A 72,089-nucleotide genomic window follows, 5' to 3' on the forward strand; every position below is an offset into this window, starting at 1 on the left:
CTAATTTTATATGAGTATGATGAGAAAGAATCTTAATTTTTTTTAAATCAATGGTTAGGATGAAAGTGTAAAAAAAATATAGGTGTAAGGGTATTATGTAATAACATATTTGTTAATTTTGTCTCTCCACATGCAAGGCACTTTCATAACTTTTTCATACGGCATTATTATTTTTTTAAATTGCATTATAAAATTGAGTATTTTTTATCTTTAATTTTAGTATCATATTGCTATATAAAATATGAGATCTAAAAAACCTAAAAAATTTGTCTTAGATTGTATAATAATTTTGTGTTGTATTTTTTGTACTAAATTTTTATGCTAGATTTTTTAAGTTAAATTTTTTGTACTAGATTTTTTTTACTGTATATTTTTTTGTGCTACGTTTTTTGTGCTGAATTTTTTCTACGAAATTTTTTGTGCTAATTTTTTAGAAGATTTTTTTTTGTATTGTATTTTGAGAAAACAAAAGTGTGGAAGTTTGTGTTTTAGGTTCAAAATACCCTTCCATCCTACCTATAAAGATTGTTACGTGTCATATTCACAATCCTTTTTGGGCTACTTAGGCAAAATCCACTTTTTAGTGGATCCTTCCCATATAACATTTATTTTGTTTATTTAAGATGAGCACGATCAAATAAAAAGTTAATTTGCCTAAGTAGAATAAGAAGTAATCTTAATCTTTCATTTTTAAAATCAATGGTTAAAATGAAAAATATATAATAAAAGATGAGTGTAAGAGTATTTTTGTAATAGTTTATTTGTTGATATTCTCTCTTCACATGCAAAGCATATGCATATTTCGCCCCCTATTTTTTAAACGCTCGTAACTTTTTTCATACGGCATTATTTTTTTAAATTACACCATAAAATCAAGTATCTTTTTATTTTTAGTTTGAGCACTATATTGCTATATAAAATATGAGATCTAAAAAAAAACTAAAAAATTGTCTTAGATATCTATGTTATATAATATTTTTATGCTGCATTTTTACTACTAGATTTGTGCTAGTTTTTTTGTGTTGAATTTTTTGTATTAGATTTTTTTGTGCTTTATTTTGTTGTGCTGGATTTTTTGTGCTAATGTTTTAAAAATATCATCAAATTGCTTCTTCTAATATTAATATTATATATAAATATTTTCGTTATAGTATATATTATGAGCATATATATTTTTGGTTTGTATGAATATTTTTGGATACTTAAAATATTTTAGATTTTCACAATGAATGAATAACAAAATATGCTAAGTTAGTATTAGCGCAGTTAATATAAATTATATTTTTTCAAATTCTCCGAGATAATTCATATGTTACTTTTATTTCAAAATACAAATGTTATTTTAGTTATGTAAATATTGTTATTTACATATTTGCAACACTTTCAATACGTAAGCTTCACATAATCTCATCTCATGGATAAATATAACATATTTTTTTTTATTTAGAATTTTGTATCCAAAAGTTTTTTTTATTGACGTAACAACTTTTAGTTTCAATAAGATTATATATTTATGAGCTTCTCATGGATTAATCACAATCTCAATTCACTTTTTTTCTTAATTCATAATCTTAAGATTTTTAGTTTATTTATCTATATAAATATATAATCTTATTTATCATAATATCTTTTATATATATAACGGTTATGCATCATAACCATTAATAATATTTCAAAACTTAAGATATAGAAAAAAATCACTTAAATAAATATATAATCTTATTTATCATCATAATTAAATGTATATCTTATAAATTCTAATTTTCGTAAGATTATACATTCATTTAACAATATTAACCAAAAGTAATATTTATTTAGGGGTCTAAAGCACTTAGATAAGAATTTTATTTTAATTATTATGTTCATGATTAATCGTTTTGAAATTATTAACGGTCTAGAATTGTATGGAATAAGCATGAAAATATATTTATGGATTTGAATATGTAATGTAATATCACTATGTTTTGAAGTATGTCATTAAAATAATTTAGTTATGTAAATTTGTGTACACCTTATTATAAAATTACATAACTCTATCTTTAAATCCGTGTATTTTTATAATCCGTGTATTTTTATAATCTAGTATGGATGATAAAGTATAACACGGCTTTTATGTGAACAAGATGAAAGAAGAGATCAAGATGCTCGGATATACGTGGATAAAAAGCAGGGTTAAAAACGTCAATATCTCATGGAGTGATTGGTGTAATTTTGATTTGATTTGTTTTGGTGTATAAGGTGATGTAATTACTGTAAAACATTGGTGAACATCTGGCCAATAATTTGGTTGTCCAGGTGAATATGGAATAAAATTTTGTTGATCTTTCAAAAAAAAAAAATAACACAGCTTTTATGGAGTTAAAAAGAAGAAATTTGACTGAAAGAAAAGAAGCCATCTACAATTAAATCATACATAACAGTCGTGCGGCTGTTCGTATCCTCAAAGATCCATGCACACCAAATGTAATTTATACCTTTTAAAAGCTTACTATTTGTTCAATAGTCATATTTATATTAAATATATATTTGAATTTCTGTACATAGATTAACAATCAGATACAAACTGAATGGTGTTTAACAAAACTGACTAAATATGTGTTGAATATTAAAAACATATCAATATCTATAAGTCATTAATGTTGAGGTTTTAATGATGATAAATGATATTTAAAATGCATCAGGAAAACTAAGTGACAAATACATCTCCATATCCTATTTTTCCATCCATCCAACTTGCAAAGATTTCTAATCAATAGCTATAGCCTATAGGTTTCATCCATTAAGTGATCAACTAACTAAAATATACATGACGAGACCCTTTTGAGTAGACAAGATTGATTCTCGTCCTTTTGTACAAAATTTGGGTTGTGAAATAGGTCATGTTGATGGGTAGTCGGTCGAACCTGACACAAATCTAAAAAAATTACACGAGCTGGAAATCCGTGTCAAAGTCATGAACCCAAATATGACACATGTATTTACGGATTGACACAAACACCCATGGACTCTTCAAGCCGAAAAGGTTTATTTCATTTTTCGTACATATTAATACTTTAAAGTTCAAAATTTACGAATATATTTTTATCTATTTTAAGCAATTATGTTTAAACTATGCTAATAAAGATAGCCAAATAGTTTAACCTTTATATGATACAAATTTAAAAGAAAAAATTAAAAATAAATGCAAGGATATTAAATGGAGAAACCCATGAACCCTTCATGTTGACACGTACACACCCCGTTTATTTAAAATGTATTTGCGGGTTTGACCTAAACTGAGCTGAAACTATTTAGACTAAAAAAATATATCATGATAAGTTTCTAGTTGAAATGTGTACACAAAACGATGTTGTACACTTTACATGGTTGTTCAACCAAAAACATGGTTTGTTTATTTCATACAACACAAAAATAACCCTTTAAATTTACGTGTCAAATCTATGTAAAACACAACTATAAGTTCAGGGCGGGCTTACATGTAGCACAAAATGGGCGGGCGCACCTTCAGGAAAAAAAAAATTAGTGCTATTTTCCGTTGAAAATTCCGTCGGCACCCCTTGGATTTTTTCGTCCGTACCCCTTGAATTTTTTCATCCGCACCCTTTGGAATTTTTCGTCCACACACCTTAGGTAAAAAATGTTTTCGATTTATATTTTAAATTTTTTTAGTAAACTCTAATTAAAAAAACTACCTAAATTATATAAACTTATACTACCCAACTTAACCCAAATACCCAATACCTTAACCCAATATTTCATTAAACATGATTAGCCCACTAATTACTAGCCCATTAACCAAACTCAACCTAAGTTCAAACTATAATAATTAAAATAAGCCCAATAGTCCCTTAGAATTCCTCCCGCCCTCCCTCTCTTGGGTCGTCTCCTACCAGCAATCATCGAACACAATAGCAACCACAACAGCACGTCATCAGTAGCCGCGAACCACCGCCGTCCGACACCAAAGGGTAACAAAATACTTAAATAGGTTTGAAATTTCATGTGTTTTGACGTTGTTTATGGTTCTTTAGATGATTTTTAGGGTGATTATGTTGTTTAGATGATTTTTAGGGTGATTACACACGATTTCTAGGTTTGAAAATTAAAATTGAAACATTATGTTATGGAGCGATGAACTTATACATCAATTTGTTTGTGATAGGAACCATGAGTAGGGACGTTATGGCGCAATTTCTTTTGTTTTACATGACCCGAACCGACCCGATACGAACCAATTTTTTTACTTATATACATAGGGGCCTAAAATTTTTAAAAATGTTTCGCGCCCCCATGAAAAAATTCATGGGTCCGTCACTGATATTAATAAACAAGGTATTCATCAACCCAAAACCTAAGGGTGTAAGGGGCACTCCTCTAAGTGGGAAGTGACCTCTCTTACCCACAGCCAATCAGCACGCGCCACGTCAACTCCCCACTTAACTCCCCCCACACCCTCAATTTGATGGCGGCACTCCTCTCTTGAGGGACTTGTTTTTTTTTAATTTTTTTAATTAAGAAAATATTTTTATAAAAAGTAAAACATAATTTCATTTAAAATAAAAAATTACATTTCATTTAATAAAATAAAAATTACATCGCAATACTACTTAAAAATTTTAGAAATTGCACGGCCACCCGTACTTGTTAGCGATCTCGCGCTTTCGGGCGAGGATGAACGGCAACATTTCCGACGGAGCATCGTCATGTGGCTTGAGGAATGTTTTCATATCTCGATCGTACGCGTAGTTTCTCATCGTCTCGCGTTGTTCCGTTATGAGCTCACGAGCCTCCGACTCTCTTTTCTTCCTCAATTCAATCGCCTCCAATTCAATCGCGTGCTTCGCTTTTTTCATGGCGGTGTACTCTTTGAATTGTGCCGCCAACTCGGCCGAGCCCTCGGACGATGTCGCTTGACGCTTGTCTCGCCGTTGTGTTCTTTGTGGCGAGGGGTCTTCGTTCATATCGGGTATGGAAGGGTCCACGTCAACGGACTTTCTTTTTTTGTGCCGAACCTTCCCCTTCCTCACCCAACAATAGGACTTGGGCCCATTTGTCGTGTTTTCGAACGACCTCCCATGCCTCGACATGTTGAAAACCGCTCGGATATTTATTTTGAAAATCCTTTAAAGCGATTTTCATCACATTGAGATCGTTACACCCGCTTTCTCGTGTGTGATCCTACATATTATAAAATAACATGTGTTAAAAACATATGAACTTAGTAAACAAATTTAAAAAAATATACAACGTTAAAAAATATAATTTTTACCGCTTGTTGGTATATGCCGTTGAAATAGTTTATTTTCGTCATCATCGGTATCCATTTAGACCGTACTTGATGCACGGTCCGGTTACTCCCACCAACGGCGGCGTTATAATGATCTAAAATCTTACGCCAAAAACCATCGCGGGTTTGTTGATTGCCCTTCTTTTTGTCGGTAGAGCAATGTACCCACGCCTTCGCCAACGCCTCTTCTTGGTATTTTGACCAAGACTGGCTCTCCATTTTTGCCTTTTTACCCCGAGCGTCATCTTCTTCGTTGCCGACGTCTTCATTCACATTATATTCATCGTCGCCGGTGTCATCTTCATAGTCGCCCAAATTTTGAGTTTCGGGCACTACTTCCTCGTCCTCATAAATAGGTAGAGGACGTTCAACATTTTCTCGTGGAGATGGAACTTGTGGGGAACGAAAATCAAACGGGTCGAAGGCGGGGGCTTGAGGATCCATTGATAACAAATTTTGGAAATAGCCGAAAGAGGGTTGTGGTTGGGTGTTGTAAAAGGAGGGGTGTGAAGGTTGTTGGTAAAAAAAACGGGGGTTGTGTAGTATATCCGAAAGGTGGTTGTGGTTGTGCACTTGCACCGCTCGAACCACCACGAGACGGCTGGGAGCCGTGTCCCTTAGTGTTAGAGCCGACGGACTTTTTCTTGGCTTCGCGGGGTTGGTTCTCCATTGCTCGGTTTGGCTTTGTGTTGTATTTGAAAGAATTTTAGAGAAGATTGAGAATTTGTGTGGTAAAAAATTAGATTTAGTTGGTTATTTATAGGTTAAAATTTTTTTTTTTTATTTTTTCATTAAGTAACCGTTGGGCAACGTTCGAAATTTGAAAATGTGTGCGGTGAACACCCACCGCTCCCCACTACCCGCTTACACTCCCCGAGGGGTCGGAGGCGGTGTTCCCGCTCGGGGACTAGCCACACCGCACCCCTCCCCACAAAGCGTCCCGGACACCCTAACTATGTTATGCCATGTTTAGACGTGTAAATAATTACCTTCCTAGTTGTCATGGAGTTGTCCCTATTCATTCATTCTTGAATTTTCACCGCATTCACATGAAACTGTGCCTTGGAAAGGATTGTCGAAAACAAAATAAAATTTTATGTCATCTCACAGTTTATAGTTTACTAGTTTTTTTTTACGTCGCGCGTTGCGGCGAAACCCGAGCAAATGATAATGTAAAACAAACGTGATTAAAAAATAAAACATGTTGTCTAGAAAGTCAAACCATTAGAACGGTTTAGTTTATCATCGTACAGTTTTGTGATACCAAATAAATACTTTATTTTGAGTACAACTTCGTTTTTAACAAAACTTCTAACGGAACGTCGAGGGGAAAAATCAAGCACAACTACGTACTTAAGTTTTTAGGAAAAATGTTATATGCATAAATTATTAAAGAAGTATCAACTTAATTGATAAATTAATATATATTATAAAAAAGAAAAAAGAATTATTAAAAAATGGAAAATGAATTGTATGGTTTTAGAAAGAGAAAAAAAATTAAAAATATGTTATTAAAAGCAAATATAATAATAAACTATTATAATATACTAAATTAAAATAATAATAAAAAAAGTATATATTATTATAAAAATAAAGTTACTATTTATCGAGCTTTATCAACAATCTATACATATAATAAAGTAAACCATTTGAAGGACACATGGCGCTTTTTGGAGTGCTCTCAATTGTTTTTTCCCGCTTAAATAAATGGATAAACAAAAAATTAGAGATAAAGAATGACTCCTATATATCCTTTTAATCACATAAATTATATCTTTTTATCTTTTATTCTTTTGTTTTTTATATTCATATATCTTGATTTAAGTGTTAATCCATTAAAAAAATAGAGATAAGGAATGACTTCTATATATTCTTTTAATCACATAAATTATATCTTTTTATCTTTTATTCTTTTGTTTTTATATTCATATATCTTGATTTAAGTGTTAATCCATTAAAAAAATAGAGATAAGGAATGACTTCTATATATTCTTTTAATCACATAAATTATATCTTTTTATCTTTTATTCTTTTGTTTTTTATATTCATTTATCTTGATTTAAGTATTAATCCATTAAAATTAAATAATTGTTTATGGAAATTATATATTATGAGAGTGACGAAGAAAATCTTTTTAGTAATGGTGGATACATATAATTATGAAAATTCTGATAATAAAAAGACTCACGTTATATTAGATTATTATTTAAGATATATATACTACTACATAGTTTATTTAGAAATATACTAGGTTAGAACCCCGTGTATTATACGGGTTGAATAAATGTAATTTATATATTAAATAATAGAAAGTTACATATTTATGAACCCCGTATATTGTACGGATTAAATAAATGTAATTTTATATATCAAATAAAAAAAATTACAACTTTAAAAACCATGTGTATTACACAGATTAAATAAATGTAATTTTGTATACTAAATATTAAAAATGTCGTATCTTTAAAAAAACTCGTGTGTATTCAGGTTGAATAAACCTACCAAATAATAAAAAAAATTACTTCTGTAAAAACACGTATGTTACACATGTTAAATAGATCTAAAAAGAGTTTTATCTTTAAAAATCATGTATATTGCACATATTAAGTTAATGTAATTTTGTATATTAAATACTAAAAACGTTGTATCTTTAAGAAAACTCGTGTAACCTTAAAAATCTATCAAATAATAAAAAAAAATATATCCTTAAAAACCTCGTGTATTACACGTGTTGAATAAATGTAATTTTGTATAGTAAATAATAAAAGAAGTTATATTTTTAAAAACCCTAGGCTTTACACGAGTTGAATAAATATAATTTTGTACACCAAATAATAAAAAAGTTATAGTTTTTATAAATTAGGATAACATTTAATGTTAATTTATTATTTATATATTTAATATAAGATAAGTAGGAAAAAGAGGTATTTGTTTTAAAAATTTATTAAATTAACAATTTAAATTTGAGGATAATATTTTATTAAAGTATTATAAGATTTAATATTAATTTATTATATTTATTTATTTAGTTAATATAAGATAAATATAAATTTGAGGATCTTCAATATGGGGGTTAGTTTTTAGTTAAGTGGATGAGTACATTTTTTCGAACTAATAAATTAAAAGACCACTATCATTTAAATAAAACCTGGGTTGTTAAATGTATGTTTACATGACTGTTAAAACTCGTGAGAAAGTCGACGATACAGTCTGTCTTCTAATTGATGGTTCAAATGCTTTCATATTTATAAACTTGACAAACATCATAAGATTTGATCATACATGACACAAAATTTTGTTTGGATATCAGAAAAGCGTCTTAAAAATATCGTTTTATAATTGTTAAGCCTTCGTTATTAACTATTTGATTTTTTATTTACTTAACCCGTGTAATACACGGGGTTATAACCTAGTATATATATAATATAATATAATGATTGAATGGTCTCGCACCATATGAAGCTAACTAAAATAGCAAAGAACCAAATTAGGTCTTTAATCATACTTTTGGTTAACCAGTAATTCTACAAAATAAAGGGCCTTCAGTGATGAATAGATCCTTCGAAAGTATCTTGGTGAAAGTGGGACCCTTTGATAATCCATTGGAAAACATGGACACGTAAATAAGTTATTTATTGACCGATAGTGACCAAACTAAAAGAAAAATTTAGGGGTATCCTAAAAAAATAATATTTTGGATCTAGACAGAACCATCCCTTAATATAAAGTTATTTACAAAAAAATAGAGTTAATTGTCTGGATGGTCCCTGTGGTTTCATGTTTTTTCACGTTTAGTCCCCGTCTTTTGAAAATAGCAGGTATGCTCTCTATGGTTTGTTATTTTGTTACTCGGATAGTCCCCTGAGTAGATGTCAGTTAGTTTGGAAATAGCAGGTATGCTCCCTATGGTTTGTCATTTTGTTACTCTGATAGTCCTTGAGTAAATGTCAGGGGACTATCCGAGTAACAAAATGACAAACATAGGGAGCATACCTGCTATTTTCAAAAGGTGGGGACTAATCGTGAAAAAACGTGAAACCACAGGGACCATCTAGGCAATTAACTCTAAAAAATAATAATAAGATGATAATTTTAAGGGGTATTGGATTTTAATAATCTCAAGTTTCACTAATTGGCCGGTAATAATCCCAACTTCAAAAATTGCCTACAACAGTCCGAACTTGTAAGATTTTGGCCACCAATGATCCTTTGCTAACTGGGTTATAACCCAGTTAGTTGTTTGCTGACTGGGCTACTGACGTGGCACCATCACCACCTCCACCTCCTCCACTGCCACCACCATCTCCTCCAGCCACCACCATCATCTCCGACCACCACCATCACCTCCGACCACCTCCACCTCCACCCACAGTCTTCCAGCACCGGAAAAACACTATCACCTCCGATTCACCATATCCACCGAACACCCCACCCTTCCAACCTCCGGCCACCACCATTAAACTGCCATCCACAACTCCAACTGCCTCACCGGAAAAACGTGATACCTAGATATGGTGGAAATTTTGAAGTTTTGAGCGGCGGAGAAGGTCACTAGAGGTTGGAGATGACTAGTGGTGGTCTCCTTTGGTGGTTTCAGGGGTAAAGAAGGTCGTCGGAATAAGTTGCAGGTCACCAGAGTTGCGTAGATGGTGGAAATTTTAAACTTTTGAGAAGCGGAAGATTACAGGAGGTCGGATATAATTGGTGGTGGTCTCGTTTGGTGGTTTCAGGGGTAAAACGGGTCGCCGGAATAAGTTGCAGGTCACCAGAGTTGGGTATTTTAAACTTCTGAGCAGCAGAGAAGATTACAGGAGGTCGGAGATGATTGGTGGTGGTCTCGTGGTTTCAGGGGTAAAACGAGTCGTCGGAATAAGTTGCAGGTCAACGGAGTTGGGTAGATGATGGAGGTGGTCGGAGATGATGGTGGTGACTGGAGGAGATGGTGGTGGCAGTGGAGGAGGAGGAGGTGGAGGTGGTGATGGTGCCACGTCAGCAGCCCAACATTTAAGTTTTTAAACACGTCAGCTGCCACGTCACATTTAACTAACCCAGTTAGCAAAGGATCATTGGTGGCCAAAATCTTACAAGTTAGGACTGTTGTAGGCAATTTTTGAAGTTGGGATTATTACCAGCCAATTAGTGAAACTTGGGATTATTAAAATCCAATACCCCTAATTTTAATAACATCATAACAATAATATAAAATAAAATTATTGTTGCAAAATGATTATTTTAAATAGTTACACGAAGCGTGAGACGCTACTAGTATTTATTTATAGTATAAAAGATCAAATTGGAAAAAAAGTATCATATACATTGATAACCAACTATATATAATATATAAACATGTCAAAATATTTGTATTCCTTTAGTCATCAAGAGAAAATTTACCATAAAAAAATTTGTGTGAAATTCACTTAATAAAGTTTGGAGATTTAGAGTAAAAACAAAAACAAAGTAAAAGGCATTAAATGCACTTTAAATGCACTGTCCTATGAATTGTATCTAATAAAGTTTATTGACATACACAAAGACAAATTAAATAATACACATTCAGGGCTGGCCCAAGGGTAAGCCAAATGAGGCTTGGGCCTTGGGCCACCAAAACCATAGGGCCTCCACAATTTGATGAAACCACAGTCCATTTATAAAAGATTTAGTGTGTGGGATATCAACAGATTGATGGTTGGTAGTGTAGTGGTTTTGGTTATGTATGGATGTTGGTGCGACCTGGGTTCGAATCCTTGGTTCAGCAATTTTTTTCCTTGTTTTTAGATTTCAACACGATCTTTCAAATAATTACACTTGGACCCTTCAAGTTTAACTTTCAATTACATACATATTTTTGGGAAAAAGGCCACAAGATTTTACTTCGCCTTAGGCCACCAAAATGGTTGAGCCGGCCCTGCCCACATTACCAAACAAAAATTTGGCTCGAAAGGTTCGAACCCGGACAACCTTCCTCAGCAATTAGAGACAGAAGGTAGCCATTTACCAACCACTACACCAACTTCATTTTTGGTTTATGTAAATAATTTGTGTAATATATATAAGAAAGTTTATAAAAACAGAGGAAACTACACTAATTTTACACTATACCGACGAAGTTGAGCCGTAGCCCGTGCTACGGCTCGTAAAGTGCTAGGTCCGCCCCTGTTGACAAATATTGCGCAAGGATCACCAATAGGGAATATTATCGGACAAATTATTGATAATATGATGGGCACTTCATATGTCAATATTAGCAACAGATTTCACCGAGGGATCAACGGATATTTCATTGATGGATATTTCACAAACATATGACTGATTTAATATACTTGTCATGTGTTAGCGAGTTGTTTAAGGTTATAGAAAGACATATTAGGTTATAACAAGTCATTTTGGTGTTGACATATATATGGTTCTAACGGGCTTGGCATGCATTAGTGAATAGTTTAGGTTACACAAAGCCACATTAAGTCATAACACGTTATTTTGCTGTCCAGGACATGGGTATGATGATTCGTACATCGTAGGCCTTAACGAGCTTTGGCATATGTTAGTGAGTGGTTTTAGGATACATAAATTAAGATGAGGTCATAACAAATTATTTAGGTGTTGAAGACACGTGTTACACGTGTATGATTGTTAGTATAATAACTAGAAGATTGACCCGCGTGTGTTGCGCTGCGGCCAACGAAATTGACATGTTGTTGATCAGATTCACATTTACAGTGTGTTAAAGATGTTTTTGTCGGTTAAGTCTGCATTACTATCTTATATAAATAAGTAATTCACAAAATAATCTCAATACAATTAATGGTATCATAATTACTACGTTACATGACTTGTATCCATATAAATAACCTATCGTATTAAGCTCCCCGCGTTGCGGCGGGGGTGTAAACCCGTGACAAATAGCACCACTGTCACACTATAGCTAACGACCACTAACATTGAAGTTGCGGCGTCTTAACGTGGAAAAATTAGACCGACATATAAAAATAGAAAATATAACTAACTCGATTTAGGACTCGCACGTTGTGACGGACTTATTAAACGGGAAAAAATAGACGACATAAATACACTGAACCACACATGTACGTTGCCCCATGTTAACCTCGCAAAATTTAGAACGAAGCGTATAACAAAACGTAAAATCGTTGAACGTACACACACACATTGTGACGTGTTAAGTCGCAAAATTTTTATCTAAACGTAAAACGAAAAAAATTGCAAAATATGAAAAACATAGGGGATCAAAGTTGAAAGTAAAAAGGTTGTGAGGTTAAATTGGAAAAACTAAAAACTTTTGGGTTAAAACTACAAAATCAAGTAGTTTTGGGTTTAAAATGAAACATCAATTTTTTTTTTTTTTGAAAAAACCCCAAAACATGGGGTATAACACCACTAAGCATCATATACAACACAACTATGAAAAAAAAAACTCATTAAGCATTATGTACAAACCTACTATGCACAAACATCTTTCAAATTAATTATTAATTAATAGTATATAAATGAAACCATTATTTGTTTAAGGTGCAACCACTTAAGCACCATTTACAACTAAACATGCATATAAATGTTCCAAATTAATAATATATAAATATATAAATATAAATGGGCCTTATTGGACCTTTCCATGTGTTAATGAGTGGTTTTAGGTTATACAACATTACATTAGATCTTAACAAAACCATATCAGCTCATATCAAATCACTTTAGTGTTACATTACATTTTAACATCTTACAAATAAATACATGACGTGTCTTACCATGTGTACCAAATTATATTTATAGATGTACAAAATAACTTTCGTAATAAATTATGTTGAGATGCTACAAATTGGCCTTCTCGTATACACTGTCGATATTCATATCCTCAGGTTATGAGCATACATGCACCATTGGTTCTGATATCCACTACAATATCATCCTGAAGATGTGAAAAACAATGTAGCATATGAAGTATTTCCTAGATCACTTTAGCCCGATGAATTTGTAAACAAAGGATCATTTCTAGAGATAGAAAAAACTTATACCAATGATAAACACATATTTCCGAACACATGTTAGCCCATGTAAACCCATTTTGGGCACATTTAATTATATATCCACCTATTCCATTATTGATTGACAACTTGTTCCACACAATTTCGTAATCGGGATACACTATTGTATACCTTGGATTTTCAAATCATCATATCTTCTAAACACGTGACAAATACTACACACATGTGGAAATCCCTTTCAAATAGCAAGTGCACACCTATATAAGTTTGGAGGAACACAAATGAGGTTTCCACTTACACATGTGAAGGAATCATAACCACATGTTTCACATCTCCTTTGGGATACATATAATCCATCTTAGTTCCAAGACTACCAATTCAAATAAGTTAGTTATTAGCAAAGAAAGAGGTTTGTGTAATAAAAGGTGAAAAAACAGGGTTGGGGGGGGGGGGTTCTTCTGAAATGAAAACAAGTATGAGTTTTATAAGTATCAAAAGAAAATTTCATTTCCAAACAGCTGCGGTTTACTTGTGATATACATTAAATTTTACATGTTTTTATACCCCAAAACACTTCCGTTTTAAGCGTTTTTGACCGAAAACACAACGTTTAGGTACCAAATTCGGTACTTTTATATTTTCAGGTCTTAAACAGAGCATAAAGGAAAATTCTGATGAAAACGGACAAATTCTGATGCATTTCTGATGAAAATGGCAAAAATCTGATGACTGCCAGGTATGGCACGACCGTGCCATCCATCGGCACTACCGTGCCGATCAAGCGATCTCGGAAGCACTACCAGTGCAAGGGACAATACCAACCTTTTCTTGGGCCGCACTACCGTGCAACTCGACACATGACCGTGTCACGGCTTGACCAACATTTCTGATCAACAATCTGATGACGATGCACTACCGTGCGACCAGCGGCACTACCGTACTCATCTGATGACCCAGGCAACTTGTCCACTAGTCCACTTGGCTGACTTGGGATCAGAGATACTGACGTCACCCGACAACACCTGACGCACGACCGCGCGACCGGTGGCACGACCGTGCCAATGGGAAAATCTCCTATAAATAGCAGCATTCGCTACTGGTTCAGTTGTTGGGTCTTTCTCCATGTTTCTGGGCGATTTCTAGGTTCCGAAGCAGTCCTGATCAGACCCATTTGAAGCTTGAAGATCGAATGGAAGCTGATTAGGTGGTTAACGTGTGTTTATCGCGTTAACTTTCCGGAGAATCATCATGTTTGAAAACTCCCAGCGGATGACTAGTTGTCTCGAAATTGGAAAATTGATTAAGTGCTTTTGTAACATATCTGATAGGTAACATGTTTAGGTTTTTTGTGAAACAAGATAGTAGTATATTTATGTTTTAGTTATAATTTGGATAACTTAGTTAAACAACCATTCACTTACCCTTTTTATCTGGGAAAATAATGACAAAAATGTAGTACATATAACGCCCGTGTTCCATGGATCGATATCTGGCTCTTACCAATACTTTGCTGCATATATGACGGGATACACTTGTCCTTTGTTGTGTGTGTTTTAATGTTAAGGTATAAACCATTTTTATAAATATAAAACACATTTCGCTGGGCGCGTGAGGATACTGTAAATATATGTATATAACCGCCCACGTCAAGTTTTTGGCACCGTTGCCGGAGAACACGACAAAATTTATGGAAAAATCTGAGTCAATATTTTACCGGTGTACAAACTGTTAATAATTGTGAATACTTGTAAATTTTTGTATTTATTTGCTTTCTTTACTAACTTGTTGATATTTAACTGATTGACTAACTTTTCTTTTTTCTGTTTTACTAACCAACTAACTGACGGACCCAACTAACCACTAACATTACTAACTTTTCAACTAACATTTATTCCGTTTATTTAATTCAGTTAATGTGTTCGAACCATTTTCTTTTATCATTTCATTTCAATTATTTCATTTATGTTATTATTTATATTTATGTACAAGTTCGCACGTCGAACCGCTTATATGTATTATATTTATTTCATTTCTTCATTTGATTATTTACGTTCAGTTTGTCATTTATTTATTTCTGTCCATTTAATTATTAAAATTAACCGCTTATTCATTTAGTTTTTGTACTCATTTGTTTATTTATTTATTCCACAGAAATAAAATATAACTTTATGATAAAATCATCAGAATTTCTGATAAATTCCAATGAATTTATCAGATTATCTGATGGATTCTTGTAACAACTGCCACTAAAATCCATAATTAGGATGGTAATTAGCTATTAAGAAAACCCTAATTGAGAAACCCAAGTAATTCTGCACTAACCCTAAAATTTCCAGAACAATCAGAATCAGGATCAGGGCCCCTAAAACTCAGGGGGGGCAAAACCCTAGTTACGATTATCATCATAACTCTCTGTCGAAATAGAATTTTAAAATTCTATCAACTCAGCAAGCCTACACACGCAAAAACCTAGTCTATGAAAGTAGGGTGACCACTCGCGTAGCGCGACGCCTATAGGGGTACCCCCTCGCGCTACGCGACGGTGTCAAATTTTCAGTATAAATAGCAGGGGTTGGGACTTGAAATTTGGCACTTGAACGACGTTAAAATTCATAATATACGTCGAGTTATAAGCAAAACAGTCCAACACACACACACAATTATCGAAACGCTGCCGCAATCAGGGTAATAACTCGATCGCTATTACGATTCAACATCCGATCGATTATAACTATCCAACGATAGTCCGGGTGCTGCTCAATTGAGCTTGTACTTTGATTATTCGTCGTGATTTCGACTTGAATATTAGAGTGCTGTTCGAATTCGGACTATGCTCTGTTATTCGTTGTGAATCCGATTGAATTATCGAGTATTGCACTGATTAATCGTTGTGAAGGTTTAATCTCGTGAATTGACGTAACTGCTGTATTAGTTACTAACCTGTGTGTGTGCATTGTGTTAAATTAGGTTTAAGCAAGGCTAATCAGTAGGCTTATATCTATTGCTCGTTAATCTGCAAAGTGAGTCATTCTTCTTTTTAAATTGTTTTCTCACCGTTTGTGAGTAAGTATTACAAAACTCCAAATTATTTTCAAGGTTATAATTACAGGGATTAAGTCTTTGTAATCACCAAATTACAGCTGGTATGTGGGGTATTGTGCACATTACTATTATTATCACTCTATGTGAGTGAATATTACTCTATGTGAGTTATTGTTACTCTATGTGAGTACACCGTCACTATTTGGGCAACGGGACCCAATTGTGGTATGACCACAGTCACAGAAATGAATCGAGTGACAAATACCCATTCTTGATAATTGGTTGATAGAAACATTGTAATCACTCTTAATACTGTGAATTATAACTAACAGGTCGTTTTAGAAAACAGAATGATTCACTCAGTATTTCCCCGCTGACAAAACCTTTTTCAAACATGTTTCAGGTGATCTGTGTGATCCAGGAAAAGTGCAGTAAAGCACTATCAAGCTCAGAGAAGTGGCTCAGTGTAAATAAACCAATAAAACGTGTTTTGAAAAATAAAGATTTCTGTGTGAAATCCACTTATTATGGGATTTATCCCTTAAACTTGGTGTAATATATTAAACGAGCATATTTTACGGATAAAAGATCCTGTTGTAAAAAGACTTCCGCTGCCGCATAAATTAAATACCACGGGAACTGCCTCGCGGTCCCCCGACTCCGTCCAGGGTGGGTCGGGGAGCCGTGACAGCGAAGGTGGTATCAGAGCTAATAATTAAATTGAGCCACTGATCGAGCCACTGATTAAGCCTAAATTAAGTATTGTGTCCAAAATGCTTAATTTTACTAATTATTATTCGGTGATTATATGTTGTATTAACTGATTATTTGTTAGATACAGTATGGGTAAGCAAAAGCTGTCTGCTATCTACCACAAACTAGATGTGGCATCTTCTTCTAGAAATCCAGTAAATCTAGAAGAAGGAATCTTTGTCCGCAAGGCAAACTATGAGAATCCACTTTCCCCAGAGAAAAGGGATTCGATACTAAAAAAGAGTCAGGAGACAAAGAAACCCCGAACCAAGAGAGTTAGGTTTAACCCCGAAGTCCAAGAATTGGGTAATAGTACACCTTGGGAAGATAAAATAGACGGGAAATGGGCAAATCTCTATATGCTAGCTACTGTAGCAGAAAATGCTAATCTCTAAATATCCGATAAGTTGGGTCTAGTAAGAGAAATCACAATCCCGTAAATAAATAAAGTCCTAAGTGTGTTTATTTCTGTTGTTCTTTGTATAAATTAATATGCAATAAAACTTCAGTGTTTTGTTTGTTAAACTTTGTTCCAAAGTTTTAACATTGCATTTTGCATATATGCTATGCAGCATGAATGAGATGTCGGAAACATTCCAGAATCTCAACTTATATCCAGTGCCTATCGAAGTCTCTCACGACTTTACTGGTTACATTGCTGACATAGAAGAACCTGTGGAATTCCAAGCTCCACCGCTGGAAAAAGCCAAACCTAAAAAGAAGAGAAGATATGTAGGGTGGAGGAAAGTGCGCCGTAGGAAACCTGCCACTAGGAAACTCCCTAAAATAGAAAATCCTGTGAGTATGAGCAAGGGAAAGGAAATAGAAACTGGAGAAAGTTCAAAACCACCTGAAAAAGAAATAGGAATAGATCTAAAACAAAAGGGAATAGAGATTGGCGAAAGCTCTAAACAGTCTGAGGAAATCACGTTCCAAGACGAAATAGATCGCCTACTGAAGAATTGTGATGTTTTAGAGCCTATCAACGATAATCTCTTCTCTTACCCGGCTACAGTTCAATTCCCACTAAACCTAGGACCAGCTATTCCAGACCCACTAGTTCATACCAGACCATTATGCCAAATGGAGGAATGGTGGACCAATGACTGGCAATTCCAAAATATAGTTAACAGTCCTTATAGCTTCCTTCCACAATTTGACCCAGAACCACTCCCAAATCCTTCCATGAGTAATGAAAACCTAGCTGAACTTCGTCAGTTCGGTGAAGAACTGATAGGTACAGGTAATAGGATCAGGGAAATGGGAGAGCATCTAACTTGGAAGTACGATGAGAGGGAACATCGTTACTAGAACTGTCAGTTAAACCACAGAAAGCCGTATTGTATGATAATAACTTAAAATTCTGTAAAATGGGCAATAAAACTCTGTAAAATACGGTGTGTATGAATGCATATACAATATACTAACAAAGTAAAAGTCGAGAAATCGACAATTTTGGTTATATTTGTATGATGTGATAACATATGTGCCTATCTATGTGAATTTTGTCATCGATAGGTTAGACACTAATAATTTTACCAATTAGCAGATGGAAAACGCTAACAATGAACCAATTAATGAAGTAAATCAATCTGAGCAAGAACAGGAAGATCAATATATAACTCGACAAGATATCGAGCACTTTATCGCCCAAGGGATAGCTCATGCTATTCCAGAAATTGTAGCTGCTGTTCGAAAACCTGCCGAACCACAATTAATTCCTAGTAAACGTATTCCAGAAGATAACGGCAGTAACAGCATAAATGGAGGCGGTAATCATGACGATCATGATCCGCAACAGGCCCCACTCCCTAAAAGAATGAAAGCTGCAACGCCTGGTTGCACTTACAAAGAATTTCTTGCTTGCAAACCCGCTGAATTTGCAGGTAATGAAGGGGCAACTGCAACACTGCGTTGGTTAGAGAAAACCGAGGCAGTAATTGCAATAAGCAAATGTGCCAAAGAGGATCAGGTGATGTATGCATCAAATCTGTTCAAAGAAGGAGCACTTGAATGGTGGAACACGGTCCTCCAGGCAAAAGGAAGAAGGATAGCCTATGCAATGAGTTGGGAAGAATTTAAGAGTCTTGTAGAAAGAAAATTCTGTCCCGAATACGAGAAGGAACAAATGGCAAACAAGTTCCTGAGTCATCGTATGCTAGGAGTAGATTGTCGGGGCTATACTTCGACATTCTTCGAATACGCAAGGGTAGTGCCATCACTGGCTTCGCCAGAACCGGTACTTATCTCTCGTTACATCTGGGGGTTAATTAGTGAAATCCGAAACATCGTTAAAGCTGCGAGACCTCGTACTATTGACGATGCTGTAGAATTAGCTAATACCCTAACCGATGAATTGGTACGCACAAGAGAAGAAGATCGCAAGAAGGAATTAGCTCACAAGATTACCCAAGGATTTCGTGTGGATAATGCCAAGAAGAGAGGAACCGGACAATCCTCATCATCTCCTTTCTGCAAAATTTGCAAAAAGAAGCATTATGGACAATGCAACATGGTTTGCAATTTTTGCAAAATGAAAGGACATCGGGAAGAAGACTGCAGGAAGAAAACAAAAGTTTGTTATAATTGTAGAGAGAGGGGACACTTTCAATCTGAATGTCCTAAGTTAGCTAAACCTATAGTTAACCAAGCCAAACCAGCTGAAGGAACAACCAAGAGAAATGCACGCGCATTCCAGCTGACCACTCAAGAGGCCGAACTCATTCCAGATGTGATAGCTGGTACGTTCTTAGTTCACAACGTATTTGCAAAAGTATTATTTGACTCTGGTGCGAACCAAAGTTTTATAAATACTTTATTTTGCCAAGACCTTAAGTTACCTTTAACCACTCTTAGGAAAAACTTCACAGTAGAAACCGCAGAAGGAAATTCTGTGAATATAGATAAAATCTGGCAAGAAGGAAAAATAGAACTATTAGGCCATAAGTTTTCTGCAAATTTGTTACCAATGAATTTAGCAGGATTCGATGTAGTATTAGGAATGGATTGGTTAGTAGCCAACCATGCACGAATCCTATGTGACAAAAATGCTGTAGAAATTCAAACCCCTACAGGAGAAGTAATATTAATTACTGGAGATAGACCTCGAAAACCACTAAAATTCATCTCAGTAATGAAATTGGCTAGTTATTCGAGAAAACAGGAAATGGTGTATATGATTTCAGTAATCATTAACACTAAGGATAAGGAACTGCAGGACATCCCGGTAGTGTCAGAATACCCAGACGTTTTTCCAGAAGAATTACCTGGATTACCACCTGATAGAGAAGTAGAGTTTAGAATTCATTTAATTCCAGGTACTGCACCAATAGCTAAAGCACCATATAGATTAGCACCTACCGAAATGCTAGAATTGAAAAAGCAATTAGATGAATTATTAAGCAAAGGATTCATACAACCTAGTTCATCCCCTTGGGGTGCACCAGTATTGTTTGTGAAAAAGAAAGATGGATCGATGAGAATGTGTATCGATTATAGAGAATTGAATAAAGTTACGATTAAGAATCGATACCCACTACCTAGGATTGATGATCTTTTTGATCAATTGCAAGGAGCTAGGTATTTCTCTAAAATAGATTTAAGATCCGGATATCATCAGTTGAAGGTACAAGAGGAAGATATACCTAAAACTGCCTTCAGAACGAGGTATGGTCATTATGAGTTTACAGTCATGCCCTTTGGATTAACGAATGCCCCAGCAGCATTCATGGACATGATGAATCGAATCTGTAAACCATACTTGGATAAATTTGTAATCGTTTTCATCGACGATATACTTATTTACTCCAAAAGCCAAAAAGAACATTGTGAGCATTTACATGATCTCTTAACTTTGTTAAGAAACGAAAGGCTTTATGCCAAATTCTCGAAATGTGAATTTTGGCTGCAAGAAGTACAATTCTTAGGTCATGTGGTAAATCACGAAGGTATCCATGTAGATCCTGCTAAGATAGAAGCCATTACGAAATGGAAAGTTCCACAAACAGCTATGGAAATAAGAAGTTTTCTAGGCTTAGCTGGATACTATAGACGATTTATCAAAGATTTTTCTAAGATAGCCGTACCATTAACTAAGTTAACCTGTAAAACTGCTAAGTTTGAATGGGGACCTAGACAAGAAGAAGCCTTTAAGATTTTAAAGCATAGGTTGACGAATGCACCAATCTTAGCGTTACCCGAAGGAACAGAAGATTTTGAAGTATATTGTGATGCTTCAAAATTAGGCTATGGATGTGTGTTGATGCAACGCAAGAAGGTAATTGCGTATGCTTCTAGGCAATTGAAAAAGCACGAAGAAAATTATACGACTCATGATCTAGAATTAGGAGCCATAATCTTTGCCCTTAAGATATGGAGACATTATCTGTATGGAAGTAAGTTTACTGTTTATACAGATCATAAAAGTTTAAGATATATATTTGGGCAAAAAGAATTAAACATGAGGCAAAGAAGATGGATGGAGGTGCTAAGCGATTATGACTGTGATATCCAATATCACGAAGGAAAGGCAAATGTAGTTGCAGATGCCTTAAGTCGTAAGTACCATGAGAAACAGAAACGAGTCCGTGCTCTGAGGTTAAATCTACAAGTAGATTTAATGGCACAAATCAAAGAAGTTCAGAAAACAGCAATCCAAGATGATGCTGAAGGAATGAAAGGTAACTTAAAAGAATTAGAACAAGGAAATGATGGAATTTGGAAATTCCATAAGAAACGAATTTGGGTACCTAAGCAAGGAGAGTTAAGAAATAAGATTTTAGAAGAAGCTCATAAATCTAGGTATACTATGCACCCAGGAAACAATAAGATGTACCAAGATTTAAGGAATAATTTCTGGTGGATAGGAATGAAAAAGGATATAGCCGAATATGTATCCAAGTGTTTAACTTGTTCACAAGTTAAAGCTGAACATCAGAAACCTTCCGGACTACTACAACAGTTAGAAATGCCTGTATGGAAATGGGAACTTATAACAATGGACTTTGTTACAAAGTTACCCAAAACCAAAAGAGGTAATGATGCGATTTGGGTAATTATAGACCGATTAACCAAGTCAGCTCATTTCCTACCAATGAAAGAAACCTTTAGCATGGAAAGGTTAGCACAACTGTACGTGGACGAGGTAGTATCCCTACATGGAGTCTCGCTCTCCATTGTATCGGATAGAGATAGTCGTTTTACTTCTCATTTCTGGAAAAGTTTTCAGAAAGCAATGGGAACTCGACTAAATCTAAGTACTGCTTATCATCCACAAACAGACGGACAGAGTGAAAGGACAATACAAACTCTAGAGGACATGCTCCGAGCATGTGTAATTGACTTTGGTGGTAATTGGGATAGCCATTTGCCATTAATTGAATTCTCCTATAACAATAGTTATCATTCAAGCATCGAAGCTGCACCATTCGAAGCACTGTACGGACGTAAGTGCAGAACTCCGGTATGTTGGGCAGAAATCGGAGAAAGTCAATTATCAGGTCCTGAAATTGTACAAGAAACTACTGACAAGATAACTCAGATTAAGGAAAGATTGAAAACGGCTCGAGATCGTCAAAAGAGCTATGCAGACAATCGTCGTAAGCCTTTAGAATTTCAAGTAGGAGATAAAGTACTTTTAAAAGTCTCTCCTTGGAAAGGAGTAGTACGATTCGGTAAGAAAGGAAAGCTAAGTCCAAGATACGTTGGACCATTCCCCGTGATTCAACGAATAGGACCAGTTGCTTATCGTTTACAACTACCAGAAGAATTGGCTGGAGTACATGATGTATTTCATGTATCCAATCTTAAGAAATGTTTAGCAGACGAATCCCTGGTAGTACCTCTTCAAGATGTAGAGGTAAACGAAAAATTAAAGTTTATAGAGAAACCACTACAGATCAAAGATAGAAAAGTCAAGTTTCTCAAACACAAACGACTAGTGCTAGTAAAAGTCAAATGGGAGTCCAAGAGAGGACCAGAATACACTTGGGAACTGGAATCGGAAATGAAGCGAAAGTACCCTCATCTATTCCAGTAAATCTCTAGGACGAGATTTTTCTTAAGGTGGGGAGGATGTAACAACTGCCACTAAAATCCATAATTAGGATGGTAATTAGCTATTAAGAAAACCCTAATTGAGAAACCCAAGTAATTCTGCACTAACCCTAAAATTTCCAGAACAATCAGAATCAGGATCAGGGCCCCTAAAACTCAGGGGGGGCAAAACCCTAGTTACGATTATCATCATAACTCTCTGTCGAAATAGAATTTTAAAATTCTATCAACTCAGCAAGCCTACACACGCAAAAACCTAGTCTATGAAAGTAGGGTGACCACTCGCGTAGCGCGACGCCTATAGGGGTACCCCCTCGCGCTACGCGACGGTGTCAAATTTTCAGTATAAATAGCAGGGGTTGGGACTTGAAATTTGGCACTTGAACGACGTTAAAATTCATAATATACGTCGAGTTATAAGCAAAACAGTCCAACACACACACACAATTATCGAAACGCTGCCGCAATCAGGGTAATAACTCGATCGCTATTACGATTCAACGTCCGATCGATTATAACTATCCAACGATAGTCCGGGTGCTGCTCAATTGAGCTTGTACTTTGATTATTCGTCGTGATTTCGACTTGAATATTAGAGTGCTGTTCGAATTCGGACTATGCTCTGTTATTCGTTGTGAATCCGATTGAATTATCGAGTATTGCACTGATTAATCGTTGTGAAGGTTTAATCTCGTGAATTGACGTAACTGCTGTATTAGTTACTAACCTGTGTGTGTGCATTGTGTTAAATTAGCTTTAAGCAAGGCTAATCAGTAGGCTTATATCTATTGCTCGTTAATCTGCAAAGTGAGTCATTCTTCTTTTTAAATTGTTTTCTCACCGTTTGTGAGTAAGTATTACAAAACTCCAAATTATTTTCAAGGTTATAATTACAGGGATTAAGTCTTTGTAATCACCAAATTACAGCTGGTATGTGGGGTATTGTGCACATTACTATTATTATCACTCTATGTGAGTGAATATTACTCTATGTGAGTTATTATTACTCTATGTGAGTACACCGTCACTATTTGGGCAACGGGACCCAATAGTGGTATGACCACAGTCACAGAAATGAATCGAGTGACAAATACCCATTCTTGATAATTGGTTGATAGAAACATTGTAATCACTCTTAATACTGTGAATTATAACTAACAGGTCGTTTTAGAAAACAGAATGATTCACTCAGTATTTCCCCGCTGACAAAACCTTTTTCAAACATGTTTCAGGTGATCTGTGTGATCCAGGAAAAGTGCAGTAAAGCACTATCAAGCTCAGAGAAGTGGCTCAGTGTAAATAAACCAATAAAACGTGTTTTGAAAAATAACGATTTCTGTGTGAAATCCACTTATTATGGGATTTATCCCTTAAACTTGGTGTAATATATTAAACGAGCATATTTTACGGATAAAAGATCCTGTTGTAAAAAGACTTCCGCTGCCGCATAAATTAAATACCACGGGAACTGCCTCGCGGTCCCCCGACTCCGTCCAGGGTGGGTCGGGGAGCCGTGACAATTCTGATAAACACATTAGAAATTCTAAAAACAACAAAGTTTCATTTCTGATGCATTTTACCAGATTTTCTGGTAATTCTGATGGATTTATCAGAAATTCTGATGGAACGAATTCTTTCATCAGATTTTTATCAAAAGATTATTAAACCTTATCAGATTATATGATATATAAAAACAAACTAAAAAGTTTTCTCAGATTTCTGATAACGTCATCAGAAATTCTGGTTAACAACCAAAAACAGTTTTCGGATGTAAATATATAAATAGACCAGTAAATATTTAAATAGATTTGTATAATATCTTATGTACGTATGTTATATCTTAGTATCGTTATTTATACTTATTTCGTATATTATTATTATGTTCTTTTATCTGTATAATGCCTTTCTTATTTCGTGCAGGCTAATGTCCACGCCCCATGCACCCGCTAACGCTGAGCTAGCCAACGAACTAGAAAATAACCTAAGAAGAAGTAGGCGGCTTCACGAAAGATCACTTGTCGTTGCACAAAGGATTGCGGCCGCAATCGACGGACCAGCGATACTTTTCTGACAGCGAGAGTTCAGAGGACGACACAGGAAGCATTATGGCAGAGGACGACCAGCCTTTGAATGAGACCGGCCGTCCAGGAGGAGAGGGCTTGCTACCGAGCATTGCCCGACCTACGATAGCAGCCCCAAGTTTTGAAATTAAATCTAGTATTATTAACATGTTGCAAAATTCTGTGCAGTTTGATGGGAAGGATCACGAAGATCCAGGTCAGCACATCGCTTTATTTCTTGAGGTGTGCTCGACTTTCAAAATCAGAGACGTTTCTGAAGACGCAATTCATTTGCGACTCTTTCCATTTTCTTTGCGAGACAAAGCCTGATCTTGGCTTTTGTCACTTCCAGCAGGTTCCATCACGACTTGGAACGAGATGGCAGATCTTTTTATGCAAAAATACTTCCCGTCGGAAAAGATAGCTAAGCTTAAGAATCGTATTATGACATTTAAACTGGACGAAGGGGAATCTCTACACGCAGCTTGGGAGAGGTTCAAAGATCTTTTGATCGATGTCCTACATCATGGGTTGTCCAAAAGACAACTTGTGTTGAACTTCTACCAAGGACTCAACTACGACTCACAAAAACGTTTAGATGTATATGCAGGAGGCGATCTTGGAACAAAAACACCTAACGAAGCCTACGCAATCATAGAAAAAGCTACCTTGAAGTCGAGTTCTCGTCACGGGGGAGTGCGAAATAAAGCATCATCTATTCCTGGAGTTCATCAAGTGGATACATATACGACTCTTGCAGCACAGATTGGAGCTTTGGTAGCAAGATTTGATCAAGCTCAGAACATTTCGCAGGTACAATCATCATGTGAGCTGTGTGGAGTGTCACACAAGCCAGGTACATGTGAGCAGGGTGTTATGTTTACAGGCCATGAAGAGGTGGACTATTTGGGCAATCAAATTAGGCCCCAGAATAACCCCTATAGCAACACGTACAATCCGGGTTGGAGGAATCACCCAAACTTCGGGTGGAAAGCTAATTCCAGTAATCAAAACCCACTCGGATATGCTCAACGCGCTCCCGCGCCACAACAAACCCAGGGGCAATCCTTTCAGCCCCAGGGACAATCTTTTCAGCCATCAGGGCAAACCTTTTAACCACGTTACAATAATTTAGGTTCAGGAAGCACTTCCCAGCCTCAAGCCTCTCAAAGCAACTTAAAACTAGAGGAGATGATGGCCAGTTGTTAAACAACTCCAACAATGCCAATCAAATATCTGAAAAGCGAAACCAGCAGCATGAGGAGCATTTCATGGCACAAGAAGGGGAAATGCGGTGCCAGAAGGCTTCAATACAAACCATTGAGAATCAAGTCGGCCAATTGGCCAAGATGTTGTCTAAAAGACCCCAAGGTAGTCTTCCAGGTAACACAGAACCAAACCCGAGAGGGCACGTTAATGCAGTAATGACGAGTGGTAAAACCACGGGACCTGACAAATCGGACTCACCACCGATCACTGAGATGGTCCAAACTGATGCTTCGGACGAGGTGCACGCTAGGCGAGTCCCAGCAAGTACAGCACAGTTCTAGGAGCCAGTTAAAGATTTCACTCCTCCTATTCCATATCCGAGCAGATTGAAGAAGCAGAAGAACGATGAACAACATGGTAAGTTTTTAGAGATGTTTAAATAATTACACATAAACATACCATTTGTTGAGGCGTTGGCTCAAATGCCTAAATACGCAAGGTTCTTAAAAGACATCCTCACAAACAAGCAGAAACTCGAAAGCTTGTCTTGTGTGTTGATGAATGAAAACTGTTCAGCCCTTCTCCAAAACCATCTACCTGAAAAGATGGGAGATCCGGGCAGTTTTACTCTTCCCTGTCTCATTGGCAGTATGTCTGTCAGTCACGCATTAGCCGGTTTAGGAGCTAGCATAAACCTTATGCCATATAAGGTATTTGCTAGATTAGATCTGGGTGAACCTTCGCCCACTAGAATGAGCATTCGACTTGCGGATCGTTCAATCAAGTATCCGCGTGGATTCATTGAAAACATGCTTGTTAAAATTGATAAATTTGTTTTTCCCGTGGATTTTGTTATTTTAGATATGGACGAAGATTCGAAAGTGCTATTAATACTCGGACGCCCGTTCCTCAATACTACGAGGACGATTGTTGATGTGGCAGCTGGCCAAACCACGCTCCGGGTAAATGACGAGCACGTAACTTTTGATATTAAAAGATCAATGCAATATCTGCAAAGTCACGATGACATGCTTTACTATGTCGACATAGCCGATACTTGTGTAAGCTCTCATTTCCAAGGCACTGTTGAAGAAATTGATACAGACACACATCTGTTGTGTGAGAATCAACATGGCATTTCACAGGAGGGCCACGAAGCTGAGCAGCCGGTTTTCCAAATCGGTGATGATGGTTCTCAAAGTCCAAATCAATTTGTGGATATTGACCGTGAAGTTGAAGAAAAATCAAAACCTCCGGTTGAAGACCCACCGTCATTGGAGTTCAAAGAACTCCCACCGCATCTCGAGTATGCATATCTAGATGAGGAGTGTCGCTTGCCAGTCATCATTTCAACATCCTTAGAAAAAGAGGAAAAGAGACAGCTTCTCGAAGTTCTAACGCTCCACAAGAAAGCCATGGCGTGGAAGATTATGGATATCAAAGGCATTAATCCTTCTTTTTGTACTCATAAGATTCGAATGGAAGATAACTACAAACCTAGTGTACAACATCAAAGGCGCTTGAATCCTAACATGCAAGACGTGGTGAAGAGAGAAGTAATTAAGTTGTTAGATGCAGGGTTGATTTATCATATATCTGATTCTGTTTGGGTAAGTCCAGTGCAAGTGGTACCCAAGAATGGTGGTATTACTATAGTTCCAAACGATAGGAATGAACTTATTCCTACCCGTACCATCACCGGATGGCGAGTTTGCATCGATTACCGCAAGCTCAACGATGCCACCCGTAAGGACCACTTCCCGCTGTCACGGCCCCCGACCCGGTTTGACCCGTTTCAGGAGCCGCGGGACAGAAATCCCGTGATATTTATTTAATTGAGTTTAACAGCGGAAGTTTATCATCAGGATCGTTGTAAAGCTAAAAACTTTTCCCGATTATTTTATTTCACAATTCGGGATAAAATCCCGGTAATTTACAATAACATAATTTTACTGATAAATCTTTATTTTTAGAAAACATATTTCTCTATTTTATAATGAGCCACTTTCTTAAGCTTGAAATGCTCCCAGCACTTTTCCTGAATTACAATAGATCACCTGAAACATGTTTGAAAAAGGTTTTGTCAGCGGGAAATACTGAGTGAATCATTCAGTTTACTAAAATGACTCGTTTATTATAATTTACAGTATTAAGAGTTTTTACATATGTTTCTGATATCGACCAACTACCCACAGTATTTGTCACTCGACCGGATCTGTGACTGTGGTCATATCACCATTGGCTGCCCCAATGAATGACGTATATCACTTAATTTTAGGTTCGCCCACCTAATGTGATTAAAACAGTAGTAATGTGCACAATACCCCACATACTGGCTGTAATTTGGTGATTACATAAACTTAATCACTGTAATTTATAATTCTGAAAATAATTTGGAGTATTGTAAAACAATTGATAAAAAGAGAATGACTCACATTGCAGATTTAACACGGACAGAATATGGTTTAGCCTTGTTAACCTAATTTAAATAATAATGCACACAAAACCGGGTTAGTGATCAATACAGCATTTTACGATAACTCACGAGATCAAATTCTCACAACGAACGACAAAGTGCGATACTTAAACATCCATCGAATTAACGACGAACGACAAAGTATCACCCTAATGTGGGCGGCACTTAAACATCCATTGGATATATTGATCAGTCGGAAAATGAATCGTAATAGCGATCGAGTGATTACCCTGTTTTGCGGCAGCAATTCGATATTAGTGTGTCTTTTGGGACTGTTTCTGCTTATAACGTACTCTACACAACAAATTTCTTCGTCGAATTAACAACAGAAAGCAAGTCCCAATGTCTGCTATTTATACTGATTTTTGGACAGGCTTACGGACCGTATGCCATTTCCCCTTACGGTCCGTAAGGGATGCAGTCTAATTATATAGGCTAGCTGGGTTCGGGACTAGCTTGCACGACTCATTTTTAAAATCAATTTCAATCTGTACAACGCAAATTTGGTGATAATCATCACTAGGGTTTACCCCCCTTTTTTCTAGGGCCCTAATCCTAATTCCGATTGTTCTGGAAATTTTAGGGTTAGTGCAGAATTACTTGGGTGTCTCAATTAGGGTTTTCTTATTGACTAATTATCATTCTAATTATGGATTTTAATGAGAGTTATTACATCCTCCCCACCTTAAGAAAAATCTCGTCCTCGAGATTCATTGAAATAGATGAGGGTATTTCCGCTTCATTTCTGACTCCAGTTCCCAAGTATATTCTGGTCCCCTCTTTGAATTCCATTTGACTTTCACCAGCACTAGTCGCTTGTGTTTGAGAAACTTGACTTTCCGATCTTCTATTTGTAAGGGTTTTTCTATGAATTTCAGCTTTTCATTTACCTCTACGTCTTGAAGAGGTACTACCAGGGATTCGTCTGATAGACATTTCTTAAGATTGGATACATGAAATACATCATGTACTCCAGCTAATTCTTCTGGTAGTTGTAAGCGATAAGCTATTGGTCCTATTCGTTGGATTACTGGGAATGGTCCAACATATCTTGGACTCAGTTTTCCTTTCTTACCGAATCGTACCACTCCTTTCCAAGGAGAAACTTTCAATAGTACTTTATCTCCTATCTGGAATTCTAGTGGCTTGCGGCGATTATCCGCATGGCTTTTCTGACGATCTCTGGCTGTTTTCAACCTTTCCTTGATTTGAGTTATCTTGTCAGTGGTTTCTTGTACGATTTCTGGACCTGATAATTGACTTTCTCCTATTTCTGCCCAACATACGGGAGTTCTGCACTTGCGTCCATACAGTGCTTCGAATGGAGCGGCTTCGATGCTTGAGTGATAACTATTGTTATAGGAGAATTCGATTAATGGTAAATGGTTATCCCAATTACCACCAAAGTCAATTACACATGCTCGGAGCATGTCTTCTAGAGTTTGGATCGTCCTTTCACTTTGTCCGTCCGTTTGTGGATGATATGCAGTACTTAGATTAAGTCGGGTTCCCATTGCTTCTTGGAAGCTTGTCCAGAAACGGGAAGTGAAACGACTATCTCTATCCGATACGATGGAGTGTGGGACTCCATGTAAGGATACTACTTCATCCACATACAACTTGGCTAACCTTTCCATGCTAAAGGTTTCTTTCATAGGTAGAAAATGAGCAGATTTGGTTAATCGATCCACAATTACCCAAATAGCATCATTATCTTTTCTGGTTTTGGGTAACTTAGTAACAAAGTCCATTGTTATGAGTTCCTATTCCCATACGGGCATTTCTAACTGTTGTAGTAATCCTGAAGGTTTCTGGTGTTCGGCTTTAACTTGTGAACAGGTTAGACACTTAGATACGTATTCGGCTATATCCTTTTTCATACCTATCCACCAGAAATTCTTTCTTAAATCTTGGTACATCTTATTGTTTCCTGGATGTACAGTATACCTAGATTTATGAGCTTCCTCTAAAATCTTTGATCTTAAATTTCCCTGTTTAGGTACCCAAATTCTGCTTTTGTGGAATTTCCAAATTCCATCATTTCCTTGTTCCAATTCTTTTAGGTAACCTTTCATTCCTTCACCATCATCCTTGATTGCTGTTTCCTGAATTTCCTTTAATTGTTCCATTAAATCTACTTGTAGATTTATTCTAAGAGCACGGACTCGCCTTTGCTTCTCATGATCCTTACGACTTAAGGCATCTGCGACTACGTTTGCCTTTCCTTCGTGATATTGAATATCACAGTCGTAATCACTCAGGATGTCCATCCATCTTCTTTGCCTCATATTTAACTCTTTTTGCCCAAATATATACCTTAAACTTTTATGATCTGTATAAACAGTAAACTTACTTCCATACAGATAATGTCTCCATATCTTAAGGGAAAAAACTATAGCTCCTAATTCTAAATCATGAGTCGTATAGTTTTCCTCGTGCTTCTTCAATTGTCTGGAAGCATACGCAATTACCTTCTTGCGTTGCATTAACACACATCTGAATCCTAATTTTGAAGCATCACAATATACTTCAAAATCTTCTGTTCCTTCTGGTAAGGCTAAGATTGGAGCATTGGTTAATTTCTGCTTCAAGATTCTAAAGGCTTCTTCTTGTTTAGGTCCCCATTCAAACTTAATGGCTTTACAGGTTAGCTTAGTTAATGGTACAGCTATCTTGGAAAAATCCTTAATAAACCGTCTATAATATCCGGCTAAACCTATAAAACTTCTAATTTCCATTGCGGTTTGCGAAACCTTCCAGTTGGTGATTGCTTCTATCTTAGCGGGATCTACGTGAATACCTTCATGATTCACCATGTGTCCTAAGAATTGCACTTCTTGTAGCCAAAATTCACACTTCGAAAATTTGGCGTACAATTTTTCTTTTCTTAACAAAGTTAAGAGTGCATGCAAGTGCTGACAATGTTCTTTCTGACTTTTTGAATTAATAAGCATATCGTCTATGAAAACAATTACAAATTTATCCAAATATGGTTTACAGATCCTGTTCATTGTCACACCCTGGCTTTGCGGAAGCGTGGTTAATTTGTGTGACTTCTTAATACCATAGCTTAATCATAACAAAGCTATATGAATTTAAAAACCATGCAAGTCATCCATTAAGTTTTTGAAAACATCATACAATACCATTGTTTTTAACATGCAACCATAACCTTGTTCAGTAACATTACAACTTATAACAAAACATAAACGTGATTTAGGGATTGTGTCTTGTCCAGGTAAGAGACACAACCCTAAACCCTAATGACTTCATGACCAGTGCAGCGGAAAACGTTCCATACCGTGCCAGATCCGTTTAATTTCCTGAAATACATGTGAGTTGAAAAATCAACAATAATGTTGAGCGAGTTCATGTGTAAGTGAGTATGTAAAACCTTTGTGAGTATGAAAATAGTTGTGGTATGTAGCAGTGTAAGAGGACTTGTGATCACCAATGGTTTGCAAGGCCACTGACATATGTGAAGTGCAAATAGGGAGACTCAAACCTAGCAGATTTCGCCACGGCAAAGTATGTGGACAAAGTCACCCCACGGTCCGTTTCTAGTTTGGCCGGGGGCTGGGCTCGCTACACCCAGATAGATCTACCGCTCCTGTCCCTCGGTCCCTCCATGAGGACTAATGGCCCCATGTTGTTCCTATCCACTCACATGATCGTATAACACCTCCTTACGTTAAACATACCGTTGTAAAGTACTCGTAAATCATAGTAACATGTATTTCACCCCCGCAGTTAAGTAAACTGAAAACAGTTAGAGAAAAGGGGGACATGAACTCACAGTGAATGCGTATCTCTACCAAGCGTCTCCAATACAGTAAGCTGTGCAACGACCTACAAGTGCTAATTCTATTAGACGGACGGCCGTGCTTTAGCTTTACAGTTTATGTTCGCGGGAAATAGTTAGACAACTATTTCGTGTTACATTTTGTATAAACTTGGTAGTTATTTTCCTTCCCAAGGATGGGGGATTTTTAATACATGTGCGTATAATTCTTCATCATTAAGTCTCACTTGATCTTTATATATATCCAACCCCAAAATGAATGTATTTATCCAAAATACGTTGTTAAAGTACGCGTTCATAAATATTTCCGTAATTGTGTAAGTTACGTTTTTACATACGAGAGGTAATAAAATTACCGGTGTAACTTAGATATTTATGGTGAAAGCGTTTGTATTATTTTGGAGTCATTATCATTCGTAAACGTTATTTTTACCCTAAAAATAATATTTATGTATTTCACAAAATAATCATAAACAGTGTGTGAAGATATATATTTATCCCATGAATATTTTGTGAAAATCCCACCTCCGAAAATTTAGTAATAAAGTCTTGGCGAAATTTATGTTTCGAAAATATGAAAAAAAATGATTCTAACACTTGTAATGCAAACCAGTTTAAGTGTTAGGTTTTTAGGGAAATTTCGCCAGAGTTTCCTCTGTAACTGGAGGTGGCCACGCTTTTAAGCGTATCATTTTCCTTTAATAATCAAATCAACAATTGTTCCCAACAATTTCAAACAACCTTCCTACATGTTAACTAGTCAAATATAGACATAATCGTAAAAATACACAAACTTGTGGTTTGTCTAGAAACAAGTAGTAAATCCCTTTACTTTTGGTGAATCTTGTGTGTAAATAATCCGTTTTAGTAAAAACCCCGTTTTTAGAGAAACTTGTCTTTACAACTTCTAGTCACATTTGACAAAACTAGCTTCTTGTCGGATCTTTTCATTTCACAAGTGCTTACGCACTTGTGGTTTGTAAAATCATGTTTATTAGTTCAAGATCTATCCTTTAGAAAATACGATTCTTTTAAAGTGTGGTCCTTCAAAGATACCACTTGCGGATACGTAGATCCGCTAGTTTTAAACACCTTTGTACATGTCAAATCGCTTTTACACAAGTAAAATATTTTTACACAAGTTTATGCTTTAAGTGTGGTAGAGTTTCACCTTTAACCCTTGTATTTAGTCAAAAACGAGCTTATGTGAAGATACATGATCTTACAAAGTCGGGTTAAACGATGCTCCGAGCTACCACATCATAGATCGGGTCTCAATAAACACATATTTTAAGTCCTACGACTTTCACACAAGTTATATGTCATTAACCACCACTTTAGTGTTTTTACTAAACTTTTAAAGCGTCAAAACGTATGTTTTTGATATTTAACCGACAAACTTCCTTTTAACCACTTTAGATATGCTTACATAAGAGTTTTAAACAATATACCTCTAGCTCAAGGCTAGGGAAGAAACTAGTCGAAAAACGAGTGGTTAATAGCGTTGTGGTGGGGTCCTTGTGATTCCGAGTGCACCGAGCTTCCTTATGTGTGATCCTCCACACTTGAATGTATGTAAAATAGCCTTGATAAAAATTGAAAGTGATGTTGGGTGGGTGGCAACTCTCGGCCGAAAGTAGCCAAGAGAGAAAGAAGGGAATTTTTTTTTCTTTGTGATAAATTTAGAATGAATGTAGTGGAGGACTTATAGTTCTATTTATAATTCAAAGTAATGAATTATCCAAGGGTTAATATGTTGGCTAGATATTTAGCAAAGTTAATATAATAATCAAAAATTTCAAAAGTGTGTCTCCTAAGTGATGTCCGTTCGGATACATGGGGGTGCAAAATGGTTGAATTTCAACCAATTAAGTTAGTGCTCTAGTTATGTTAAGTTTGTTTAATTTAATTTAGTGTAGTTTGTGTGTTGTAATATATAACAGGTATTAGGGTATTCAGGGACCCTAGCTGACTCAGAAAGGAAAAACAATGTCATGTTAATATTTTTGTGTCCCGGGTTAAGTCCGGTTGTACGGTTGGATATTGATCCGTTAAAGCGTTAAGCATTTAAAGTGTCGTTAATATTGTTTTTAGTTACCCATTAATTCACCAACATTTTGGAAGGTGTCTAGTAATATTTTTTTTTCCAACTTTTTGCACTTTACTAGTTTAGATAAATGATGAATTTTATTTAAAGTGCTGAATTTTGTACTTAGAGTACGTTTTAGGCACATCCGGTCACTATAACTTATTCCTAGAGACGCAGTTCTACAACCCTTGTATCCCTACACTCACTACGGGTGTAGTAAAATATTTCTGGCTCATTCAGGCCTTAGAGGCAGTATCTGCCTGATGCTGGCTTTATCAGCATGTTCAATAGGTTATCCGCTCATGGTGCTACTGTGCTTTTGTGCATCATGTTTGTCACTAGAGTCCAGTATGTAAATAATGTAGTGACAGTAAATAAAGTATGATGCAAGTAAGTTCATGTATCAGTATTCAAGTAGCAGTTCATTAGCTAGTTCAAGCAAGCACAGTAATTAGGCAGTAATTAATCAGTAATTAAGTCGTACGGATACCTGGTTTAGTGCGGGTTGTCACATTCTCCCCCCGTTAAATAAATTTCGTCCCGAAATTTAAGTTCTGCTTGTAGATGCAGAGTTCTTAGGAAATAAGTGGGGGTATTTCTCTTTCATCCGGTCCTCACGCTCCCAGGTGTATTCAGGACCATGTCTGGCATTCCAGCGAACCTTGACGAGTTTGACACTGCTCCGGCGGGTCCTGTTAACTTTCCAATCTGTGACCTCGACAGGTGCTTCTACGAAGTGGAGCGTGTCGTCAACATGGATCTCGTCGATAGGAATGGCAACGTCAACTTGAGTTGGACTTTTCTTTAAATTGGATACATGAAATGTATCGTGAACACCATTTAGTTCAGCAGGTAGGTCCAACTTGTATGCTACGGTTCCAATTCTGTCTAGAATTCTGAAAGGACCAATGTAGCGTGGATTTAACTTCCCACGCTTCCCAAAGCGTGCCACCCCTTTCCAGGGTGATACCTTTAATAACACCATCTCTCCAACTTGAAAATCCACATGTTTTCGGTTTGGATCCGCATAGGCCTTTTGTCTGTGGCGAGCGGCTTCGATGCGTTTAAGAATCTGCGCAATCTTGTCCGTCGTCTCTTGGACGATTTCGGGACCGGCAAGCTGCCTATCACCTGCGTCAGCCCAACATAGTGGTGATCGACACTTGCGTCCGTATAGGGCTTCAAAAGGTGCGACACCAATACTGGTGTGGTAGCTGTTGTTGTATGAGAATTCGACCAAAGGTAAGTGTTTATCCCAGCTACCGCCCAAATCCATAGCACATGCTCTCAGCATGTCTTCCAAAGTCTGTATCGTTCGCTCGCTCTGGCCGTCAGTTTGCGGATGGAACGCAGTGCTCAGATTCAATTGTGAGCCAAAAGCTTCTTGGAAGGATTGCCATATCCTCGACACGAACCTTCCGTCTCTATCAGAGATGATCGAGAGGGGTACTCCATGTCGTGCTACGATCTCTCTCAAGTAAATTTCCGCAAGTTTACTAGTACTGTCTTTCTCCTTGATTGGCAGAAAGTGTGCGGACTTTGTTAGGCGGTCAACAATCACCCAAATCATATCATGACCTCTTGGCGTTCTTGGCAGTTTTGTAACAAAATCCATTGAGATTTGTTCCCATTTCCACTTGGGAATCTCAGGTTGTTGCAGAAGTCCCGAGGGCTTCTGGTATTCCGCCTTGACCTTAGCGCACGTTAAACATTTGCTCACGTAAATAGCAACGTCGCCTTTCATCCTAGGCCACCAATAGTAATTTTTGAGATCTTGGTACATCTTATCCGATCCCGGGTGGATAGAGTACCGTGACTTGTGCGCTTCATCGAAAATAACTTCCCTTAATTCACCAAATAGAGGAACCCAAATCCTTTTCCCAAAACATAACGTTCCTTCCTCGTTTGGCACCAATATCTTCTCCATCCCACGGAGATACTCTTTCTCAAGGTTCTCCTCCTTGAGAGCTTCTTTCTGCGCTGCACGAACGCGCGAGGAGAGATCGGTTTGGATTATCATTTCCATAGCCCTAACCCTTAGGGGCTTGATCCTTTCCTTACGACTTAAGGCATCGGCGACTACATTCGCCTTCCCTGGGTGATACTTTATCTCGCAGTCGTAATCGTTCAATAATTCAACCCATCGTCTTTGCCTCTTATTCAACTCCTTCTGGTTGAATATATGCTGTAGGCTTTTGTGATCTGTGAAGATTGTGCACTTCGTACCATACAGGTAGTGTCTCCAGATCTTTAGTGCAAAAACCACTGCGCCTAGCTCCAAATCATGAGTGGTATAGTTCTTTTCGTGCACCTTCAGTTGGCGTGATGCGTAAGCGATGACCTTTTGACGTTGCATCAACACACAACCCAATCCTTGACGCGATGCGTCGCAATATACCACAAAATCGTCGGTACCTTCCGGTAGAGCTAAGATTGGCGCGTTACAGAGCTTGTCCTTTAATATCTGAAATGCTTCATCCTGTTTGATTCCCCAATCAAACGTCTTGTCCTTCTGCGTGAGGAGCGTCAAAGGTTGAGCGATTTTCGAGAAGTCCTCGATGAACCTTCGATAGTAGCCGGCCAAACCCAAGAATTGTCGAATCTCGGTTGGCGTTGTAGGCGTTTCCCAATTCTTGATTGCCTCGATCTTGGTGGGATCAACATGAATTCCATCCCCATTAACCACATGTCCAAGAAACTGGACTTCGCGTAGCCAAAACTCACACTTAGAGAACTTGGCGTACAACTGTTCCTTCTTTAGCAGCTCCAGAATGGCTCTAAGATGCTGCTCGTGTTCAGCCTTTGACTTGGAATAAATTAGGATGTCATCGATGAATACGATCACGAACTTATCCAAGTACGGCTTACAAACTCGGTTCATCAAATCCATGAACACTGCCGGTGCGTTTGTTAAACCAAACGGCATAACGAGAAACTCGTAGTGTCCATAACGAGTTCTGAAGGCCGTCTTCGGAATACTCTCCTCTTGTATCCGTAGCTGATGGTATCCAGATCGAAGATCGATCTTTGAATAGAAGCTTGAACCTTGAAGCTGGTCGAACAGATCATCGATTCTTGGCAGGGGATACCTATTCTTGATCGTCAGCTTGTTCAACTCTCTGTAGTCTATGCACATACGGAAACTACCGTCCTTCTTCTTCACAAACAAAACTGGAGCTCCCCAAGGCGAGAAGCTTGGTCGGATAAAACCCTTGTCTAACAACTCTTGAAGTTGTGTTGACAGTTCTTGCATCTCAGACGGAGCGAGTCTGTATGGTGCCTTAGCCACAGGCGTGGCGCCTGGAACTAAGTCGATGCGAAACTCCACTTGCCTTTGAGGTGGCAAGCCAGGCAAGTCTTCTGGAAAGACTTCTGGGTACTCCCTCACGACAGGGATGTCTTCGATCTTTGGCTCAGCAGCCTTCTTATCTACAATGTGTGCTAGAAAAGCAACACATCCCTTCCTCAAACACTTCCTTGCTTTCAGGCAGCTAATCATCCTTAACGGCGTCTCACGCTTTTCTCCATGAACAACAATGGTCTCACCATCACCGGTCGGGATACGAATAACCTTTTCGTGACACACTATCTCAGCCTTGTTACTCGTTAACCAATCCATCCCTACTACCACGTCGAAGCTTCCCAACTGGACTGGTAGTAGATCTAGAGTAAACTCGCGTTCTCCTAATTCAATCACACAGCCTCTGATCACATCATTGGCTTCTATCAACTTTCCATTAGCCAATTCGATTACGTAGGGAGTGTCTAACTTATTAGCGGCTAGCCCAAGTATATTCTTAAATTCTAGTGATATGAAGCTATAGTCGGCACCAGTATCAAACAGAACAGATGCATAACGTTGATTTACAGGGAACGTACCAGTAACAACGTTGGGATCCTGGCGCGCTTCCTGTGCACCGATCTGGAACACCCTTCCACGGGCTTCGTTCAATCCTGGGCAATCCTTCTTGAAGTGCCCAACGTCACCGCAATGAAAACATCCTAATCTTTTTCCACTTCCTGCACCGCCCCCAACTGGCGGGTTGTTTTGATTGGCAGTTCCGACTTGATTTGCATTGTAGCCTCGATTATTCCCTTGTGGGCGATTTCCCAAACCACCACGATTATCGTTTCTATTCATATATCCTCCCTGGCCTCCCCGGCCTGTACTAGCCCAACATGATTCCTTTGAGTGGCCCGGTTTTCCACAAGATTCACAAACTTTCACGTTACAATTGCCAGTATGGTGGCGTTGGCAGTTGTTGCATTTGGGCTGGGTGCCCTGGTACCCTTTCCCTTTCTTGGTACTACCAGCTGATTTTCCTTTCTTGACTGCCATACTGACGCCTTGTTTGAAGTTTGAAAACTTCCTTTTGTTATCTCCTGAGGACTCAACGTGAGTCTCTGTCTTCTTCGCCTTGACTTCATCAAACTTGTTTAAACGAATTGCCTCCTCAGTGAGAGTCACGCTCAAATCAATGGCTTCCGTAATAGTTGCCGGTCTGGCGGAGGTCACCATGCTAATGATTTGGGGAGCTAACCCCCAAATGAAGCGCTCAATTCGCTTGTATTCAGGCGTGACCATATAAGGAACCACTTGAGATAGGTCATGAAATCTCTGGACGTATTCTGCAACCTTTGGCCCATCCATCTTTAGGTGCCAAAATTCAGTCTCCAACCTTTGAATTTCTGCACGGGAACAATACTTCTTGCGCATAAGCTCTTTCAATTCGGCCCAAGTCAGGGCGTAGGCGGCAGCTTCGCCTAGTGTTTGCACTTGTAAGTTCCACCAAGATAGGGCTCCGTCTAGAAACAGCCCTGAGATGTAAGTGACCTGCTGGTCGAGCGCACATTTGCTCATGCGGATGGTGGAATCAGTCTTCTCTGCCCAGCGAACGAAAGCAACAGCACCACCTGTGCCGTCGAAGTTGATGGGCTTACAATCCAAGAATTGTTTGTAGGTGCACCCATGAGGAGGATTTTGGTTGCCGTTGATGTTCGTGTTGCTTCCGCTGGGTCCTTCTTGCGAGGCAGCATACTGAGCAATGGCGGCAGCAATAACTTGTTGTAGTTCTTCAGGAGTAGTGGGCATCGGCTGCGGTTGACGTCTTGGTGCCATCTTCTAAAGATGCGTACGTCGATTAGGCCAAAGTAAACATACGTATATAGTAATAGTAATAGCATATAACATCTCATGTCATCAATATATCATACACAACATCCCATGTCACAAAACATAAATAAGCAATCAAGTGAAACAGATATGGTGAGAATACAGCGATTGTTATATATATCGAGACCATAAAGTGTAGCAAGTGTGTCAGCACGTCACTGTATCATACAATCACAAATCAAATAGGGGCTACATCACCCCTGTCAAAAACAACATCACATCAGTGTCACATACAACCAGTACATCAACAAATATCAGCAAAAATCTGTATCGTCAGATGGTCTCCAAAAATCTGTGCAGTCACAATCGCGGTCGTCTCACCATCGCCTACCACTACAGTACCAATGAGCCCTATGCGGATGGGGGTGGAGGAGGGGGAAAGTGAGCGAAAAGTAAGCGGCGTAAGTGATACCAGTCCTCCTCCATCGCCTGCTGAGTACGGATCACGGACGCAACCTGCTGCTCCAAGGTCGAAAGTCGGGCAGCAATGTCAGGAGGAAATGATCGAAAAGGCTGAAATGACGAAGATGTCTGACCAAGATACGGACCAAAAGACAACTGAGCTCTCTCGAGCTCCTGGAGTCGCTGTGAATGAGACTCGTGCTGGTGTACAAACGACATCAAAAGATCCTCAATAGTATGGCCCAAATGAAATGGGTGGTATGGATCTGTGGGTGACATCGGTGAGGAAGATGACCAAAGTAATGGCGTGCTGGTAAGATCGATAGGTGCAACAGAAGATGGGATAGATGCTATCTGAGGCATGAATGGCATGGTCGTCGGTACATGACCGAAAGGGTGGGCTGAAGAGCCCTCTCCAGGCCCCGCTGGAGGAATAAATGATGGGATCTGAAAAGAGAACTCAGTATGATGTGTGCCAGTGTGATGTGGGGGAAACGGTGGAACATCCTCGTCCGCCGGTATCCACCCGTGCTGTGCCTCCTCATCTGGAGGATCCATGTGCTCAGCAAAAAGAGCGTGCTCGGGATCGATGGGTAAAGGATCGATAGGAGCAATAACGGGGTCAACAGGTGCAATAACAGGATCGACAGGATCAATAACAGGGTCAGCAGGTATGTCACCTACGGGTAAAGGAACAATGGGATCAGCAGCAACATGATCGCCCTCGATCACAGGAACACCTACAGGGGGATCAACATCAACAGGCTCAAGAGGAAAATCAGCATGAACAGGGTCATGCTCAGGTAAAGGATCAAAAGCAGCTGCCTGCTCTGGGGCTATGGCAGGCTCGGGGTCGTCGAACGCCATGTCAAAGTCAAAATCTGGGTCAATGGGATCGATAGGATCATCAGGGTCCTCTATATGCTCATCCATAGGAATATACTCGATATCATGGTCAGGATCAAATCCTGGAGGGAAAACAGGGTCAGAATCCTCGATCTCATCATGCTCAAACGCGTAGCTCGGAATAGGGGCAGCTGAAGACGCCTGATCAGGGTCTGAGTCGTGAATAAACTGCTGCGCGCTCGCCCCGCGAGATGATACAGATGCCACAGACTCTAAAGAGTCCGGGACTGGTGAGTGAATGGGCGAGTCTCCAGCTGGAACGTCAGCTATCATCAAGAGACCGCCAGCAGGTAGAGGAGCTACGTCAGGATCCTCGTCCTCAAATGGCTCGTCCTCGTAAAGCTCGATGTCGCCGTCGGCATCGGCGTCTGGCATAAGCTCATAAGCAGGGTAAGAAGCAAGAGGAATCGGTGCCGGAATCGCAACAATAGGGAGGTACTCAGCAGGGTCGCCATCAATGGGCTCATAGGCAAAAGGTATGGGTGCCGGAATCTCTACCAGAGGGTGCCGAAAGTCATCGTCGTCCGTGCTCGTGTAAATCTGAGGTATGCACCTCACGTTCCGATGACATAATGTCATCCGACACTATGGGTAGTGGTCCAGTGGTATCTGATCCACCTGTAGCTGGTGAATCCATGGGTCCGTAACACAATCACAGAATAAGCACGAAAATCAGTAAATCAAATAGTCACATAAGTTACCAGATAATAATCACATAATCCACCTAGTCCCACTAGCCTCCCAGCCTCCCAGACTGTCCTTCCTAGTCTCACTAGCCATCGCTCCTAGTCCCACTAGCCAACACTCCTAGTCCCACTAGCCAACATTCCTAGTCCCACTAGCCAACACTCCTAGTCCCACTAGCCAACACTCCTAGTCCCACTAGCCAACACTCCTAGTCCCACTAGCCAACATTCCTAGTCCCACTAGCCAACACTCCTAGTCCCACTAGCCTGAACCTCAGCCTCCCAGACTGAGCCTAAAATAATGAATAATATGTGCTCAACATTCGTTTGTAAAAGTTTGTGGATCTGGACTTAAGTGGTATGCAGAAAAATGTTTTCGTGAGAGCCCTAGTGATCATAGTCTAGACTCAAGAAAGAATCCTAGTTCGCTATGATCAGAGCTCTGATACCAAGCTGTCACACCCTGGCTTTGCGGAAGCGTGGTTAATTTGTGTGACTTCTTAATACCATAGCTTAATCATAACAAAGCTATATGAATTTAAAAACCATGCAAGTCATCCATTAAGTTTTTGAAAACATCATACAATACCATTGTTTTTAACATGCAACCATAACCTTGTTCAGTAACATTACAACTTATAACAAAACATAAACGTGATTTAGGGATTGTGTCTTGTCCAGGTAAGAGACACAACCCTAAACCCTAATGACTTCATGACCAGTGCAGCGGAAAACGTTCCATACCGTGCCAGATCCGTTTAATTTCCTGAAATACATGTGAGTTGAAAAATCAACAATAATGTTGAGCGAGTTCATGTGTAAGTGAGTATGTAAAACCTTTGTGAGTATGAAAATAGTTGTGGTATGTAGCAGTGTAAGAGGACTTGTGATCACCAATGGTTTGCAAGGCCACTGACATATGTGAAGTGCAAATAGGGAGACTCAAACCTAGCAGATTTCGCCACGGCAAAGTATGTGGACAAAGTCACCCCACGGTCCGTTTCTAGTTTGGCCGGGGGCTGGGCTCGCTACACCCAGATAGATCTACCGCTCCTGTCCCTCGGTCCCTCCATGAGGACTAATGGCCCCATGTTGTTCCTATCCACTCACATGATCGTATAACACCTCCTTACGTTAAACATACCGTTGTAAAGTACTCGTAAATCATAGTAACATGTATTTCACCCCCGCAGTTAAGTAAACTGAAAACAGTTAGAGAAAAGGGGGACATGAACTCACAGTGAATGCGTATCTCTACCAAGCGTCTCCAATACAGTAAGCTGTGCAACGACCTACAAGTGCTAATTCTATTAGACGGACGGCCGTGCTTTAGCTTTACAGTTTATGTTCGCGGGAAATAGTTAGACAACTATTTCGTGTTACATTTTGTATAAACTTGGTAGTTATTTTCCTTCCCAAGGATGGGGGATTTTTAATACATGTGCGTATAATTCTTCATCATTAAGTCTCACTTAATCTTTATATATATCCAACCCCAAAATGAATGTATTTATCCAAAATACGTTGTTAAAGTACGCGTTCATAAATATTTCCGTAATTGTGTAAGTTACGTTTTTACATACGAGAGGTAATAAAATTACCGGTGTAACTTAGATATTTATGGTGAAAGCGTTTGTATTATTTTGGAGTCATTATCATTCGTAAACGTTATTTTTACCCTAAAAATAATATTTATGTATTTCACAAAATAATCATAAACAGTGTGTGAAGATATATATTTATCCCATGAATATTTTGTGAAAATCCCACCTCCGAAAATTTAGTAATAAAGTCTTGGCGAAATTTATGTTTCGAAAATATGAAAAAAAATGATTCTAACACTTGTAATGCAAACCAGTTTAAGTGTTAGGTTTTTAGGGAAATTTCGCCAGAGTTTCCTCTGTAACTGGAGGTGGCCACGCTTTTAAGCGTATCATTTTCCTTTAATAATCAAATCAACAATTGTTCCCAACAATTTCAAACAACCTTCCTACATGTTAACTAGTCAAATATAGACATAATCGTAAAAATACACAAACTTGTGGTTTGTCTAGAAACAAGTAGTAAATCCCTTTACTTTTGGTGAATCTTGTGTGTAAATAATCCGTTTTAGTAAAAACCCCGTTTTTAGAGAAACTTGTCTTTACAACTTCTAGTCACATTTGACAAAACTAGCTTCTTGTCGGATCTTTTCATTTCACAAGTGCTTACGCACTTGTGGTTTGTAAAATCATGTTTATTAGTTCAAGATCTATCCTTTAGAAAATACGATTCTTTTAAAGTGTGGTCCTTCAAAGATACCACTTGCGGATACGTAGATCCGCTAGTTTTAAACACCTTTGTACATGTCAAATCGCTTTTACACAAGTAAAATATTTTTACACAAGTTTATGCTTTAAGTGTGGTAGAGTTTCACCTTTAACCCTTGTATTTAGTCAAAAACGAGCTTATGTGAAGATACATGATCTTACAAAGTCGGGTTAAACGATGCTCCGAGCTACCACATCATAGATCGGGTCTCAATAAACACATATTTTAAGTCCTACGACTTTCACACAAGTTATATGTCATTAACCACCACTTTAGTGTTTTTACTAAACTTTTAAAGCGTCAAAACGTATGTTTTTGATATTTAACCGACAAACTTCCTTTTAACCACTTTAGATATGCTTACATAAGAGTTTTAAACAATATACCTCTAGCTCAAGGCTAGGGAAGAAACTAGTCGAAAAACGAGTGGTTAATAGCGTTGTGGTGGGGTCCTTGTGATTCCGAGTGCACCGAGCTTCCTTATGTGTGATCCTCCACACTTGAATGTATGTAAAATAGCCTTGATAAAAATTGAAAGTGATGTTGGGTGGGTGGCAACTCTCGGCCGAAAGTAGCCAAGAGAGAAAGAAGGGAATTTTTTTTTCTTTGTGATAAATTTAGAATGAATGTAGTGGAGGACTTATAGTTCTATTTATAATTCAAAGTAATGAATTATCCAAGGGTTAATATGTTGGCTAGATATTTAGCAAAGTTAATATAATAATCAAAAATTTCAAAAGTGTGTCTCCTAAGTGATGTCCGTTCGGTTACATGGGGGTGCAAAATGGTTGAATTTCAACCAATTAAGTTAGTGCTCTAGTTATGTTAAGTTTGTTTAATTTAATTTAGTGTAGTTTGTGTGTTGTAATATATAACGGGTATTAGGGTATTCAGGGACCCTAGCTGACTCAAAAAGGAAAAACAATGTCATGTTAATATTTTTGTGTCCCGGGTTAAGTCCGGTTGTACGGTTGGATATTGATCCGTTAAAGCGTTAAGCATTTAAAGTGTCGTTAATATTGTTTTTAGTTACCCATTAATTCACCAACATTTTGGAAGGTGTCTAGTAATATTTTTTTTCCAACTTTTTGCACTTTACTAGTTTAGATAAATGATGAATTTTATTTAAAGTGCTGAATTTTGTACTTAGAGTACGTTTTAGGCACATCCGGTCACTATAACTTATTCCTAGAGACGCAGTTCTACAACCCTTGTATCCCTACACTCACTACGGGTGTAGTAAAATATTTCTGGCTCATTCAGGCCTTAGAGGCAGTATCTGCCTGATGCTGGCTTTATCAGCATGTTCAATAGGTTATCCGCTCATGGTGCTACTGTGCTTTTGTGCATCATGTTTGTCACTAGAGTCCAGTATGTAAATAATGTAGTGACAGTAAATAAAGTATGATGCAAGTAAGTTCATGTATCAGTATTCAAGTAGCAGTTCATTAGCTAGTTCAAGCAAGCACAGTAATTAGGCAGTAATTAATCAGTAATTAAGTCGTACGGATACCTGGTTTAGTGCGGGTTGTCACATTCATCATGTCCATGAATGCTGCAGGTGCATTAGTTAACCCAAAGGGCATAACTGTAAACTCATAATGTCCATACCTAGTTCTAAAAGCAGTTTTAGGTATGTCTTCTTCTTGAACCTTTAATTGATGATATCCGGAGCGCAAGTCTATCTTAGAAAAGTACCTAGCGCCTTGCAATTGATCGAAAAGATCATCAATCCTAGGTAATGGGTATCGATTCTTAATTGTAACCTTATTTAGCTCTCTATAATCGATACACATTCTCATTGATCCATCTTTCTTTTTCACAAACAACACTGGTGCACCCCAAGGGGATGAACTAGGTTGTATAAATCCTTTGCTTAGTAATTCATCTAATTACTTCTTCAATTCTAGCATTTTGGTAGGAGCTAATCGATAGGGTTCCTTGGCTATCGGTGTAGTTCCTGGAATTAGATGAATCCTAAATTCTACCTCCCTATCTGGTGGTAACCCAGGTAAATCTTCCGAGAATATATCTGGGTATTCTGAGACTACAGGAATTTCCTTAAGTTCCTTACCTTTAGTACTAATGATTACTGAAATCATATATACTATTCCTTGTTTTCGTTCATAATTAGCAACTTTCATTACTGATATGAACTTCAGTGGCTTTCGAGGTTTATCTCCTGTAATCATGATTACTTCTCCAGTAGGTGATTGAATTTCTATAGAGTTTTTATCACAAATGATTTGAGCATGGTTGGCTATTAACCAATCCATTCCTAACACAACATCAAATTCAGCTAATTTCATAGGTAATAGGTTTGCATCAAATTTATGACCTAAAAGTTCTATTCCTACTTTTTGCAAAACCTGATTGATTTTTACTGAATTCCCATCTGCGGTTTCGACTGTAGAAATCTGCCTAATGGTAGTTAAGGGTAACTTAAGAGCTTGGCAGAATGAAGTATTTATAAAACTTTGGTTTGCACCAGAGTCAAACAATACTTTTGCATAAACGTCGTGAACTAAAAACGTACCGGCTATCACATCCGGGATGAGCTCTGCTTCTTGAGTGGTTAGCTGGAATGCTCTGGCATTCTTCTTAGTAGCTCCTTCGGTCGCCTTGGTTTTGTTGTCCACTGGTTTGACTAACTTAGGACATTCTGTTTTGAAATGTCCGGCTTCTCCACAATTGTAACAAATTATGGATTTCTTTCTGCAGTTTTCTTCACGATGTCCCATCGTTTTGCAAAAATTGCAAAGTTTGTTACATTTTCCAAAATGTTTCTTTTTGCAAATTTTGCAGAATGGCAAAGTTGAAGATTGCCCTGCACCTCTTTTCTTGAAACTACTATTACCCACCCTAAATCCTTGGGTAATTTTCTGAGCTAGTTCCTTCTTCCTGTCTTCATCTCTTGTGCCTATCAATTCATCAGTTAGGGTGTTAGCTAATTCTACGGCATCGTCAATAGTGCGAGGTCTCGCAGCCTTAACGATATTGCGAATTTCGCTAATTAATCCCCAAATATAGCGAGAAATGAGTACCGGTTCTGGCGAAGCCAGTGTTGGTACCACTCTAGCATATTCAAAGAATGTCGAAGTATAACCACGACAATCCACACCTATCATCCGATGAGTTAGGAACTTATTTGCCATTTGTTCCTTTTCATACTCAGGACAGAATTTTCTTTCTACAAGATTCTTACATTCTTCCCAAGTCATAGCATAAGCCCTATTTCTTCCTTTAGCTTGTAACACAGTGTTCCACCATTCGAGTGCTCCTTCTTTAAATAGATTTGATGCGTACATGACCTGATCATCTTTGGCACACTTACTTATTGCAATTACTGCTTCGGTTTTCTCTAACCAATGCAGTGATGCAGTTGCCCCTTCATTGCCTGTAAATTCAGTGGGTTTACAAGCAAGTAATTCTTTGAAAGTGCAACCAGGTGTTGCAGCTTTCAGTTTCTTAGGGAGCGGCGTGTGCTGGGATTCATTATCATGATTAAGATGATTATTACCCCCGTTTATACTATTACTGAAGTTATCTTCAGAAGTACGTTTACTAGGAACGATATGTTGCGGTTCGATTGGACTTTTTACAGTAGCAACGAATGCTGGAATAGCATTGGCTATCCCTTGAGCAACAATATTTTCAATATCTTGTCTAGTCATATATTGATCCCCTGGATGTTGTTCTGACTGATTAACCTCATTTACCGGTTCATTACCAATATTTGCCATCTGATAATATATATAATTTTTATTAGTATCTGATAAATAGCAATTATACACAAACAATCAGACAATTTATAATACACGTATAGTCAAAACTATCGATTTCTCGATTTCATTTTATATTGGTTATAGTATGCCTCAATACACACCAATATTTTACAAAGTTTTATTCGTAGTTATGTTACAGACTGATTTCACTATTTCTTTTACTATTACACAACTATAGTTTTACCACCCTCCTATCTCTCGCCACTTGTCGTTCTAAAAACGAAGTTCCCTTTCATCGTACTTCCAGGCAATTTGTCCCCCTATCTCCCTGATTCTATTTCCTGCATCCATCAATTCTTCACCATAATGGCGAAGTTCCGCCATATTTTCGTTACTCATTGGTGGATTAGGTAGGGGTTCTGGATCGAATTGTGGAAGAAAGGAATAAGGGTCGTTGACAATATTTTGAAATTGCCAATCATTCGTCCACCATTCGTCCATTTCTACAGGTTGGGAATGGACTATTGGTTCCGGGATTGCTGGTTCAAAATTCATAAGGAGTGGATTTTCACTAGGATAGGTAAAAACATTCGTATTGACAGGCTGAATAGTCTCACAGCTTGCCAATAGGAAATCTATTTCCTCCTGAAAAGTTATTCCCTGGTTTTGGTTGGAGCTCTCTCCAATTTCTATCTGAGTTGGTCTAGAACCTTGTCCTACTTCCATTTCTATATCTTTAGAATATTCCTCAAACTGTATTTCCATTTGCCTAGAATCTTTCCTAACTTCAGTTTCCATCTCTTGCTGTTTAGAACTCTCCTTGATTACAATTTCTTTTCCTTTTTCTAAAGGGTTGTTTATTTTAGGAAGTTTCGTAGCTGGCTTTTTCCTACGTATACAACTTCCCCAGACATAATTCTTTCTTTTCTTTCGTTTTGGCTTTGTCAAAGGTGGAGCATTGAATTCTACAGGTTGTTCCACATTAGCAAAGTATCCAGTGAAATCTTTGGAAACTTCTACATTCACCAGGTAAAGATCGAGGTTCTGAAAGGCTTCAGATATCTCATTCATGCTGTGTAGCATATATGCAAAATGCACAAAAATACTAAGTTAAAACTTTGGAACAAAGTTTAACAAATAAACATTGAAGTTTTATTGCACACTATTTGTACAAAATAACAGGAAAGAACACACTTGGATTTATTTATTTATTTACTGGGAAGTGCTATTTAGGGTTTTTAAAGATCTGCATGTTCTGCTACTGTGGCTAACATATATAAATTTGCCCATTTCTCATCTAGCTTGTCTTCCCAAGGTGATTTATTGATTAATTCCTGGGTTTCCCTTTTAATCCTCTTTTCTCGGATTTGCTCTTTACTTTTCTTAATAATCATACTCCTTTTTCTAAGAGAAAGCGGTTTCTCATATTGTGCTTTTCGCACAAATATTCCTTCTTCAGGAATTGTAGGGAGTTTTGAAGATTTGTTTTGGGATGAACTTCCCTCTTCGTAGACTGACCTATCTAATTTAAGATAGATATCTTGCAGCTTTTGCTTACCCATACTGTAACTAACAAATAATCAGTTTATAAAACACATAATCACATAATAGTAATCAGGAAAAATTAAGTATCTCTAAATACTTAATTAGCTTAACTCAGTGGCTCTGATACCACCTCATTTCTGTCACGGCCCCCGACCCGGTTTGACCCGTTTCAGGAGCCGCGAGACAGAAATCCCGTGATATTTATTTAATTGAGTTTAACAGCGGAAGTTTATCATCAGGATCGTTGTAAAGCTAAAAACTTTTCCCGATTATTTTATTTCACAATTCGGGATAAAATCCCGGTAATTTACAATAACATAATTTTACTGATAAATCTTTATTTTTAGAAAACATATTTCTCTATTTTATAATGAGCCACTTTCTTAAGCTTGAAATGCTCCCCAGCACTTTTCCTGAATTACAATAGATCACCTGAAACATGTTTGAAAAAGGTTTTGTCAGCGGGAAATACTGAGGGAATCATTCAGTTTACTAAAATGACTCGTTTATTATAATTTACAGTATTAAGAGTTTTTACATATGTTTCTGATATCGACCAACTACCCACAGTATTTGTCACTCGACCGGATCTGTGACTGTGGTCATATCACCATTGGCTGCCCCAATGAATGACGTATATCACTTAATTTTAGGTTCGCCCACCTAATGTGATTAAAACAGTAGTAATGTGCACAATACCCCACATACTGGCTGTAATTTGGTGATTACATAAACTTAATCACTGTAATTTATAATTCTGAAAATAATTTGGAGTATTGTAAAACAATTGATAAAAAGAGAATGACTCACATTGCAGATTTAACACGGACAGAATATGGTTTAGCCTTGTTAACCTAATTTAAATAATAATGCACACAAAACCGGGTTAGTGATCAATACAGCATTTTACGATAACTCACGAGATCAAATTCTCACAACGAACGACAAAGTGCGATACTTAAACATCCATCGAATTAACGACGAACGACAAAGTATCACCCTAATGTGGGCGGCACTTAAACATCCATTGGATATATTGATCAGTCGGAAAATGAATCGTAATAGCGATCGAGTGATTACCCTGTTTTGCGGCAGCAATTCGATATTAGTGTGTGTTTTGGGACTGTTTCTGCTTATAACGTACTCTACACAATGAATTTCTTCGTCGAATTAACAACAGAAAGCAAGTCCCAATGTCTGCTATTTATACTGATTTTTGGACAGGCTTACGGACCGTATGCCATTTCCCCTTACGATCCGTAAGGGATGCAGTCTAATTATATAGGCTAGCTGGGTTCGGGACTAGCTTGCATGACTCATTTGTAAAATCACTTTCAATCTGTACAACGCAAATTTGGTGATAATCATCACTAGGGTTTACCCCCCTTGCATTTTTAGGGGCCCTAATCCTAATTCCGATTGTTCTGGAAATTTTAGGGTTAGTGCAGAATTACTTGGGTGTCTCAATTAGGGTTTTCTTATTGACTAATTATCATTCTAATTATGGATTTTAATGAGAGTTATTACACCCGCTTCCATTCATCGACCAGATTTTGGAACGTCTGTCGGGGAAGTCCATTTTCTGTTTTCTGGATGGGTTCTCCGGATACTTTCAAATTCCTATCGCTCCTGAGGACCAGGAACAGACTACTTTCACATGTCCTTTCGGCACATTCGCCTACCGACGTATGCCTTTTGGGCTGTGTAATGCACCAGCCACATTTCAGCGCTGCATGGTAGCCATTTTTCACGACATGATTGAAGACTCCATGGAAGTATTCATGGATGATTTCTCTATTTTCAGGAGTTCTTTCGATCAGTGTCTTGGAAATCTGAAAAGAATGTTAATTAGATGTGAGGAAACTAATCTTGTGCTTAACTGGGACAAATGCCACTTCATGGTGAAAGAAGGGGTAGTTCTTGGACGCAAAATCTCTGAGGCTGGGTTGGAAGTTGATCCAGCAAAAGTGGATATCATTTCTAAACTTCCTCCCCCAACCTCGGTCAGAGCGATTAGAAGTTTCTTAGGTCATGCAGGATTCTATAGGCGATTCATAAAAGACTTTTCAAAAATCGCAAGACCTATGACCCGTTTGTTAGAAAAAGATGCTCCATTTGTGTTTTCAAACGAATGCATGAAAGCTTTCAAGCAGCTAAAACAAAGGCTTATCAAAGCCCCTATTTTAGTTGCACCAGATTGGGCATTGCCATTTGAGATAATGTGCGATGCCAGTGATTACGCAATAGGAGCAGTCTTAGGACAACGAAGGAAGAAGCATTTTCATCCTATTTACTATGCTAGCAAGACTCTACATGATGCTCAAGAATATTATACGACTACAGAAAAAGAGCTTTTGGCAGTAGTTTATGCTTTCGACAAATTCAGTCGTACCTTGTGTTGTCCAAAACAATTGTGTAAACGGATCATGCAGCAATCAAATACCTTTTTAGCAAACAGGACGTAAAACCACGTCTTATCAGATGGATCTTGTTATTACAAGAATTCGACATTGAGATCCAAGACAAAAAGGGGACTTTAAATGTTGGAGCCGACCATCTCTCGAGACTTGAGCATGGAAGTTCTGAAAATTCGTTGGAGGAACCAATAAACGACAATTTCCCCCACGAATTTCTTTTAAGTATCGAGATGAATGACGAGTCACCTTGGTTCGCCGACTTTGCAAATTACCTCGCATGTGGAATCCTTATCAAAGGATTGTCATACCAACAAAAGAGGAAGTTCTTTGCAGATCTAAATTACTACATTTGGGAAGAACCATACTTGTTTAGTATCGGAGCCGATCAGGTGATCCAAAGATGTGTATTTGGAGAAGAGGCAGCTAGCATTCTGCGCCATTGTCACGAAGGGCCAACCGGAGGTCATCATGGAGCAAATTACACTGCAAAGAAAGTGTTAGACTATGGGTTTTACTGGCCCACAATTTTTCGTGATACGCATGAATGGGTTAGAGCGTGTGATGCTTGCCAGAGGGCAACGAATATCTCCGCACGCAATGAAATGCCTCAACATCCAATGCAAGTCTGTGAAGTCTTTGATATATGGGGTATCGACTTCATGGGACCATTTCCAGCCTCACGAGGTAACAAATATATCCTAGTTGTTGTAGACTATGTCTCAAAATGGGCCGAAGCTCAAGCTTTGCCCACAAATGATGCTAGGGTGGTTGTGAGGTTCCCAAAAAGTTTATTTGCCCGATTTGGTGCTCCAAAAGCACTTATCAGTGACCGAGGAACGCATTTCTGCAATGCGCAGTTAGAACGAGCCTTGTCCCGTTATGGAGTTCATCATAGATTGGCTACGCCATATCATCCTCAAACGAGCGGGCAAGTAGTGGTTACAAATCAGGGTTTGAAAAGAATCCTTGAGCGGTCCATTAATAATAATAACCGCAAGGATTGGTCAGATAAGTTAGATGACGCTCTGTGGGCTTTTAGAACAACATTCAAAACGCCTATCGGGACCACTCCCTTCAGGATGGTTTACGGAAAAGCTTGTCATCTACCTGTCGAGCTAGAACATAGGGCATTCTGGGCCTTAAAGACGGCGAATATGGATTTAAAAAGCGGAGGTAAAGCCCGTTTTCTGCAAATTCAGGAGCTCGAGGAGCTAAGAAATCATGCCTATGAAAGTTCTAGCAGGTACAAAGAACGAGTCAAGAGGTTTCATGACAAAAGATTGAGAGAACATAAAGATTTCCGCGTTGGAGATCTTGTTTTGTTATACTCCTCACGATTGTGTTTATTCCCTGGGAAGTTAAGATCTCGATGGATGGGTCCATACACGGTCAAAGAAGTATTTCCATACGGAGCCGTCATCATCGAAAATTTAAGCGGGGAAACATTCAAGGTCAACGGTCATAGACTCAAGAGTTACATCAACGGAACGATTGACTCGGTGGAGGAAATTCTCGAACTCCACATCCCACACACTTAAAACAAGTGTGGGGGGGATGAGTCTAGCTATCGACTCGCTGACAAATTTAGCGAGCGTGTTTTTACACGCTAAGGGTAATCTTGTATATATTAGTTTTTAATATTTAATTCGTAATTCGTTAATTTTTCGGTTTTAAATGTAGGTACATGCGAGCTTAATCTATAATTTTTGGATTTTTGAAGTAAAATAATTGTTAAAATATATGAAATAGTGCAAAAATGAAAAAAAAAATGGGTGAAAATTCAGAGTTAAAAGATTACTGTGAAAAATAACACAAAAAGGCCCAGGTACCACACGGTCGTGCCAAATCGGCACGGTAGTGCACTCCGTAATCAAAACAGACCAAGTACTCGTGCATCAGACGGTCATTGGATCGCACTACCATGCGACCGCTGCACTACCATGCAACCCAATAACACCGGTCGAACTAGGAAAGCGATCCGGAATGGCACGACCGTGCCACCAGTCGCACGACCGTGCGACTCGAAATCCGAACAGTAAAAAGTAGGGTATTTAAGCGATTCTGCAGTAAAAACATGTCATTTTTACAAAACCCTAAGCGCCGCACGGGAGTTCCAGGTCGCCTCCACCCAGAAATCATCTAATTCTTGCCTAGATTTCGCTGCAATCATATTCCAAGGTATGTTTCCTACTTGTTTTGCAGATTAAACTTAGTTTCTGATATGGATCTGATGTTTGAATCAAGAAATTTTGGGGTTTTCCTCATAAAAGTCAAATAAACCCTTGTTCTTGAGTGTTTGTTGTTAAATCGGTAGTTCTGGTACTTGATTCGAAGTCTGTTCACTAATTACAAGTTAAATTTTGAAAGATACAAGTTAAAATCAGTAAAATAGACTGTTTTCTGATGAAATATGCTGTCGCACGGTCACGCCGTTGAAACGCCATGACAGTGCCGGTCAGAAATCAAGTACAGATCATCAAATCAAAGCTGCGACGCCGAGTCGTACGGCAGTGCCGATTTGGCACGGCAGTGCGACACGAGTTCCCGGAAACATGCTGTTAGCCGATTAGGAATGACACGGCAGTGCCACCAGACGCACGACCGTGCGACTGTTGAAACTACAACAGAATGTTGTAAACAGCCTGTTCCGGTGCCGGCAATGAAATTTTTATGTTCTGCTCTCATTTTGTTGTATTCCTGTATGCAGATGAATCACAGATTCCTCCAGTTCAGCGAAAACAAATCGAAGGAACAACCCTGTATTGCAAGATTACAAGCCTTATGGAATAGACAGGGACAAATCGGTGAACCAAGAAGGATCAACTGGGACACTTTGACAACCCTAAACCAAGAAGAGAGGCTATCCGACATGATGTCACATCCGATATCAAGGTTGTTCAACATTGCACGACCCGTTTATCTTGAGCTAACATTCGAATTCTTTGCTTCATACACTTATGAAAAACCGAGAAGCGAAAATCCAGACTTTAAAAACAGGGAGACAATACAGTTCAGGTTGGGAAGAAAGTGGCATAAGTGGTCAGTTGCTAGACTTGGAAGAAGATTGGGCATATACTCAGCTGAAGACATCAATTCAGAACTTTTCACCAATATCTACAAGTTGGATAATGATCAGCAACGGGCTAACTTTTGGGCACAAATGGCAGTTGAACCACCCTTTGAAGCTAGGAAAGCTAAAGCCTCACGACTACGAGACCCGCTTCTGAGGGTCATTCATCAGGTCATGAGTCACACCATTTGTGGGCGCATGGACAGTGCAGGAAACTGTCCCACTCCGGATCTTCTTTTCTTATATTCCTTAGTGACTGGAGTGCACGTCAACCTCGCAGCTAGAATGACAGAATTTTTCGTAAACAATGCAGGGAGAACTACAAGCAGTGAAATCCATGGTGGTGAATATGTAACTCAGTTGGCATACAACTTGGGTATTATGACAGATGAAGTAGTCAACGGTCTCACGATGGTTCACGCAGGAGGAGATGTGGATATGAGGTCTTTGAGAGCGATGGGTCTGGTAGTAGATACAGATAATGGCCCAAGACTGAGGGGTCTAAATGGGGAAATATGGGATCCGCTACCACTGCCACCACAGGATGAAGACGTCAATATGGAGGAGCATCAGGTACTTGAGCCACCACCACACAACCAGCCACCACATGATCAGCCAGATCCTGAACAACAACAGCACCAGTATCAATATCAGCCAAACTGGCCTCCAGGTATACCTTCCTACCCTGAGTTGTACCAGCAGTTCCAGCATATGCAGGTCTCTCAAGACACTATAAGAGCCGAGCAGGAGGCTATGCGAGCAACTCAAGACGCTATGAGAGCCGACCAGTTAGCTATGCGGGCATCTCAACACACGATGCGGGAGGAAGTGTATGCAGGATTTTCCTACATCTTCGGAGGGCTACAGAGCGTATATCCGATCCATTTCGGCAACCCTCCACAGTTTCCATTTGGAGACACGGGTAACAATGGGGCGGGTTCATCTTGAACAAGCCACCATGATAGTGATGATGATGAGGAGTAGGAGGAGGTAAGGCGGAACAGTTCAGAAACTAATGTTTTATGTTATTTCTATTCAGTACTTTGTTTAGGATATTTTTTAAACCTTATGTCTGTTTTAAGTATCTAAGTAGTATGTTTGCTTTGTTTGAATAATGGATTTGGTTGAATTATCTAACATTTTGATCAAATGGTAATGTTGACTATTTTAGCGAGTGACATAATTGGCAGATTTGTAAAGAAATGCACACAGAGTTGCGACGACTTCAAATTAAAGTCTACTCAAACAAGTCAACTCCAACTCCGAGGGAGTACCTCTTTCCCTTTTCACATTATTAGTTTAGCTCTTCATAATTGCTTAACTAATTCGTATTTCACATTGGGGACAACGTGAAGTTCAAGTGTGGGGAGAGGTTTAAAAGGTTTTAAACTTTGTTTGTCCTTAATTATTCTCATTTTGTGTATATATTTTCGAAAATTAAAACAAAAATGGTCGATTTTGTTCTTTAGAAAGTATCAAATTTGATAAAAATCAACAATCCAATTTGATTTTGAAAAAGTTAAATAAAAACCGTGATAAAACAAAACGAAAGACTTGCATGTTTATCGTTATATTTATACCCACTCCTTCCGTTTACGTGAGCATATTTTTTAGCCTTAAAAGCTTTCTTGTCAAATGCTTCTTTATTTTTTCGGAAAAATGAGCGAGACGGATGTTTTATGTAAGTTAAAACTTGTCATTTGTATACTTTTCAAAACCATGAATATGTGAAATTACATAAAAATGATAGAGGCATTTAGGATAACCCTTTGTCAGCCTTTTTCTTTGTTTATATCCCGCACCCAACACAATCCATTAGTTCGCCATGTTGAGCCTATTTTCCGTATTTTTCTTAAACTTTACCCAAATTTTTAAACCTACTCACCCAAGTATAACCTTTTCATATTTACCCCTTTTCTTGCTACTTTCAAATATCCATTCCATACCCTTAACCATAGCCTAACGTTACAACCCATCAAAGACCTCTTGATTTATGCTTTTCACATATTAATTGGTGGAGGTTAGATCTTTTGACAAGCTTATGATATTGCATGATTCATTGACTAGGCATCGAGTGTTTTACATACACATTATATGTATGATTCAAATATTTAACCGAGTGTGTGTGAGCATTGTGAGAAATATAAAGATTCGCATGCTAAGTCATTTCGAAAGTTAAATCATTGCTTTATAATTATCCTTTCATACATCTAATGACGCTTGTTTGTTTTAAATCTTTGATGATGACTTTTTGAAAACCAATTTGACCACCAAACAAATTAGTGAACCTTGTAAATATTTAGATTTGATTCCGTGTTTTATTTTAAGTTTGCTTGAGGACAAGCAAAGTTCAAGTGTGGGGATGTTTGATATACGTTAAATTATACATGTTTTTATACCCTGAAACACTTCCGTTTTAAGCGTTTTTTACCGAAAACACGATGTTTAGGTACCAAATTTGGTACTTTTATATTTTCAGGTCTTAAACAGAGCATAAAGGAAACCTCTGATGAAAATGGACAAATTCTGATGCATTTCTGATGAAAACGGCAAAAATCTGATGACTGCCAGGTATGGCACGACCGTGCCATCCATCGGCACTATCGTGCTGATCAAGCGATCTCGGAAGCACTACCAGTGCAAGGGCCAGTGCCAACCTTTTCTCGGACGCATGACCGTGTCATGACTTGACCAACATTTCTGATCAACAATCTGATGACGATGCACTAACGTGCGACCAGCGGCACTACCGTGCCGATCTGATGACCCAGGCAACTTGTCCATTAGTCCACTTGGCTGACTTGGGATCGGAGAAACTGACGTCACCCGACAACACCTGACGCACGACCGTGCGACCGGTGGCACGACTGTGCCAATGGGAAAAACTCCTATAAATAGCAGCATTCGCTACTGGTTCAGTTGTTAGGGTTTTCTCCATGTTTCTGGGCGATTTCTAGGTTCTGAAGCAGTCCTGATCAGACCCATTTGAAGCTTGAAGATCGAATGGAAGCATAACCGATCCAACTCATCAATTCCTTGCTTGTTTATGGTTCGATTCCTTGTTCTTAAACATGTATTCTAATCATTTTGCAAGTTATGAGCTGATGTTAGTTTATGTTTAATGTAGTGTTATGTAATAGTAGTTATAAACTTGTTTCTTGAATAATCGTTACATTGTAATCTTGTTTATATGGAACTTTAGTACTTTTTCATGTTTGAATCTTCATGATTATATAATGAACGTTTCATTGATGTTGAGTTCTTGATTATGTTTGATTATTTTGGATAATGAATCTGTGGTTAGTTGTAACAACCCTCACTAAAATTAATATTTAATATGATAATTATGCAATAAGGAAACCCTAATTAAGTTTAGTATGATTAATTAATCAGTTAATCAATATTAATTAAGCTAACAAGATTAATTAAGCTAAGTAAGGTTTAATAAAAATAGATATATATGGGGTCGTATAAGAACGTTTAATATTAATAAATAAATATATTATTTTATTTCCCTTACTCCGTTTTTAATGAAACTTAGGTTAAAACGTAGATAAAAATATGCTCGTTCTAAAGACATATTCGTCGTTTTATAAAACGTTATATTTTAAAAGTTATACGAGAAAAACGAGTGAAGCAGCTGAATTAATATATATAAGCAAGCTAGCTAGCACGTCAAGCAGGTAGGTAGGCACGTCAACTTATCCCACATCGACCAGAATATGAATTGAGGTGCTTGCTTGCTTGCTATAAATAGGAAGCTTAGGATTTATTTTTCTTTGCTCATTTCTCTTCTTCTCTCTATACGTTGGTGTTCTAACCAGTAATCACCGATACGATATTCTGTTCGGTCGATTCAGGAACCAACTAACGGAATCCAAAGTATTATACTTTGTGAGTTCGTTAAACGGAATCCAAAGTACTATACTTTGTGAGTTCGTTAAACGGATGCCAAAGTACTGTCTGAATAAGACTACACTTTGTGAAGTTCGTTAAGGTTCGAATCTCGTAACTATCGTTGAGGTTTGATTTGGGTTTTACACAAATACGTATTCCATTCTGTTAAGCTATATGTTTAACTACCGAAAATACTCCCCACCACACACACACGCGAATCACTAATTAGTATAGCAGGGTGCTGCTACGATAAAGGGTATTAACTCGATCGCTATTACGATTCATTTTCCGACCGATCAATATATCCAATGGATGTTTAAGTGCCACCCACATTAGGGTTATACTTTGTCGTTCGTCGTTAAATCGATGGATGTTTAAGTATCGCACTTTGTCGTTTGTTGTGAGAATCTGATCTCGTGAGTTATCGTAATTGTTGTATTAAGTTACCTACCTAGTTCGTGTGCACTCGGTTACAAGGCTAAATCAATAGGCTAAGCTTTGCCAGTATAAATCTGCAATATATCAAGGCTTATCTGTAGACTAAACTTTGGCCGTATGAATCTGCATGTTTATAAAGTGAGTCATTCTTCTTTTTAAACTGTTTTCTCACAGTTTGTGAGTAAGTATTACAATACCTCAAATTATTTTCAAGGTTATAATTACAGGGATTAAGTCTTTGTAATCACCAAATTACAGCTGGTATGTGGGGTATTGTGCACATTACTATTTTTATCACTCTAGGTGAGTGAGTATCACTCTATGTGAGTGAGTATTACTCTGTGTGAGTTAGCCGTCACTATTTGGGGCAACGGGACCCAATAGTGGTATGACCACAGTCACAGATCCGGTCGAGTGACAAATACCTATTCTTGATAATTGGTTGATAAAAACATTGTAATCGCTCTTAATACTGTGAATTATAACAAATCTGTTTTTTGCATAAAACCTGAATGAACTCACTCAGTATTTCCCGCTGACAAAACCTTTTTAAAACGCGTTTCAGGTAATTACAGTATATTGGAGTAAGAATTGGATCCGGTGCTTATTTTATTAATTAAATCAAATTAAGAAATATTGTTTTTATTAAAAGCTACCTTTGAAACAATGGAATTTATTCCATCTATTTAAATAAAATCCGGTGTTTCTAAACTCTGATATTTTTCCTAACTCACGGTCCTGATGAAATTTCCGCTGCAATGTTTTTCAAAATAATCACCGGTACCACTGGACTGCTCACGGCACCCGATTCCGTCCAGGGTGGGTCGGGGGTCGTGCCAGAAGGTGGTATCAGAGCTAAGCCACTGCTTTAAGCCTATAAGTGTTGTGATAATAATACTTAAGCTTAAATAAAAAGAGTTAGGAGATTTCTATTAACTGGTAGCACAGCTGATAGCAGTTAGACTTGAACATAAAAAAAAGATGCCTTAATATAAGCTAAGCCACTGGTTTACACAATTAGGTGTTATAATAATACCTAAGTGAAACGGAGAATTAGAAACTTAATATTATCTGATAGCACTCCGGATGGTATTTAGACTTGAACTTAAGAATTTTGCCTTAAAATAAACTTTAAGGTAAATTACTTATATAAGTATAATGTAATGGATACTGGTATGACGGTTAGCAGGCAATAGCACTTAATTGCTATTTATTCTTGCTTATTGATATTATTTGGTCTAGAATAAGATATGTTATGGGAATACAAATTTCCTTGATTCTGGATAAAAGCCTTAATAAAAGAGGCACTTTTTGAAAAGATACTATTTACGGGAAATAGAAAATTTTCTCCGGCAAAACTGGGTATAGAGTAGTAGACTCTCCAGCTTGTCCGGACATATTGAGATTACCGCTCCGGCGCGAACCGGATAAGACGGGGTAATTGATATGTCAAATCAGTGACAAGATTTCCCTAAATAGTATCATGACCAAATACCTGAGTGGTTCTTGGAAATATGAATCTGTTAAATACATTGACCTGATAAATGGTATGTTTATTTCAGCATGTGAAATATGTGATTATATAGATAGGTATATCTATAAGGAAATTCCAAAAAAAAAACCATAAGGATTGACAAATTGAAATAAAGCACAAGCATCCGTGTCTAGAATTCTTTATCAGGAATCTCTTTTCCAATATCAAACATTATTTTGTTTGATCATTTACCTCGTAACTCATACAATGAGAACCCTTTAAAGATGGGATATCATCGAAAGTATAAAAAATTTACAATGCACAAGTAAGAAACATATAAAGTTGTGCTAATGCACAAGAAAACACATGAAACTTAAAATATACGTCCACAGACGTTGAAATATATCACACACGACTTTCCGAGGCAAGACCTTTGAAAAGTATAAATTGGGCACGATGACACCAATACTAATTCTGTCAGTAGAAAACTACTAATCAAAACGAAGCACTTTGCCACGTGATCCTACAAACGATCTACATTTCGCTGAGGTACGTTGGAACAAGATTTCACAATCATCGGTGCATAGTCTAACCTGGGTCATAATTATTAGCACTACAAAAGAAGTCATATAGTTTTGCAAATTCCCTATTTCATTTCATTTCATTCGACATTCCTTGGTACTGTCACGTAACAACGGTTATCACACAAAATTCCAGATAAAAGTTCTTATATTCCTTTCGTAGCAATTCTGACTTCTGCCTATAATAAGTTGACTTTCGTGTTCTTTTAATGGTCATCATACCATAAATAATTCTTTCATAATAGCAAATATTGATCTATTTCGTTTCTTGGTAAATCCATACGATACACATGCACTATTTGTTGCGCATGTGGTTCATTTGAGTTATAAGACCATAGGAAGACTTCATTCCAAATTATTGTTTTATCCAACCTCAAATATCATTTCGCTATACTTGATCTTTGCATTGTAAACCGTGTTTTGCAAAATGATTACTCTTTGATATTTGATCGATAATTTTTTTTTTGAAAAACTCGATTTTCTTTTTGAAGGGTATACATGGTTTCTGTTGTGATCATGTCCGAACTTCCTTATTAAAACTCGTTTTATACAAACCCAGTTAACTTGCTCTCAATACGTAATCAATTCGAAGTCCCATATGATGGATTGAAACCATCATATTCAAAATAGTCCCAACAAGCACTTCAATTCTCTTAAACCATAACATGCTTGTTTAGTCTTCGAATTCATCAAATCATTTCTTTGATCACGATCACTTTGTGATGACATTTTCACAAATTTGAAGATTGCGCTAATCTAGGATTTAATTATTTATTTATTTATATTGAATCCGCTTTGTTGATTTATTTTATGAAAGCAATCTTAACACAATTGTGTGCTAAGATAATGATCCACCATTTCATATCCTAATTCCTTAGTCCTTACAACCTAAATCGAGCCTTTCGTGATATTTCTTATCTTATCATCATTGATCGAAAAACATTATATAAATTTAATTGATTATATATAGAAACTTCCAATATAGTATTCCTACATTTTTGTTAAAACCATTAAGGTAAAGAATTTATATTTTTACGTATAAAATTTTGTTTGAAGTATATTCTCATTTAAGTTTATGCATTTATTATTGGCAATTAATATTAGTTTTATTATTAGTAATAATATATTAATAGTAATAGTGTTAGTATTATTTTTTATATACTAGAGTTATTATCAGGGGCATGTATTGAATAGCCTAGCCTTAGTTAGGCATGGACTGGCCACCTATGCTTAAACAAGGCAGCACTAACCAATATCCAACCATGATAATAACTATTTAATATATATATATAAATTAAGTCATCATACTTATTTAGTAAATTTCAATTATATATATATAAAAATATTTTATATTATATGTATACTTTGTATTGTAAAGAGAAGACATATTTTCATAAAACAATAAAAGGGACGAATAAAATTATCTAAATAATTGTCTAAGTATTCATGAACAAGACATATTATAAATAAATGTTCATCTTGATTAATATTTCACAACTATTAATAGAAATATTCTTTTATAAATATATATATTTATCCAATGTTATATACGCAAGCCAATATTTAAGTATGCTTGATATTAAAATAAACATTTATTATTCTACTTTTATGATACCATATTCTTATAGTTAAACACATTTGATTTTAAAAATAATAATCATAAGTTCTAGAATATTGGGTAAACCTATATCATTATTTTGTCAAAGTTACCACGGGTTCTAATATTTAAACCTATCTATATTTATTTATTATTCTACCTTATGATAACATAAAAAGGAAAAAGGATTTTAATAAATCAAAATATCACCTATCTTTAATCAAACATTTTGATTAAAATCATCTGAATACAATTATAAGACAAAAATACACTAACTTTATTGTCTTTTCATGTATTCTTACAAATCACCCATCTCAGCACATTAATTTTCTCATATCATAATTTAAATATCTGACAAAACATTTTCATGTTTTCATTTTATTTTGACCCGGTCAATCTTAAGTCTTCCTTAGGTACCAATCAAGGTAAGTTTTCTTCTGACAAAGAATTTTACTCATTCCAAAAAGTTCTTCACATTCATTTTAAGAATCTATAGATCATATATCTTTTGGCTTGAACCCAATCACCTTGAAAAAAAAAATACCATTTCATCTTATTCGTTTGAACATTTCATCTTTTGAAATATCCAGATTCGCCTCCTTGAAACTCTCAAATTCGAAAACAATAAATTTATTCGGTCATCATTGAATTCTTTCAATCATTACAAACACTTTGTAGGGTCCGAATAGATTTGTAGCCTGTGCTAAACCCTATTCATACGCCATTCGTTTGATTTGTCATATTCTTGGTACAATTATGTACTCAGATTACGATACACTAAATTCTATTGTCCAGTACCATTTAAGTAAACGATATTGACTTTCGGATAATCATTGACAAATCATTTTCCATACTTCCATTCACAAATAGATATTTATCAATTCAGAATCTCCCCTAATTGATCAAAGTAAGTTCATTTCGGATATTGAATCCAATTGTTTCTATAAATCATTTCTATTTTTAAAATTCATACCCCTCAAAATATCTTTTGATTCCATTCCGCGATACATTGTTTCTCTTAATTAGAAGAAGAAACATAACCCAAGAAAATATCATAGTCCAAATCTCGAGGACGAGATTTTATTAAGGTGGGGAGGATGTAACAACCCTCACTAAAATTAATATTTAATATGATAATTATGCAATAAGGAAACCCTAATTAAGTTTAGTATGATTAATTAATCAGTTAATCAATATTAATTAAGCTAACAAGATTAATTAAGCTAAGTAAGGTTTAATAAAAATAGATATATATGGGGTCGTATAAGAACGTTTAATATTAATAAATAAATATATTATTTTATTTCCCTTACTCCGTTTTTAATGAAACTTAGGTTAAAACGTAGATAAAAATATGCTCGTTCTAAAGACATATTCGTCGTTTTATAAAACGTTATATTTTAAAAGTTATACGAGAAAAACGAGTGAAGCAGCTGAATTAATATATATAAGCAAGCTAGCTAGCACGTCAAGCAGGTAGGTAGGCACGTCAACTTATCCCACATCGACCAGAATATGAATTGAGGTGCTTGCTTGCTTGCTATAAATAGGAAGCTTAGGATTTATTTTTCTTTGCTCATTTCTCTTCTTCTCTCTATACGTTGGTGTTCTAACCAGTAATCACCGATACGATATTCTGTTCGGTCGATTCAGGAACCAACTAACGGAATCCAAAGTATTATACTTTGTGAGTTCGTTAAACGGAATCCAAAGTACTATACTTTGTGAGTTCGTTAAACGGATGCCAAAGTACTGTCAGAATAAGACTACACTTTGTGAAGTTCGTTAAGGTTCGAATCTCGTAACTATCGTTGAGGTTTGATTTGGGTTTTACACAAATACGTATTCCATTCTGTTAAGCTATATGTTTAACTACCGAAAATACTCCCCACCACACACACACACGCGAATCACTAATTAGTATAGCAGGGTGCTGCTACGATACAGGGTATTAACTCGATCGCTATTACGATTCATTTTCCGACCGATCAATATATCCAATGGATGTTTAAGTGCCACCCACATTAGGGTTATACTTTGTCGTTCGTCGTTAAATCGATGGATGTTTAAGTATCGCACTTTGTCGTTTGTTGTGAGAATTTGATCTCGTGAGTTATCGTAATTGTTGTATTAAGTTACCTACCTAGTTCGTGTGCACTCGGTTACAAGGCTAAATCAATAGGCTAAGCTTTGCCAGTATAAATCTGCAATATATCAAGGCTTATCTGTAGACTAAACTTTGGCCGTATGAATCTGCATGTTTATAAAGTGAGTCATTCTTCTTTTTAAACTGTTTTCTCACAGTTTGTGAGTAAGTATTACAATACCTCAAATTATTTTCAAGGTTATAATTACAGGGATTAAGTCTTTGTAATCACCAAATTACAGCTGGTATGTGGGGTATTGTGCACATTACTATTTTTATCACTCTAGGTGAGTGAGTATCACTCTATGTGAGTGAGTATTACTCTGTGTGAGTTAGCCGTCACTATTTGGGGCAACGGGACCCAATAGTGGTATGACCACAGTCACAGATCCGGTCGAGTGACAAATACCTATTCTTGATAATTGGTTGATAAAAACATTGTAATCGCTCTTAATACTGTGAATTATAACAAATATGTTTTTGCATAAAACCTGAATGAACTCACTCAGTATTTCCCGCTGACAAAACCTTTTTAAAACGCGTTTCAGGTAATTACAGTATATTGGAGTAAGAATTGGATCCGGCACCGAAGGCATAAAGAAGTGGCTTATTTTATTAATTAAATCAAATTAAGAAATATTGTTTTTATTAAAAGCTACCTTTGAAACAATGGAATTTATGCCATCTATTTAAATAAAATCCGGTGTTTCTAAACTCTGATATTTTTCCTAACTCACGGTCCTGATGAAATTTCCGCTGCAATGTTTCTCAAAATAATCACCGGTACCACTGGACTGCTCACGGCACCCGATTCCGTCCAGGGTGGGTCGGGGGTCGTGACATTAGTGGGATGGTAACTATTTCTTGATTAATCTCTTGTTTGTAAACTTGTTTACACCATGAGACTCGAGAGGGGTATTGGTTTTATCTAAGATATATCTTATTTTGATTAAGAATACTTTCTTACACGTAAGGGTTCTAACGATTATATGGTGTTGATTACATGTTCTTGCATGCGGTTTATGATCCTTGCTTAGTAGTTTTGGTCTGAAATTGCTGACATGGTAGGTTTGTATTCAAGACTTGTAAAGGTGAAATATGTTGTTATATGATCTACTTAAATGCTTATCCTCATGGCTGTATTGTGACCATCGGTATTGCTTTCTTTGATAAGTGAGGTTAGAAAACTCCTAGCGGACGACTAATCTATCTTTAAAGGTTCACATGAATGAATATCAATAGCTCGCTAAAGAATGAGTTTAAGTGGTTAACGTGTGTTTATCGCGTTAACTTTCCGAAGAATCATCATGTTAGAAAACTCCTAGCGGATGATACTGTTTCGAAATTGGAAAATTGATTAAGTGCTTTTGTAACATATCTGATAGGTAACATGTTTAGGTTGTTTGTGAAAAAAGATAGTAGTATATTTATGTTTTAGTTGTAATTTGGATAACTTAGTTAAACAATCATTCACTTACCCTTTTTATCTGGGAAAATAATGACAAAGATGTAGCACATATAACGCTTGTGTTCCATGGATCGATATCTGGCTCTTACCAATACTTTGCTGCATATATGACGGGATACACTTGTCCTTTGTTGTGTGTGTTTTAATGTTAAGGTATAAACCATTATTATAAATATAAAACACATTTCGCTGGGCGCGTGAGGATACTGTAAATATATGTATATAACCGCCCACGTCACCTTGTTGTTTATAACATTTTTGAATGGATTGCTTCTAGTTTTTTCCATTGACAAATGCTTGAAACTTCTAGGCTGAAATCGTAATCAAAATCTTGTCTTTAGTGTCAACAATGGATTACCCAGAGAAAGAGAGTCGGAAAATGGTCCCCCACTAACGTTGACAAAACAGATATTTTGTCCAACGAACTTACCTGCATTAGTTTTCCCTCGGTTAGCAATTGGTGAAAGTTGCATTTTCTAGTTTAACTTATCCGTTGTTGATCAGATGATAATCATTGAAGCTTATAGACAGATAATAATACTTCTTATTTTAAATTTTGTTTTTTTGTTGTAATCATTTTTTGTTGTGCTAGTCATATATTACCTGCAAATGGGTGTTGTTGGTGATACCCAATTTTCTTGTAAGGATTTGGTACAAGGGTATTAAACTTTGTGATCATAAAGTCGGCCTTTTCTTGGTGTAATATCAAACAACAAAATATAACAACCCGAAATTAAAATGTAAATTGTGAAATAACAAAAACTCAAAATTAGAAAAACTTACAATTTATTAACTAGTAGAGAACCCGGGTAATGCGCAGAGTGGACAATTTCACTACAACACATAGTTATATATAAGTATGATTAAAAACTTGCGTCTAAATAAACTAATTACTCATAGCAAACCAATTTATACATACACACATGGGAAACATACTTATATATACTACACATAACACACATAATACACAAAACACACACAACATACACACACACACAGTACATGCACAACACAAATCAAACACACACACACACACACACATCGTACAATGCAGTCACATACGAGGCAACAACAACCAAGACCCCATATTTCGCTAGAACAAAAATCCAACCCAACCCAAATCATCAAAGCTTATTTTTGTTGATCAACTCTGTGATAACCTGTACTTTCAAGGTTAGCGTCGTCTAATTTAGTGATCTTTTATTGCGTACTATTACGCTTCACGTTCCACTATACATCGCATTCGTATGTATGTTATGCTATTGTGTTAAAATTGATTACTTTGATAAACTTGGTTATTAAACGTGGTTATATTATTATTGGTTGCCTGTACCTATACTAGTTAATGGGTATTATATTTGAAGTGTGTGCGGCCAGCATGATTCACTAGTACACTTCAGTCGCACATCTCTTGATCAATCTCACACTTTCTTCATTATTCTCGGCCCAAACCTTACCAGGCCCAACTGGCCCAAACCTTTCCCTTTTGAGGGCGCACACATGCAGTTATATGTGTGTGCAATTTCTTTGGTGTTTAAATCAAAACAGCTAAAACCCTAGCACTCTTTCCCTTCTCCTTGGTGATCGACGACAGCCCTCTCTTCTCTCGGAACTCTCTCCCTCTCGTTGTAACACTCTCCTTCGCATCCTACCTCTCGGTTAGTGTGTTTATCACTATTTTGATTGATACTTGTTAGTATGAGAATAACTATGATCAAGGGTTTTGTTAGAGATCATGTTTTATATATTTATGGATCGTATAGATGCTGATTTGATAACTAGGGTTGTATGATAATGGTGTTTCGATGATTTCGTGTGATATGGTATTGATAGATCTGATCTGGATGTTGTTTGTAAGGTTAATTGATGATTTAGGGTTCATGTGGGTCGAATATAATGCTTTAAAAAAATCTGAATTTGCTTGTATAGATAAACACATGTGGATTAGGATTATGATCTTGAGTTTTAGATGTTCTTGTTGATGTTGATGATTGGTATGTTAATTCCATGATAAGTAAAACAAAGATCTACTGAAAAAGTTTCTAGTGTGTTCATGTAAACGGTGGGTGTTCCCTGTTATGGACAGAAGGTGTGCACCTTAGGCTATGGCAGGGATCATGTGCCGCACACCGCACACCCTTATGCTGCAATTTGTCATCACACACCGCACACTTAAGTGCCGCACACCCCCACACCGCACACTCATGAACCGTACCTCGCACTCCGTACATCGTGTATCACACACTGCTCACCACACACTCATGTGTCTATGCCTGTACCGCACACTCGTGTGCCTATGCTGAAACCGCACACCCATATCCACAGAAAACCTATTATTGTTTGATAAGTGAATGGAAATCTATTATTTGTTGTGAATTTACGAATGACCCCACATGATTTACGTGCTACGTAATAACTTGCTTGTGTGCTACTTGTTAGATACGTGTAGAAATTACGTGAAATATTCATACACAAACCCTAATAATATTGGTAACCATAATAGGACATGGTTGACCATTCTAGCTCGAGTACTTTAATCTATCGAGCTAAGCTAAGGTGAGTCCATACATTTACTAAAAACATGTATTCCCTGGTGTTGGGAACCACACTATCCCTGGTTTGGGACCGCCTAGTATTCCTGGATTGGAATACTACTAAATACTGTAACTTATATTTCATGTCTTTAGCGGATTAAACGAATCTCTATCTGAAAGTCCCCACGCATTATACCGATTAGTCGTCGGGTTTGGCGAACGGGGTATTAGTTAATAGCGGTATTAGGTTTAACAAACCTCACACCGTGCTCGGAGCCGGGCATGAACTTTTGACCTTGACACCTGATCAACGATGATAGACATTGATATGGGGCACAAACAACTACAACAGTCAAGTTTCAGTACCACACAATTTAGTAGCTTAACGATGGGTTAGCTACCCTTGACATGTTTTATAAACTAAGTATTAAACAAACCTGTTTTTGTAACAACACTAAAAAGTGTGAACTCGCCAACTTTATGTTGACACACCTGTGCATCCTTTGCAGGTCATTAGGTACAGCTCAGGAGTTTGCACTGTGGGAGTGTTGTGATTGTGATGAACTGTTTGATTGGGTTTTTATTAAACAATTATAGTTTTAAACTACTGTTTGGATTTTTAAACATTTTGCTTCCTCTATTAACTTAGACTTTGTCTTTGAACGTTTGAAAACTTAATCACTAGTTGTGTTGATGCTGATGGATTTCGTTATATTAGTTAATTGTTCAACATGATTGGTGGCATGATCCTAGTCAGTCGCACGCCTCGCGGTAAAACTCTACATGGGGATTTTGAGGGTGTGACAAACTCCCCCCAAATAGTTTAACTAACAGAACAAGAAAGAAATCAGAGCCCGTTATGTTAACAGATTTGAAAACTGAGAAATCGAGCGGTTGCGAAACTAAGATATTTGATGCAGCGGTGAGTCGAAGTGCTACAGTGGTGACGTAAAAAAGAATTCATATTTTTATTTTATGGCTTATCCTGGTTTTGGTCGTCGTTCGGTTGTTACATAACATGGTTTGATGCACCCCCACCCCTCACCATGGCCCGCTGGTAGCACGATTGTACACACCTTGCACTGCAACACGGAAGCTTAAAACTAGTTGAATATTAAAAACCTCTTGAAATTCTTTATTGTAGATTTAATGAAACTTGACGGGGGTATATCTCGTCAAATAGTAAAAGAGGTAAAAAGTATTAGCCAAATTATACAAAAAAAAAAAAGCTCTATTATAGTTTACGTTATCAAAATATACTCTATCTTGATTAAAACTATGTTTTCGGCAAAATTCTATTGAAATGCGTATTCAAGTTTTGTTAAAAAATTATCGAACACAAGTTAGTAGTGAAAAATCAAATCAAATAAAATTAAGTAGGTTAAAGACGTAGATTATTTTTAGTATAAGGGGTGAATTTAAAAGTATAATGAAATTGAAATTAAAAAAAAGAAAAATCTTGAAGGTCTTTATTGCAGAATAAACGAAATTTGAAGGATGGTATATGGTATAAATTTTGATGGTCAACTTTTAAAGAGGTAAAAAGTGATGGTGAAAGTCTAAAATAACATAAAGTTACTATATATCTGTTCTTGGATGACAAATTTGATAAATGTGTATAATTATAATATGAACTAGTATTAAGCCCCCCCCCCCCGGTCCCCCGTGTTGCAGGCAGGGACGTAAAATCATGATACCACTGTGACGAAGTTGAGATGTGTAAAACCATGCTAAGTAGTGACCGAACGATGACTAAAACTGCAAAAAACATAATAAAATCATGAATTTCTAACACCAAGTGTCTCACATTACGTAGAATGTAGATAAAGTCGAATTTGGACCCACATGTATTAGAAAGTCGAGGAGGTAAAAAATGGATGAACCAAATGTGAGCAACAAACACCGCGCTAAGTAGCAAGCGGACGCAAAAAAACCTCAAGGATCAAATGTGACTATCAAACACCATGCTAAGTAACAACCGAATGATGACCATATCCGAGGAAAAGCATAAAAAAACTAAACTCATTTAGCCCTTATGACAAAACTATAAAAAAAATCGAACTTCTTGTTACGGGATCCGGGGAAAAGCGTAAAGTTTACTATGCAAAATAAATAAATATATAAATAATTTAATTTAAAAATAAAATAAAATACAACACAAAATACAAAAGAAGTCACTATTCATTCCAATGTTGTGAATTAATATATAACTAGATGGAAGCACCCTCGCGCTACGGTGTGGATACAACTATACCAACAACATTAATAACACACCATCGTCAACGACAAGACACACTGAAAAAGAAGATGTAAAAACGTTAGACCACGCACCTCCGTAACAACATGTAGAAAATGACGCATTAATAAAAGTTGTTACACCATAATCATGCACGTACCTTATGTATAAGAGAAGTTACAACCATTTCGAGAAAAGTTAGAAACATTTTGTAGTACATTTTGTTAGTACATATATGATTATATATTAATCCCCTGCGTTGCGGTGTGAACACAAAACCGTGCCAAGCTGCACCAATGCTATATTACCACCAACGACCATCAACACCGGAAAAACTCATAAAAAAAATAAATAAAAATGGAAAAACTTACATTGGGCGAAACGTAGACATAAAATCATTGAACCACACACACCCATTGCGGCGTGTTAATACGAAGAAATTAGACCGAAACGTAAAACATAGAAAAGAATAACTAAGTCGATATATGACCTGCGAGTTGCGACGAACCTATCATATGAGAAAAATAGACATAAAAACATTGAACCACATACGCACATTACGTCGTGTATGGACATAAATAAAATTAATGTGTATTATAAAATAAATGCATGATTTAAATAAGTAATAAAAAAAAAAGATAATAATAAAATATAATGTCTCATGGACCTACAACCAAACTTTTTTGAAAAACTCATAAAACATAAGGTACAATAC

General features: G+C 37.2%; 1 protein-coding gene across 1 annotated transcript; it reads left to right on the forward strand.

The window, feature by feature from the left end:
- Nucleotides 1-25,571: 25,571 nt before the first annotated feature.
- Nucleotides 25,572-26,743, forward strand: LOC110919775. The gene is made up of 2 exons (XM_022164033.1): nucleotides 25,572-26,254; nucleotides 26,329-26,743. The coding sequence occupies exons 1-2, from the start codon at nucleotides 25,572-25,574 to the stop codon at nucleotides 26,741-26,743; spliced, it is 1,098 nt and encodes a 365-aa protein (XP_022019725.1).
- Nucleotides 26,744-72,089: the final 45,346 nt, after the last annotated feature.

The sequence above is a fragment of the Helianthus annuus genome, chromosome 16 (assembly GCF_002127325.2).
Source record: "Helianthus annuus cultivar XRQ/B chromosome 16, HanXRQr2.0-SUNRISE, whole genome shotgun sequence".
NCBI classification, from domain to species: Eukaryota; Viridiplantae; Streptophyta; class Magnoliopsida; order Asterales; family Asteraceae; genus Helianthus; species Helianthus annuus.

What these genes read in the sequence shown, in the direction of transcription:
- LOC110919775 (XM_022164033.1), top strand. Translation starts at nt 25,572, where the DNA reads ATGGCAGATCTTTTTATGCAAAAATACTTCCCGTCGGAAAAGATAGCT. An exon ending in GCGCCACAACAAACCCAGGG is followed by an intron (nt 26,255 to 26,328) that starts GCAATCCTTTCA and finishes ACAATAATTTAG; the next exon opens with GTTCAGGAAGCACTTCCCAG.